The sequence below is a fragment of the Primulina tabacum genome, chromosome 1, assembly GCF_025594145.1.
Source record: "Primulina tabacum isolate GXHZ01 chromosome 1, ASM2559414v2, whole genome shotgun sequence".
Classification (NCBI taxonomy): Eukaryota; Viridiplantae; Streptophyta; class Magnoliopsida; order Lamiales; family Gesneriaceae; genus Primulina; species Primulina tabacum.
In genome coordinates this window covers 47,979,795-48,051,883 of record NC_134550.1, presented here as the reverse complement: position 1 = coordinate 48,051,883, position 72,089 = coordinate 47,979,795, and the positions used below count along the sequence as shown (strand labels likewise).

General features: G+C 35.9%; 3 protein-coding genes and 1 non-coding gene across 12 annotated transcripts; 2 read left to right on the top strand and 2 right to left on the bottom strand.

Moving 5' to 3' along the window:
- Positions 1-10,715: 10,715 nt before the first annotated feature.
- TRNAA-AGC (transfer RNA alanine (anticodon AGC)) lies at positions 10,716-10,788 on the bottom strand. Its single transcript has one exon. It is a non-coding gene; the product is annotated as a tRNA-Ala (tRNA).
- Positions 10,789-21,377: 10,589 nt separating this feature from the next.
- Positions 21,378-23,553, bottom strand: LOC142545401 (uncharacterized). Of its 4 annotated transcripts, none has more exons than XM_075652592.1 (2): positions 22,593-23,553; positions 21,378-21,852 (listed from the first exon to the last, which is right to left on the bottom strand). In XM_075652592.1, the coding sequence occupies exon 1, from the start codon at positions 23,480-23,482 to the stop codon at positions 22,616-22,618; it is 867 nt and encodes a 288-aa protein (XP_075508707.1). In that variant the 5' UTR covers positions 23,483-23,553; the 3' UTR covers positions 21,378-21,852; positions 22,593-22,615. The 4 variants fall into 4 exon arrangements, with proteins under 4 accessions (XP_075508707.1, XP_075508715.1, XP_075508723.1 ...); XM_075652600.1 differs by having other exon boundaries at positions 21,378-21,860; positions 22,614-23,553; XM_075652608.1 differs by having other exon boundaries at positions 22,614-23,553.
- A 13,330-nt stretch (positions 23,554-36,883) lies between these two features.
- On the top strand, positions 36,884-52,081 carry LOC142545376 (histone-lysine N-methyltransferase ASHH3-like). 5 transcript variants are annotated; one of them, XM_075652571.1, is made up of 15 exons: positions 36,900-37,008; positions 38,124-38,178; positions 38,630-38,679; positions 38,830-38,956; positions 39,169-39,274; positions 39,784-39,883; positions 49,383-49,461; positions 49,552-49,723; positions 49,797-49,877; positions 49,971-50,121; positions 50,383-50,410; positions 50,524-50,614; positions 51,012-51,060; positions 51,133-51,248; positions 51,849-52,081. In XM_075652571.1, exons 3-14 carry the CDS (start codon positions 38,665-38,667, stop codon positions 51,202-51,204), a joined length of 1,071 nt encoding a protein of 356 aa, XP_075508686.1. In that variant the 5' UTR covers positions 36,900-37,008; positions 38,124-38,178; positions 38,630-38,664; the 3' UTR covers positions 51,205-51,248; positions 51,849-52,081. The 5 variants fall into 5 exon arrangements, with proteins under 5 accessions (XP_075508658.1, XP_075508672.1, XP_075508686.1 ...); XM_075652563.1 differs by having other exon boundaries at positions 38,596-38,679; XM_075652543.1 differs by lacking the exon at positions 38,630-38,679 and having other exon boundaries at positions 36,884-37,008.
- A 624-nt stretch (positions 52,082-52,705) lies between these two features.
- On the top strand, positions 52,706-55,888 carry LOC142545364 (uncharacterized). Of its 2 annotated transcripts, none has more exons than XM_075652532.1 (6): positions 52,706-52,960; positions 53,155-53,360; positions 54,187-54,267; positions 54,661-54,870; positions 55,234-55,311; positions 55,378-55,888. In XM_075652532.1, the coding sequence occupies exons 1-6, from the start codon at positions 52,846-52,848 to the stop codon at positions 55,633-55,635; spliced, it is 948 nt and encodes a 315-aa protein (XP_075508647.1). In that variant the 5' UTR covers positions 52,706-52,845; the 3' UTR covers positions 55,636-55,888. The 2 variants fall into 2 exon arrangements, with proteins under 2 accessions (XP_075508647.1, XP_075508639.1); XM_075652524.1 differs by having other exon boundaries at positions 52,707-52,960; positions 54,655-54,870; positions 55,378-55,883.
- Positions 55,889-72,089: the final 16,201 nt, after the last annotated feature.

The window sequence follows — 72,089 nt, the reverse complement described above, 5'->3', positions numbered from 1 at the left end:
ACCCACTCCATTGATGACGCAACAACTCGATAGATCAATATCAATATCAATCAAAGGAGTCAAGGCTCGAAATGCTATGCCACTAATAGTATAAACTCAAATAAATGCATGAATGCAATCACGTATTCACAGAAGCACATAAAGCACGCCGCAACTCATTACAAAGTACTTAACGTCATTTCACATCATATAGACGTCATAATAAAACAGTTCATGCGTACCTCAACTGATAACTAATTTACCACCGAAATATCTTAAGGATTTCTCGCAGAATCCAATCATGTGGCAAAGAATACATTTCATATCAAGTTTCATTTATTTTTTTTCAATATTCACTAATTTAGCCTAAAATGCCAAAAATCTTTAATTTAGGCTTTAAAATTTCTAAAATTAACATACGACAATTCTATGGCATCTAAACACTTATTTATTGAACACTAGAATTCGAAAACCCAATTTTCAAATTCTGAATTTTCGAAATTATTCTCAAATAAATTCCGAAAATTTGATAGATACCTCTAATCGGCTCAATTCTTGTACCTACAATCAATAATATAATAAATATCAATATTAGTACCAAATTTAACCCAAAAATATAACAACCTTTAAACAATTTCTGGAATCATAGTTTATACCTCAGTATATATACCAAAACGAAGCTTATGACCCAGAGAACAAAAGCCCTTAGTCAATTTCCGAACTCCGGCGACGTACGGTGACGATTCAACGAAGAAACGGGCGACGGGTTTCCGACGGGTTTTCAAAAGTGTCGAGAAACACTTCAAGTTGGGTACCAAAACGTATCTCTCTTCGAGAGCTTTCCAACCGTATATTTACTTGAATTTTTCGGCGACCGGTGACGGAGATACGATTGACCAAAGCGAACAGCAATTGTGAGAAATCGAAGAACAGAAGCTACGGAAAGAATTAGGAAAACGGTGTGTGTTTATGGTGTAGTGTGTGAGAGAGTGTGTATTATAATATATATATATATATATATATATTAATATTATATGTGTGTTTATCTTTTATCTTTTCGGGGTTCGAAACTTAACCCGGCCTATTTTATTTCAACTCTTGTGTGCTATAAAATTTTGAATATGCATAAACACACAATTTAATTATCTGGCTTAATTATTTTAAATTTTAAATTCCTCGATTTAAAATAATTAATCTTAATTATAGCCAAATGACATATAATTAAATCGGGTCATTACATTTCTCCCCCTCTACAAAAGATTTCGTCCTCGAAATCGAAACACACAACACATCTTATATACAACCTAGTCACACATCTACCACTGATAATACATAGGAAAGTCAGAGTACATGGAATAATTTGTGACAATTTCGAACAAATGAGGCAATTCTTGACGCATTTTAGCCTCTAATTCCCATGTAGCTTCTTCTCTCCCATGTCTACTCCATTGTACCATAACCAGTGCAATCGTCTTGTTTCTCAGTTGCTTCTCTTTGCGATCAAGAATTTGCACTGGATGCTCAACATAGCTAAGGGAACTATCCAACTCCATCCTCATCAGTCCTTAAGACATGAGAAGGATCCGGCTCTTACTTTCGTAACATAGATACATGAAACATATCATGTATCGTAGACAGGCTCTGCGACAAGTCCAAACGATAAGCCAACGTGCCAATCCTCTCAACAATCGCATATGGACCAATATAACGCAGAGCTAGTTTCTCTTTGCGCCCAAATCTCATAGTACCACGAAACGGTGATACTTTCAAGAAAACCTGATCGCCAACCTGAAATTCTAAAGGCCTACGCCTTTTATTAGCATAGCTGGCTTGACGATCTTGCTCTGCTTTCATTCTTTTCTTGATCATTTCAACCTTTTCTTTCATTTCTTGTATAAATTCTGGCATAGATAGCTGTCGTTCCCCTACATCTTCCCAGCATATCGGAGATCTACACTTTCTACCGTACAAGGCTTCAAATGGTGCCATTCCGATGGTTGCTTGGAAGCTGTTATTTTAAGAGAATTCAACAAGTGACAATGATTCCTGCCAACCACCACTAAAATCCATCACGACTGCTCGCAACATGTCCTCAAGTGTCTGAATGGTCCTCTCTGACTGACCATCTGTCTGTGGGTGATATGCAGTGCTCATTGCCAACTTTGAACCCAATGCTGATTGCAAACTACCCCAAAACTTCGAAGCAAACCTGGGATCACGATCTGATACTATGGTTACAGGCACACCATGCAATCTCACTACATGATCAATGTACATTTTTGCCATTTTCTTATAAGTACAAGTATGATCATAAGGAATAAAATGGGCTGATTTAGAAAATCTATCCACAATCACCCAAATCGCATCACAGCCACGATTAGAACGAGGTAGGTGTGTCACGAAATCCATAGCAATGTGCTCCCAATTCCACTGTGGCACTTCAAGACTATGTAACATACCACCAGGTCTCATTCTCTCAGCTTTAACCTATTGGCACGTCAAATATTTAACTACAAATTCAGAAATCTCTTTCTTCATGCCTTCCCACCAGTAATGGGATTTTAAGATATGATACATCTTTCTGATTCCAGGATGAACACTGTGTCGACTACAATGAGCTTCGCGAAGTATAGCTTCTTTTAAGTCTATCAAATTCGGAACCACGAGTCTATCATTATAGCGTAGACATCCATCAAAAGCAACACTAAACTTGTCTGATTGACCTGTCTGAGTCAATTCTTTCAATTTATGAACATGCGGATCAGTTCTCTGTGCTGCTTTGATTTTTGAAACAATATGTGATTCAACTTGAATAGCTGAAATTATAAAGTAGTCGCCCTTAGACTGATAAGTCCATCATGAAGTTCCCAAATGCTCATGAACTCTTGAAATAGTCAAAGATGCCAACATTTTAGGCTGAAACTTTCTGCTCAGAGCATCTGCAACTTGATTCATTCGCCCTGGTTGGTACTGAATCTCACAATCAAAGTCCTTAAGTAATTCCAATCCATCGACGCTGTCTCATATTCAAGTCGGTCTGTGTGAAAAGATACTTCAGACTCTTGTGATCAGAATAAATCACAAATTGTTCTCCATACAGATAATGACATCATATCTTTAATGCAAATACAATGGCAGCTAACTCCAAATCATGAACTGGATACCAAGTCTCATGTGGTTTCAACTGACGAGAAGCATACGCAATCACTCGCCCATGTTTCATCAAAACACAACCCAGTCCATTTAGAGAAGCATCTGTACAAACAACAAATCCACATGAGCCTGAAGGCAAGGCTAGCACTGGAGCTGTGGTCAACTTTTCTTTCAAAGTCCGAAAACTAGACTCACATTCTGCAGTCCATACAAAACGTCGATTTTTCTGTGTCAACTGAGTCATAGGCCTAGCTATTCTAGAAAATCCCTCAATGAAACGCCTATAATACCCAGCTAATCCCAAAAAGCTTCGAATCTCAGACACATTGGTTGGTTTAGGCCAATTAATAACAGCTTCAACTTTACTAGGATCAACAGATACTCCTTGTGCAGATATAACATGGCCTAAAAATAAAACTCTGTCCATCCAGAACTCACACTTAGAAAATTTGGCATACAATTGCGCTTTTCTAAGTGTTTGGAGAACTAATTTCAAATGTTTTTCGTGCTCTTTCTGTGACTTGGAATAAATCAAGATGTCATCAATGAAAACGATAACAAATTTATCTATGAATTCCCGGAATACACGATTCATTAGATCCATAAAAATCGCTGGAGCATTAGTCAAACCAAACGGCACAACTAGGAATTCATAGTGTCCATAACGTGTCCGAAATGCTGTCTTAGGAACATCTTCCTCTTGGACTCTAAGTTGATGATATCCGGAACGGAGATCAATCTTGGAATACATAGAAGTACCCTGCAACTGATCAAACAAGTCGTCAATACGCGGCAAAGGATACTTATTCTTCACAGTAGCCCGGTTCAACTGCCGATAATCAACGCACATTCTCATCGTTCTGTCTTTCTTCTTTACAAACAATACTGGAGCTCCCCGGGGTGACATACTGGGTCTGATATAGCCTTTTTCAAGTAAATCTTGAAGCTGTTCCTTGAGTTCTTTCAACTCTGTCGGGGCTAAACGATATGGTGCTCTAGAAATAGGATTCGTCCCTGGCATCAATTCAATGCTAAGATCTATTTCCCTTTGAGGCGGAAAGCCTGGAATCTCATTAGGAAATACATCTGAAAATCCTTGACAACGAGAATGTCTGAAACTTTCAATCGTTCTTCCCGTGTTGCATCAAGAAGCATAGATCAAAAATCCTTCATTGTCGATTGACAACAACCTGAATATTTCCATTGCAGATACTAATGGAATTCGAGACTGTGAATCATAACCATAAAAATTCCATTTGCTACCATAATATGGTCTAAATCTGACAACTCCATGGAAAAAATCAACAGTGGCTCGATAATTCGTCAACACATCCATACCCAGAATACAATCAAAATCAGTCATGGCTAATTTGATTAGATTTGTTATCATAATATTACCCTCAAATCTAATCACATGGTTCAAAACTATCTCATGGGACATCAAATATACACCGGCAGGAGTAGCAACTGACACAGTATCCAACAAAGGAATAGTAGCAATCTCATGCTCATCAACAAATGCAGCAGATAAAAATGAATGAGATGCTCCTGTGTCTATCAATATGCGTGCAGGATAGTCAAAAACATAACAAATACCTGCAATCACTCCTCCTGGTTCATCCAAAGACTGGTCCTGAGTCAAATCATGGACTTGGGCTTGCTGTGGCCCTGGAAATGGCTGCTGAATAGGACCTCTGGGAGGTGGATAACTAGACTGCTGAAATGATTGGATAGGAGCATATGGTCTAAAGACAGGTCCACGGGGAACTTGACCAAACTGTTGTGGCTGGAACTGCTGTCTCCCTGCATTAGGACATACCCTGGCGTAATGTCCAACCTGACCACAATTATGACAAGTCCCCTGAACTCCTACACATTGGGAACTAAAATGTCGACCACCACATCGGTCACAATGCACAGTGCTAGACGACCCAACAGAACCTCCCCCTCGTGCATTGCCTGAACTGGAGGAGCTGGATTGAGACTTCTTCTTGAATTGCTTTCCTTTAACCTTGTACCTCTGCTGTTTGGGTTGTTGGTATGACTGTACAGGCTGATATGGAGGTAAATCCACTGCCATCGACATACTACTTCCAGATCCCTGAGACACAGATGATGGACTTGGCTGTGGGTTTCCTCTGAGCAAATTTGCTTCAATTTTCTTCGCCTTTTCCACTGCTTGAATATACGTATTAGAGGATCCAGCCATTACCAATGTATGAACAGTACGCTGCAACCGTGCAGAAAACGTGATAGTTTAGCCTGATCATTCCTAGCAACATGTGGAACATAGGGCAAAAGAGCAAAAAACTGTGAAGCATATTCCACCACTGATTTATTTCCCTGCACCAACTGATTGAACTCTTCTTCTTTAGCAGCATAATATGATGGTGGTGCATATTCTTGGGTAAAGTGAGCACGAAAAGCATCCCAAGTAATAATTTCACCAGAGTCCTTCATTGCTTCCTCTGTGGCTTCCCACCAGAGTTGTGCTCGGTCTTTAAGTTGGTAGATGGCGAGCTTCAATCTAATATCTTGGGAATACTCCAACAAATTAAATAGATGATTTATATTTTTCAGCCAGCCTGATGCTTTTTCTCCGCTCTCATTGCCAAAGAATTTTGGAGGACGTAATTCTTGGAACTGAGAAATTATTAACTGCATTCCTCCAACTTTCTGTGTCAGCTGTTCCACTTCTTGCTCAATCGCTACCTGTCTAGCTCCAGGTCTTTCAGGTCGAGGAGGTTCTTTGTTCACTTCTTCTTCAACATTTTGAGCGACTGTCCTCGAGGTCGACCACGTCTACCTCTAATGATATCTGCAAGTCCTCGAACATTTTGCGCCTCAGATTCTTGCACTATTTCTTTTCCTTTTCTACCTCTTCCTCCAGGTGCTATTCTACAAGACACGAGGATTAAATCCACATGCAGATAACAGGTAAAAGAAAGCTATAGGCAATTTCTAAAGTACATACCATGCTTAATCAGCTAGTCGTTCTAACGCAGGTAAACTCAAGCAAATCACACCAAATAATTCAAATAAGAGCAGATAATCAAACACATGCACAATCATGTTATTTGTGTCTAAACTCAAGTGCCCTAGACTCTAATTCGAGCATATCCCAGTTACGCTCTGATACCAACTGAGGGGGCCCGTGCTCCTGATTAATATTTAATGACCAAACAACCAAGATTTATTAATGTAAACAGCGAAAGCGATTAAAATTTTCCATTTTGGGCCTACAGAAATTTCGACATGACCTATTCGTAAATAGGACATCCCAAAAAAAATCAAAACATCACAAATAATATTTATATACTCGAAATAAAGTCACAACATCAATTCACAACCTATAGTTGCACTGGCCAGGACTAAACACATGCAGAGCCGGCAAGGCTCGATCACACAACTATCAATTCAAAACATCGTAAAAATAAAAGTACAGCTACACGGGGCATCTCCCCGGTAAATGTATGACTTCATAATATCTGGGAATTCTTAACCATGACTCGAAGACTGGGCACCACTATCTGACGCTCCACCAGACGCGTCAAATCCTCCTGGATAACCTGCTATGGCATCAAAAACAACCACAGCATAAAAAGAAACGAGGGGTCGGGCCCCAGTACGACGAACCAGTAATATTACGACAAATATAACTGACATGAAATAACATCAAGTAAAATGCGATGCAATGCAATGTAATGCTATGCGTGAAAGGTAACAATCGATAACGGATACCAAACGGAGTCCAAATGAATCGCATTAACAACAGTAACAGTGGCCACCCGTGCCAGGAACGTAGCAACGCAACATCAAGTCGCCACTCATCCATGCACGTAGCATCAAGGGTACGGGAGCTACCCGCTCAGCCCTCATGCAAGTCATCAAGAGTGCTAATCCTACCCACCCGCTCCATTGATGACGCATGATAAGTGCAAGATTTGCACTTAAGTTATATTAGAATCCATTTTGAATTATGCTTGTTTCGAACAGAATTATGTGTTTTTTGGTTTGTTTCTGTTGTCATTTCAGGAATGGAGAAAATAGCGGACACGAAGCCAAGTGGACCAAGAAATGCACAGCCACGAGCACGCCATCGGACAGAAGTGCGCGCGCGGCCGCGCCACTTCACGCGCAGCCGCGCGCACAGGTAAATAGGCGCATGACCAGAGAGGTTCGCGCCATCGCGCCAGTTGTCGCGCTACCCGCGCGCACAAATGCAGCAAAAAACCCGAGAGACGTGCACGGCACCGCCACATCACGCGCAGGCGCGCGCGCACCCATACAAGCGAATGACCAGACGCTTACTGCGCGGCCGCGCGACTTCATGCGCGACCTGCGCGCACACATGCATGGGCCAGATGAGCAGCAGCGCACGCGCAACCGCGCCAGAACTCGCGCCATCGCGCGCACGGCGTTCCAGAAAGCCTTATATAACGCGCGCCGCTAGGTCAGAAATAGGGGCCGTCATTGGAGAAACACACGAGAGAACAGCCCCCTAGGGAGAGGAAACGCACAAGCAAATACGAGACGAAGATTCGGAGCGGGAAGAACAATCACAAATACGAAGAACGACGGATCTGGGGACGGAGACGACGCTTCGGATTTGTTATCTTTTCCTTCGCTTCTTTATTCTACTGTGTTGCGATGTCTAAAAAGTTGAACATGTCCTGTTTTCACTTGGATTTCGTGATGAACTAAATTTCCATTCTAGAGGTTGACGTAGTTTTGTCTATACGATGATTTGACGTGGATATTTTTATGATTGGATTCCGTTTTATTTAATTGTGTTCCCTACTCTTATTTCATTGCAACTTACTGGCCATAAATTGTATGTGGTGATTAATTCTACAACTCGGGAGAGGGACTAGGATTATAGATCACTAGAGGCACATCGTGGAATGTTTATATCGTTCGGAAGGCGTATAACTTTTGCGAGGCTTAGGTAAAAACATTGATTGCATTTATTAATTAAATTTAGATTTTTATTAGGAATAATTGAATCGAAGTTTGATAGATACAATTTATTCGTCACTTGGGAAAGGGGGAATAAAATAATTAAGTGTTCTTGGCCATTAAATAATTGGAATTCAGGAATATTAATACAACCAGGAAGAATTATTGTAGAAACTTAGTGAAATCATTCCTCTAGATATTCTCTCTCATTGATATTTATCCATTCGGTGATTAGTTTAATTACTTTCTTGAAATCAATTCATTTACATAAACCAAACATTCTTTCTTAATTTTCTAGATAAAGTCGAGACTATTATAATTACAAGCACTGATATACATTTTTATACACACTCCTCGTAGGATCGATATCTGTACTCTAACCAGTACTAAAACTTGACACCGTACACTTGCGGTAGAGAATATACACAACAACGCAACAACTCGATAGATCAATATCAATATCAATAGCAATCAAATGAGTCAAGGCTCGAAATACTATGCACTAATAGTATCAACTCAAATAAATGCATGAATGCAATCACGTATTCACAGAATCACATAAAGCACGTCACAACTCATTACAAAGTACTTAACGTCATTTCACATCATATAGACGTCATAATAAAACAGTTCATGTGTAACTCAACTGATAACTAATTTACCACCGAAATATCTTAAGGATTTCTCGCAGAGTCCAATCCTGTGGCAAATAATACATTTCATATCAAGTTTCATTTTTTTTTTCAATATTCACTAATTTAGCCTAAAATGCCAAAAATATTTAATTTAGGCTTTACAATTTCTAAAATTAACATACGACAATTCTATAGCATCTAAACACTTATTTATTGAACACTAGAATTCGAAACCCAATTTTCAAATTCTGAATTTTCGAAATTATTCTCAAATAAATTCCGAAAATTTGATAGATACCTCTAATCGGCTCAATTCTTGTACCTACAATCAATAATATAATAAATATCAATATTAGTACCAAATTTAACCCAAAAATATAGCAACCTTTAAACAATTTCTGGATCATAGTTTATACCTCAGTATATATATCAAAACGAAGCTTATGACCCAGAGAACAAAAGCCCTTAATCAATTTCCGAACTCCGGCGACGTACGGTGACGATTCAACGAAGAAATGGGCGACGGGTTTCCGACGGGTTTTCGAAAAGTGTCGAGAAACACTTTAAGATGGGTACCAAAACGTAGCTCTAGTCGAGAGATTTCCAACCGTATATTTACTTGAATTTTTCGGCGACCGGTGACGGAGATACTGATTGACCAAAGCGAACGGCAATTGTGAGGAATCGAAGAACAGAAGCTACGGGAAGAATTAGGAAATGGGTGTGTGTTTATGGTGTAGTGTGTGAGACTTTTGCATTTATTATATCAAAATGAAACTAAACTCTATTAAAAACATAAACTACATTAAAACTTTTGCATTTATTATATCAATCAATTTATTTGTGATATGATTTGAAAAAAGTATTTCTCATTAGTTTTATTAAATTTGATTTAAAAATATTTATTTATCACATGTTAAAAAAATAATAATATATATAGTTTCTCAGAAATTAAAGAATTAAATATGTATTTAGGTTGGTGGTCGACATTAATATTTTAAACATAATAAGAACCATGTCATTGCCTTAGAATAACACAATTAATCGACATACATTTATATTTAAGAAATTTTTTTCAAAATTAGCGAAAAAATAGTTTTTATTTTTATTTTTTATAATTATATTATTTTTTTACAATTTAAATATCTATTATTTTATAATAATTAATTGTTAATAATATCATCACCGTGGGATGGGTTAAATACTAGTTATCCTTAACATAGTAGCACTCATAGTTTCACCGAAGGCGGTCGAGCGGGTAAAGGCCGTGATTTTTCCATCTGGTCTGAGTCGCCTTACACTCGAGACCGCAAATATCATCATCGGTTTCATCACATATGCATTCTTCACCATATCGCCCGCATATAACACACCGATGTATGCTCCCGTGATAAAGCATCTCTTTCATCCCAACATCTCTCTTTCACCTCATGCCCCGTCTCAAAGATTACAAGATAAAAAGTGAGCCAATGAATCAACAATTTAAATAGATCACCAGTAGCTTTATTCAACAGCCAGCATAACAAATCATTCAAGAACATAGGCACACTGGCCACCAAGAGGAAGCTCTTTTTTTTTAATAAAAGTCGAAAGAGTAGTTAGTTTTGTGCTCACTGCACAGCTGCTTAGAGTGAATCCATTTTTATCTTACGTAGGAGGATTCTCCTCGCAACTACATGGGTCTGAACTCATGCGAATACCAATCATTGGAGAGGCTGATTTTCATTCATAAAACAAGATGCGGTGTGAGCATAACTGATAGACAAACAAGAACTACGTGCAAATGACCCTAAAAAACGAGGATGCTTTGCAAGAATAGACATGTACTGTTCGTCAGCGTCTTCCATATTCAAATCTAAAAGCTCGGACGATTCTTTTTTGGGTTCTTCGGGCTGGGAGAAGCTGGGAAAGGTTTTGGGGGAAAAAAGAGATTTTTTTTTTTAAAAAATGTTTCCCAATTTATCGGGGAAAAAAATCGAAAAATGAACATGGAGATGCGGGGTATCGATCCCCGTACCTCTCGCATGCTAAGCGAGCGCTCTACCATCTGAGCTACATCCCCATTATTGTTATTCTCTTGGGCTTAATTTTATTCGTAGTAAAAGTGTACATTCGATTCCTCTTTTCCTTTATATTTCAGCCTTGATCTCACTTACTTTTGTCCATTGTACCATGTGGTTCGGATGAAAATTTTCTTCAAATTCGTTGGCGAATTCGATATTCGATCCGAAGGTGTTAATTCTAATATACTTTTATTGAACTATGATTGTTGAATGTAATTAAAAAAATTATTAGTATTATTTTTGTAGAATAATGGTGTTGCACTGAGGGAGACTTGTTTTTAAATCTCTATCAGTATAGTTGTATTTGTGTTTAGTCCATGTCAAACCAAAAAAATTTATTACATTTCTTGATTCACACAAAAACTGTTTGTGCAATTCTTAGGCCCATATGTATTTTTTCGGATGAAACTTAGTACAAAATATTGAAAATCTGGAACTGCTATGTGATATTTTAGTACTGACTATTTTAGATTGATATACAAGATACAACTATGATGTTGGAGATTTATTGATCATTTACGCGGACAAAATATTTCTAATATTTTGTTACTTCTTCTTTAGTGTTTAGTTTGCAAATTTTTATCTTTAAATTTTTTTTTTAAGATTTAGATAAATATGTATAGATTCATCAAAATAATTTAAATTTTAAAAATGCAATTGTAAATGGTAATAAGATAATTTAGTACTGACTATTTTAGATTGATACATAAGATACAACTATGATGCTCTTCGGATAAAATATTTCTAATATTTTGTTACTTCTTCTTTAGTGTTTAGTTTGCAAACTTTTATCTTTAATTTTTTTTTTTAGGAATTAGATAAATATGTATAGATTCATCAAAATAATTTAAATTTTAAAAATGCAATTGTAGATGGTAATAAGATATTTATGTATGATATAAATATCCAATACTCTAATGAGTATGGAGAGATGATGAAAATTTAACACCCACGTTTATGGAGATGGAAGATATAAAATCCTATACAAATCTTGTGGGAATCCGGACGCTAATCATGTTCTTAATCATCATTAGGACAATTTAATCAATTATAATAAACAGGGTCTAAAATTTTTTTTTTTAAATTGCGGAACGTAATGGAATACATGCAAATATACATATCAGTATATTAAAAGTACAAGTCTGGTACTATATACAGTCATTCGAGCTAAGGTTTAATAACTACATATCAAGTATTCCAAACCCTATCTCAGATCAAAGTCCGTAGTCTCCACTCTAATCACGATCTCTCTTCATCTCCTCGACCCTGAACATGTCCCACCTGTTTTCATGCACACATACAAACACGACAACAGCCGGATAACTCCGGTGAGAAATAAATCCCAGTATAAATCAACGAAACATGCAGTTATATCAACAATGTAAAAGCATGTAAAACATGTAACAAATATCAGTAACATGTAACAAAATCAGAAACATAATCAATATAAAATCGCCAATCAGACTCGTGACTCCACGTTTCAGACTAGACTCAATCCTAGTCTAGGGATCCCGGTTTCCAGACGTTGGCATTCCATATCGATCACCAGTAATAGAAAAAACTCCAATTCTATCCACATCGATATGATATCGATCACCAGTAATAGAAGAAATTTCAATTCTATCCACATCGATTGCCAATCGTCCGGTGACCTGTACATGATAGACTTTGGCACTTTCGCCAATTTACTATCTTGTGACATCGTGCAATGTGCCCGTGGCGATCCCACCACTATCAGGCACTTCTGTCACAAGATCACTCGACTAATACCTGTTTTCTATACATTCATAAAACAAGCATATCAAGTCAAATCAATGAACATAGTAATAAGAAGTATGTGATTTAGGGAAACTCAAGTATATCATACTATACTCGAGTCGATCTCCCGGTACCACATTGACTTATACCTTTCGTTTGTAGTCTTGGTCTGAAGCAATATCAGTTCTGAACTCAAGACTGTCTCTGTAAATCCGAAACGACATATCCAGAATCATAATATCAATGTTCTATTCTCAATTCAATACTGAATCTGATTAATCTGGATTTAAGTCAAATCAACAGTATAACGGCACATTCTCAGTATCCCCGTCAATACCAAATCAACAAACATCAATTACAAATCATAACTCATATCCGATACAATCTGTAATTCATTCATAATCCCAATCTGTCCGATTCCAAATCAATATGATCAGAAAATCATAGCAATTCCATAATCAATCTATTTCTCAATCTGACTTCGATTTTACGATTTCTAACATGCCAATAACATCATATATGAAGTGTATTCGATTCCAACAACATCATAATTTCAAGACATATCAAAAAGTAACAAAACTTACGTCTAGTGGTAGCCTGCGTTGATAGGAACATATTACTGTGTCCAGATTCAAATTCTGATAACCCGATATTGTACAATCACAAATTAAAATCCCACGAGGCTTGAGGGAATTGCTGAGGAGCTTCTCGGTTTCTTCTCCTAGAATGAAGTGAAGATTCATATTTATATATTGCATGCACTTCATACGTGGCTTCCTCTGAATTTTCGCCAAAAGCCTCTCGCGCATATGCGCGAGACCTACTGCCTCGACGCATGGCCAATTCATCTTCGCGCGCATATGCGCGTTATCTCGTCGCGCAAGTGCGCCCCCCTCGCGCATATGCGCGCACCCCCGCCGCGCATATGCGCGAGGCTTTCTGCCTCCGCGGTTGCCCTCTCGCGCATATGCGCGCCTATTCTCGCGCATGTGCGCGAGGCTACTACCCTCACACTTTAACTCATGCATTTCAATACTTATTCGCGGAAATCCGGCTCTTCGAAATCAAATCAATTAATCGGTCAATTAATTTCTGATAACAACGATTTAAAATCTCAGGCATTACATTTCTCCCCCCCCTAAGATATGATTTCGTCTTCGAAATCACCGGCAGTCAATCATATCAATAAGAAGGCATGTAATAGAAATGGAATAGAAACTTACATCAGTGAAACAATGCTGGGAATTCATGTCTCAAGTCTGATTCAGTCTCCCAGGTGGCTTTTTCAATGCCATGACGAGTCCATTGAACTTTCACAAGCGGAATTGTCTTTGTTCTGAGCTGTTTTTCTTTACGATCGATAATCCGAATCGGTTTCTCGACATAACTCAATGTCTCATCCAGCTCGGTCTCGTCTGGCTGCATAATATGAGATTCATCGGGGAGATACTTCCGCAGCATAGATATATGGAAGACATCATGTATTCCTGATAATGAAGGCGGTAATGCGAGTTGATAGGCACGATCTCCTATCTTTTCGAGAATTTCATATGGACCAACGTATCATGGAGACAATTTTCTTTTCTTGCCAAATCTGACAACTCATCGGAAAGGTGAAATCTTCAAAAATACTCGATCTCCAGTCTCAAATACCAACGGTCGTCGTCTGATGTTGGCATATTTGGCTTGTCTGTCCTGTGCTGCCTTCATTCTTTTCTGAATCAGTTTCACTTTTTCAGTCATATCTCTGATCATATCAGGTCCAGTCTCCGGAACTTCAGAGATATCATCCCAATAAAGAGGGGATCTACATTTTTTTCCGTACAACGCTTCGAAAGGCGCCATCTCAATACTCGTTTGATAGCTGTTGTTGTACGAAAACTCACAGAGAGGCAATGCATCTTGCCAATCAGTGCTAAAATCAAGCACTACAGCTCTCAGCATATCTTCCAATGTCTGAATCGTCCGCTCTGATTGTCCGTCAGTTTGTGGATGATATGCAGTACTCAGATATAACTTCGTACCTAGAGCCTGCTGCAAACTCTGCCAGAAGTGCGAAGTAAACCGAGGATCACGGTCTGAAACAATTGACTTCGGCACTCCGTGCAATCTAACCACTTCTCGGACATAAATATCGGCCATCTGGTCATATCTGTATGTCATTTTGTATGGAATAAAACATGCAGATTTGGTTAATCTGTCAATCACGACCCAAATCGCATCACAACCTCTGGAGGATCTCGGTAACTGCGTCACAAAATCCATGGAAATGTGATCTCATTTCCATTCAGGAATGGACAAACTCTGTAACAATCCTCCTGATTTTTTCCTCTCAGCTTTCACCTGTTGGCAATTCAGACACTTGGCTACAAATTCAGTAACATCAGATTTCATCTGTTTCCACCAATACTGTGTCTTCAAATCCTTATACATTTTCCTGCCACCAGGATGAATGCTAAAACGACTGTTGTGCACTTCTGTCAGTATTCGATGTCTCAATTCTGAAACATTTGGCACAACAATACGATTATTTACATACAAAACACTATCACAAACCTGATATTCCGATTGATGACCAGCTCTGACCATTGCAATCGAATTCTGTACGTTCTGATCAACTTTCTGTGCCTCTTTGATTTTCAATATCAATTCTGGTTCAGCTCGAATTGCACATAATCTCATAGGCTGACAATCTGTTTCAAAGGCTAATCCAGACAAACAGCAATCTTCTATCAAATTGGAAACACCAATCGTCGACAAGGATAAAGAACATACCTTTCAACTCAGTGCATCTGCTGCTGCATTAGATTTCCCCGGATAATACTTGATTTCACAATCAAAATCTTTCAGTAAATCCAGCCATCTTCTCTGGCTCATATTCAATTCAGACTGTGAAAACAGATATTTCAAGCTTTTGTGATCAGAAATATATCTCAAATTTCTCGCCGTACAGATAATGTCGCCATATCTTCAATGCAAAGACAATGGCTGTCAATTCGAGATCATGATTTGGGTAACGAGTTTCATGTGGTTTCAGCTGTCTCGAGGCATAAGCAATAACATGCCCTCGTTGCATCAGAATACAACCCAATCCTTGATAAGATGCATCACAATAAACCACAAAATCACCAGTACCTGATGGGATAGTTAGTATCGGTGCACTGGTCAGTCTTTTCTTTAATTCAAAAAAACTGGTCTCACTTCCTCAGACCAAACAAATGGAGCATTCTTCTGAGTCAACTGTGTAATCGGTTTGGCAATACTAGAAAATTCTTTGATGAATCGACGATAATATCCTGCCAAACCCATAAACTGCGAATCTCGGGACTGATGTCGGTCTCGGCCAAGAAATCACTGCCTCAACCTTACTGGGATCAACTGATATACCGTCTGCGGATATAATATGCCCCAGAAATACTACCTGTCTCAACCAGAACTCACATTTCGACAGTTTAGCATATAACTTCTCAGCCCTCAAAATTTTCAACACAATTCTCAGATGATTAGCATGCTCAATCATATTCTTTGAATAAATCAAGATATCATCAATGAATATGATAACAAAATCATCCAGATATCTCTAAAATATGCGGTTCATCAACCCCATAAATACCGCCTGTGCATTCGTCAAACCAAATGGCATGACAATAAATTCATAGTGTCCATACCTGGTTCTGAATGCTGTCTTCGAGATATCAGAATCCCTGACTCTCAGCTGATGGTATCCAGATCTCATATCGATCTTGGAATATACGGATGAACCCTGCAACTGATCAAACAAATCATCAATGCGAGGCAAGGGATATTTATTCTTTACCGTTGCTTTGTTCAGTTGCCGATAATCGATACAGAGTTTCATTGAACCGTCTTTCTTTCGAACAAACAGTACTGGAGCACCCCAAGGAGACACACTCGGTCTGATATACCCCTTGGCCAGTAAATCCTCCAACTGTTCTTTCAATTCTTTCAACTCAATCGGTGCCATTCTGTACGGAGCCCTCGAAATCGGAACTGTACCTGGCATCAACTCAATGCTGAAGTCTATCTCTCGAATCGGAGGCAAACCAGGAATCTCATCTGGAAATACATCAGCAAACTCACACACCACTGGCAAATCCGCCAATGATGGACTCGATTTCAGTAAATCAACTGAATAGACAAGGAATCCTTCCGCTCCTTTCTGTAACAATCGAGTCATAGACAATACAGATATCAAAGAAATTCTAGATCGAGAACCCTTACCGTAGAATTTCCATTCATCAGCCATCTCAGGTCTGAATCTTACAATCTTGTGGAAACAATCGACTGTAGCCCTGTACTTGGTCAACATATCGATATCGATAATACAATCAAAGTCAGATATCCCAAGCACAATACAGTCTAACTCAATTTCATGCCCATCATACTGCAGTATACACGATCTAACAGACTTCACTGATATCAAACTCGTCCCCAACGGAGAAGAAACAGACACTACCGCAGACAATGACTCAATGGGCAAAGAATGCATCAAAGCAAATCGCTCAGATATAAATGTATGTGATGCACCAGTATCTATCAATACATATGCAGGATAACCAGAAATAAAACAGTTACCTGCAACAACATCGTCAGGTGCCTCCTGTGCTTGCTCCTCAGTCAAAGCGAACACTCTGGCCTGCTGTCTCGGAGGCTGGCTCACTGTCTGGCTTCCTCCTGGCCTCTGCTGTGACTGAGTAGACGGTGCTGACTGAAAAGAATGAACAGTGGCTGATCAGTCGGTCAGTCTGTGCCGCTGATCCAGATGATTCGGCACCCTGTGTTCTCTGAGAGTCTCTCTGTGGGCATACTCTGGCAAAATGTCCATGTTGCCTAAGAATACGGCAACTGCCGAACACTCCTCGGCACTGCTCAGTGGAATGCTTTCCTCCACAGGTGCTGCAATAGGGTCCTGTATAACTCTGGCTCTGTCGAGGACTCCGAGAGCTAGAAGAACTACTTCCTGACTTCTTGAATTGCTTCCCTGTAGCTTTCAAGAAATCCTTCTTTCCGCCACTACTGCTGCCACTTTCAAACCGAGGAGGTGGTTGCTGTAGTCTCGGTGCTTGTAGCACAAACGAAGCTCCTCTCTGTCTTATCAGACCGTCTTCGGCTCCCTTGGCTCGGTTCAGGGCATCAGTGAAGTTATTCGGTCGTCCTGTGTTCACCAATGTAAAGATCTCGGGATTCAGGCCATTGATGAACTGATCTGCAATAGCTTCTTCATTCTCGGCCACATGTGGAGCAAATCGCAACAGAGTAGAAAACTTAGTCACATATTCCTCAATGTTTAGCTGGCCCTTTCTCAAGTTAGCAAACTCGGCCCCCTTGTCCTTCCTGTACGACACTGGAAAGAATCTTTGATAAAATTCAGTTATAAAGACATTCCAGGTAATAGTCGTACCTCGATGCTCCAAGGCCTGCTTGGTTGTGATCCACCAGTTCTTTGACACGTCGTGCAACTGGTGCCCTATCAGTTTCACTCTCCTCTCATCAGTATAGTCCAAGGACTCAAACAACATCTCTATATCATCTAGCCAACTCCCGCAATCCACTGAATTCTCAGTACCCTTCAGAGTTGGTGGATGGAACGACTGAAACCTTTTCAATAATGTCTACATAGGAGTGGCTGTAACGTCCATCGGAGGATTCGAAGCACTACCCTGTTCTGGTATTCTTCTCGGAGGCATATCTAATAATCAAAAGGGTTAGCAACCAAATACACAAATATGTTTCAGTCCTCCTCCGATCATCTTACTGCTGATCCAGAATCGGTGCTGATTCATTCTCAATAACACATGTTTTCAAATCAAGTCAGATAAACAGATAAACATGCATTATAAAGCAGTGAATCATGCTAGCAATCAAAAGCATGAAAGAACACACATTCTACCCCGCTCCCTAGCTCCTATCTCAATCTAAAGGATCTATCGCTCTGATACCACATATTGTGGGGACCCGGACGCTAATCATGTTCTTAATCATCATTAGGACAATTTAATCAATTATAATAAAAAGGGTCTAAATTTTTTTTTTTTAAATTGCGGAACGTAATGGAATACATGCAAATATACATATCAGTATATTAAAAGTACAAGTCTGGTACTATATACAATCATTCGAGTTAAGGTTTAATAACTACATATCAAGTATTCCAAACCCTATCTCAGATCAAAGTCCGTAGTCTCCACTCTAATCACGATCTCTCTTCATCTCCTCGACTCTGAACCTGTCTCACCTGTTGTCATGCACACATACAAACACGACAACAGCCGGATAACTCCGGTGAGAAATAAATCCCAGTATAAGTCAACGAAACATGTAGTTATAGCAACAATGTAAAAGCATGTAAAACATGTAACAAATATCAGTAACGTGTAACAAAATCATAAACATAATCAATATAAAATCGCCAATCAGACTCGTGACTCCACGTTTCAGACTAGACTCAATCCTAGTCTAGGGATCCCGGTTTCCAGACGTTGGCATTCCATATCGATCACCAGTAATAGAAGAAACTCCAATTCTATCCACATCGATATGGTATCGATCACCAGTAATAGAAGAAACTCAAATTCTATCCACATCGATTGTCAATCGTCCGGTGACCTGTACATGATAGACTTTGGCACTTTCGCCAATTTAATATCTTGTGACATCGTGCAATGTGCCCGTGGCGATCCCACCATTATCAGGCACTTCTGTCACAAGATCACTCGAGTAATACCTGCTTTCTATACATTCATAGAACAAGCATATCAAGTCAAATCAAGTGAACATAGTAATAAGAAGTATGTGATTTAGGGAAACTCAAGTATATCATACTATACTCGAGTCGATCTCCCGGTACCACATTGACTTATACCTTTCGTTTGTAGTCTTGGTCTGAAGCAATATCAGTTCTGAACTCAAGACTGTCTCTGTAAATCCGAAACGACATATCCAGAATCATAATATCAATGTTCTATTCTCAATTCAACACTGAATCTGATTAATCTGGATTTAAGTCAAATCAACAGTATAACGGCACATTCTCAGTATCCCCGTCAATACCAAATCAACAGACATCAATTACAAATCATAACTCATATCCGATACAATCTGTAATTCATTCATAATCTCAATCTGTCCGATTCCAAATCAATATGATCAGAAAATCATAGCAATTCCATAATCAATCTGTTTCTCAATCTGACTTCGATTCTACGATGTCTAACATGCCAAGAACATCATATATGAAGTGTATTCGATTCCAACAACATCATAATTTCAAGACATATCAAAACGTAACAAAACTTGCGTCCAGTGGTAGCCTGCGTTGATAGGAACATAGTACTGTGTCCAGATTCAAATTCTGATAACCCGATATTGTACAATCACAAATTAAAATCCCACGAGGCTTGAGGGAATTGCTGAGGAGCTTCTCGGTTTCTTCTCCTGGAATGAAGTGAAGATTCATATTTATATATTGCATGCACTTCATACGTGGCTTCCTCTGAATTTTCGCCAAAAGCCTCTCGCGCATATGCGCGCCTATTATCGCGCATATGCGCGAGACCTATTGCCTCGACGCATGGCCAATTCATCTTCGCGCGCATATGCGCGTTATCTCGTCGCGCAAGTGCGCCCCCCTCGCGCATATGCGCGCACCCCCGCCGCGCATATGCGCGAGGCTTTCTGCCTCCGCGGTTGCCCTCTCGCGCATATGCGCGCCTATTCTCGCGCATGTGCGCGAGGCTACTGCCCTCACACTTTAACTCATGCATTTCAATACTTATTCGCGGAAATCCGGCTCTTCGAAATCAAATCAATTAATCGGTCAATTAATTTCTGATAACAACGATTTAAAATCTCAGGCATTACAAATCTGATCAATTTTCATCCTTATTTGACAAAAACTTGTGTGAGACGGTCTCACGGGTCGTATTTGTGAGACGGATCTCTTATCTTGGTCATCCATAAAAAAATATTACTTTTTATGCTAAGAGTATTACTTTTTGTTGTGAATATGGATAGAGTTGACCCGTCTCACAGGTTAGGATCCGTGAGACGGTCTCACATGAGACCCACTCTATATATGCTCAAATGTAATTCACAAGCTTATTTATCGAATTGATTTTGAGCAGCTTGAATACAACGATATATCAACAAAATCATGAATTTTCGTCACTCAACTCACAACCGAATATTATGGCATCGGATCCAAGGTTTTAAAAATAATTCTGTTATTTGACCGATCTCCTTTTAATTATTGAATCATCCAAAAAAACATAAACCCACAAATTCTCCAAGTTGAGAGTGTGGGTTCATTTCATCCCACTATATAAATTTTTAAGTTGCATTTGGACATAAAGATTTGAAGCTATGGTTCATTTTACTGTTTGAATGAATTTATGTACAGTAAATTTCAAATTCAGTCAACTATTAAATCATATGGATACAATGATAATTATGATTTTTTTTAAATACACTCAAATTAAGGTTCATTTCATATTCTATCTTTGAAATTCTTACTCAAATCAAATCTTTTATCTGTACACAACCTCAGGTGCACTGAGATTGAGCGGTTTTAGAAACGATAGATTTCAAATACATTTGATTGTTTTTATGAATTTATACTGGGTAATTTTCGAATCCACGGGTTCAAACCTCATATTTTATATAAAAACACATTCCAGACGTTTTGTACGCAGAGAAATCGAGTTTGTGATTACCCCTCACATTTCATAAACAATCCACACTCTCACCATTTTTTGCTTTTATTACACAATCATATGTATAGCAGGAATCTAAAACCTATCCAGTTACAGAATGTTGAAGCGAAACTTCATAACTATAAAATAGTGTACATCATGGCTAATCAACAGCAAAAAAAATGCAAATTTGGCCACAAAACAGATATCTTTTTTACTATAAAAGAGAAGAAAGAAGAAGAACTCAGTGCGACAAAAAAACTCTCAGTTGCCAACAGCAGGTCCTTGAGCCCTCAATCAGGTCTGACCCTTAACTTTTTCAAACATATTTGGTTTCTTTACTCTCTTTTTCCACAAAACTCTATCAAAGAAACCTTTCTACCTTTACACTTGACAAATAGAAGAAAATAACCAGTTCTGCAGAAGTCTTCATTCTTTCAAATTTCTCATCAACGAAACAGAACTGGCTGCAAAAAACTCTGTAGAATAATGTACATGCTTTGCACTGAATCACAATGAAGAACAGTTTCATCCACATGGTCCAGCAGGACAAAGCGACTTGTAGATTGGCGGAAGAATAACTTATAAATCAAGCTGCATATCTAACAACCAGAGCACCGTCAGTTTCATCAATGTCAACTAAAAGTACGCTTTGGTTCATAAACGAGGAAAGTTTCATGAAGGTCGTGAAATCAGAGATACTGATAACCAAAAATGGCACTAAAAAGTGTTTGTGCTACCATTCACATGATATGGTAGCCAAGAGACAGGAGGCATTCAGCAAGTGATCATGTCAGGCCATTGATCATGCCAAGAAAACGGTTGTTGACACTTTTTAAGACACCAGAGAAGATTCTTACAGGATACCAGTGGAGGGAACCACTAAGTGTGATATAACAAGGAACCATTAAGCGAGAGAGCTGATAAAAAAGCGGCATGAATCCAGAAAAATAAAAATGCAAGTACGGAGATATCGAGTCAAGATGCAATGGAGCAGATTGTAATTAGAATAGAACACCAATAGAACCAGCAGAATCAAAATCTGAACACAATATGTCCAGCTTTAAGCACCAAAATTGATGATACCGTGCTCCGATTAGCCGCCACTAAGGTCTCAACAATCACAAAACCATGTTTCACAAAAGAAACACTAAGCATTCAAATCTAAATGTACAGCAAATAAATTCTCAATTAGCAAGGGATGCCACGATCAAAGAACTTCTAGCACGTACCATTAAGTTTCGAGACTCCGAGAATATACTAAATGTAATGAATGGATGAAGCAAAACAACAAGGATCATCAATATCATGAAGAAAAAATGCTTAAAACATACCTAATATCAAAATAAATATACCATCAAGCATCCACCATCAAAGTGTCCCCTTCCTCATCCTGCATAACATCAAAAACTGAACCATTTCTTATCCCAACATTCAAACTCAAAATCAGTCTATCAGAGTTTGCTGCAGCACTTGCACCAAATCTCCGTATCCCCGTAGCCCTGCTCTGCAATCGTTCCCCTCGAGGAGCCAAATCCAGAGGAAAAACAGCGTCACGATCTTCTACCAATTGGGTTGGGTGCTCTTCCTGGTGGGGTTCGATAGGTAATTTGAACCGGCACAACGGGCAAGTATAATGACGCTTAAGCCACTCTGCTATGCAATCCTTGTGAAAGTAATGCTCGCAAGGTAATTCATTAACTGGTGTATCGGTGTTCGGATTGATCTCGAAATCTTCCAAACAAATTGAGCAAGATTGAAGGGACGGAGTTGTATTGGGAAGGAATACTTTCATCGGAAGGGAATTGACGAAGGATCTCAAAGCCGGTGTAGATGTGTAAAAATTCGAGGAGGTAAAGGAGAGAAGCGAACTATCGGAATCATAATCATAATCGGAGTCTGAGTCATCAGAGGTGTAGTAAGGTGAGACGTTTGAGCCAGGCGTGTGATTCGAATTCATCGGAGGACGCATTGGAGGAGGTGTAGGTGGCGGGGGTGGTGCAATCGGCGGCGATGGAGAGATCGTGTGGTGTGGGAGGAGGTGGCGGTGATGGCACCGAGGGCAGCGGAAGGATGATGGAGAAAGAGAGTTTGTCGCACCAGCGGGGGATATGTGGAATGAGTGGCTGCAGTTGTAGCACCTGTACGAGCGGCGATTAGTCCCGGCGGAGGCGGTGGTGGAGAAAGGGTGGTGATGGGTGGCGGGCTCCGTCGATGTTGACATGGTGGTGTAAGAGGGACAAGTCTGTTGTGTTTTGGTCTTTTTTCCTATCTTTTCATGCTGAAGGGACACATATAAATAAATGCCAACAATCCAATTATTAAATTAAATTAAATTAAGTAAATATATATATATATATATAATATGGGTTTTAAATTAAATATTATCAAAATGTAAAAAAAATTATGATAAAATTGGAGGGCTTTTTTTTTCAAAAAGATTTCTCAAGTCTAAATAACTTTATAATTTATTAAAATATTTTTTAATAAATTAAACAATCTTGAAAAACAAAAATATGTATTTAGTTGAATTCGACGATGATAGTAATGTTTAAAAATAATTTTTTAACTGGATTATATATAGCTTAAATCATTTATAATAATTAATATATTAATTAAATAATATGAACAAAATTAAATTTTCCTCATGAAGCAAATAAAATAGTCACTTTCAAAGAACATATAGCCCCTCTCCTGTCAAACTTCTAATCTACAAACTTCTGCACCAATTATTAAAATTAACTTTATAACAATGTTTAAAATCACTCTGCATAAGCGACTGAGTGTTGAAAATAAAAGTTATAAATATTGAAAATTAGTATGTGATGATGTATGTAATGATGTATATATTTTTGGATTATTTCCAAAAAAATTCTATAAATAGGTATCTGAATTTGTGAAGAAAAACACAATTTGATTGAAGAAAATTTTATAAAAGTATGTAGTTTAATATATTTTGTGAGTTTGAGATTTTTACTTTTTAACGTAAATTTTTACTTTTAACACGTTATCAGCACGATGCTCGAAGCATGATATTCGAAGGATCTTCATATTTTTCCAAGCTCCAAAACACAAAAAAATGTAACAATATTCAAAATTAAGAATGTTTATTTTATTGTTTATTTATTTTTATTGTATATATATTCAATATATAATATCATATTGTTATATAAAATGAGTTTATGACACCTTATTATAATAATTTGATGTGATTATATTATTACACTACTTATATAATTTTATTGTGTTACTATTTATTTATTGTATAAATATATTTGAATAATATCATGTTATTATATAAAAATAGTCTATGACACCTCATTATAATAACGTGATGTGATTATTTTACTGTTTATATATTTTTGTTATGTTATATAATAATTATATATATTTGTATAATGCCACTGTATTATATAAAATGAGTCTCTAACACCTCATTGTAATATTTTGATGTGATATACATAATTATTTAAATATGATTAACATTATATTATTACCATAAAATTTATATATACATACATTTATTTTTTTAAGATTATGTAATGGTCATAAACGACTAGTTTTACCATAAAAATATTATTTTACAAACACGTTCAATCACTCCAAAATTACTCTTCCTCCCTAAAAATTTTCTTCATCAACATTTTCGAAGAAGAAGATGGTTCTTTCAAGGTTATTTTGTATAATTATTTTGATTATTATACTCATTAGTCTTGTATTTATTGGAGAATATATGTCTCATGTTTTTTCTTTATTTTTTAAGAATGTTTGTACTTATAATTTATTCGTTACTTTTTATTGCCATATTAATAGATTTAGAACTTAACTAATAAAATTCATTGTTATTTTTCTAGTATCGTCATGTCAAATTTGACAAAGCTCTAATTTGTTGCGCTCGACATTATGAGAAAAAAATTATATGTCATAGAGTCCCGATGTAGAAATGCATCTTGAGTCATTGGGTCTAATTGAGACCATTAAAGAAAATGGTATCTCATCATCACAAGAAAAAGCAAAAGGTATAATATTTTTCCGTCGACATCTTTATGAAGGATTAAAATGTGAATATCTCATTGAAAAAGATCTAATGGCTTTATGGAAAGGATTAAAACAAAGATTTGAACATATAAGAAAGTTATACTTCCGACCGCTTGTGATGAATGAAATGCATTAAGATTCCGAAATTTTAAGAAAGTCGATGATTACAATTCAGCGATGTATCGAATAATCTCACAATTAAATTTTTTGGATGTGAGGTTACAGAATCGAAAATGCTTGAAAAACATTTTTCACTTTAACCTTCTCAAATACAACTCTACAACAACAATATAGAGTTTGTGAATTTGCAAGATATTCTGTACTTATCGCATGTCTTTCTGTGATGGAAACGAACAATGAGCTGCTAATGAGAAATTATCAGTCTCGACCCACTGGATCAACATCATTTGCAGAAGTAAATGTTATAAGTAAAAATAAATTTAAACATGGGCCAAAATCAAAATCAAAGACAGGTTTTTGGTCGAGGTCGAAATCGAGGTCGTGGTCGTGGTTTTGAAAACAATCGAGATAGTTATTTCTATTACTCATCGCAAAAGGGCGTTACGAACCACCCACTGAAAAGACATCACGAGAACATGAGTGTTAATGAAAATCATTCAAAACGATTTGAAAGTTCTTGTTTTAGATGCGGCACTCCATAACATTGGTCTCGTATTTATCGATTCCCCGAGCACTTTTGTAAGCTCTGTAAAGAATTGATAAAGGGAAAACAAAAAGAGACAAATTTCACTGAATGTAGCAACCATTTGAGATATTCAATTCATTTTGATGCTGCAGATTTTCTGAATGATTTCTCTGAAAATGATCAATATATTGGTGAAATATAAATGTAAAATATTTTATTTTTCATGTGCTTATATGCTAATATTTTATTGTATAATTATGATATGCGTTATATTTTTCAATAAATTACATATATTTTGTCAGTAATTTTTTTCATTAACTATTTTTTTTTAAGTTCAAATATGGAAAATGATATGAACAAAACTAAACAGGTAACTAATCTCATGCAATTTTTCATATCTGATAGTGGTACAACGCACACTATTCTACGAGAAAAAATATTTCTTGTAACTAAAACTAACTAAAACAATAGTGAATACAATATCAGTACATGTAGACTTGATTAAAATTGTGGTAAAGCACACTTTTGTTACCCAATGCTACAAAATTTATGATAAATGATACTTTGTATTCACAACAATCGAAAAGAAATTTGTTGAGTTTTAATGATATTTTTATTCTCATGGGTATGATATCAGACAATAAATGAATATATAAATGAAGGAAATGAGAAATATGTGTGTCTTACCATATATAAATCATGAACGAAATATGTAATTGAAAAACTATCAATGTTTGCCACTGAATTGCTTTATTCACATATAAGTCCAATTGAATCAAACATGGTAGTTGATAATATTATTCAATACTGATTAATTGGAAGGATCGATTAGGACATCCTGGTTCAACAATGATGCACAGAATTATAGAAAATACACATGGTCATCCGCTGAAAGACCAGAAGATATTTCAAAATAATAAGTTTCAATGTAAAGTATATTATCTTATAAACTTATTATAAGACCATCACCAGCTAAAATTCAAACTGAATCACCCATGTTTTTTGAATGTATTTAGTGTGATATTTGTGAGCCAATTCATCTATCATGTGGACCATTTAGATATTTTAGGGTATTGATCGATGTCTCTAGCAGATTGTCACATGTATGTTTATTATCAACTCGGAATGTGGCATTTGCAAGATTACTTGCTTAAACAATAAAATTGCGGAATCAATTTTCTAATCGTACAATCAAGAAAATTAGACTTGATAATGCTGGTGAATTTACTTCCCAGACTTTCAATGATTATTGTATGTCAATGAGAATCACTGTTTAGCATCTTGTTGCCCATATACATATACAAAATGGATTAGCTGAATCATTGATTAAATGTCTACAAATGATTAACAGACCAATGATTATGAAAACAAAAATCTCAGTTTCTATATGGAGACATGCAATTTTACATGCTACTTAATTAATTCGCATCAGACCAAGTGCATATCATAAATATTCTCCATTGCAGCTTGCTTTTGGTAAAGAATCAGACATTTCTCATCCGAGAATTTTTGGATGGCGTGCTTATTTTCAAAGAAATGTTATAAATAAGTCTCTCAATTTGTGAAAAAAACACAATTGAGTGGAGAAAATTTTATAAAAGTGTATAATTTAATATATTTTGTGAGTTTGAGATTTTTACTTTTTACCGTAAATTTTTACTTTTTAACACACGCGCGCGCGCACACACACATATATATTAATTTTTTTTATGTTAAATATTTTTAAAAAACAAATCGAGAGATTACATTAAAATTTTAAACTTTAAATATTGAAGTAATACAGACACTCAATCTTCAACATCATATGCTAATATCATCAAAGAAGATGATAATGATTCAACTCTATATACAGAGACAAAACATCGTGAATTGATTCTTCTTATAGAAGAAAAAGATTCTCATTTGGGTAAATAAAATTTTGCATTGATCTTTGCTCTAGCAAAAGATCCTTTATTAAAATCAATTTTTGTTTTGTTTTACTATCCATTAAATACTAAAATTCATTTATGAAACTGTATCAGTTTCTCTAACTTTTTGAAAGTTACTTTTATGAACTATATTGTTTTGATTAATAATTAATTCATCTACTGTATCTTTTACAGAAGACTCTACATCTTCTCTTATCCGAGAAATAAAAGCTCTAGAAGTTTGAGGAACATCCACCATATAATCTAAAGGTGAAATAAAAGAATGACTAGATCTTGATCTAGCATAGATAGAAGATGGTAATAATCTTCTTTGTTTATTATTGAACTGTATTTGAACAGGTCCTTCATTATTCTGAATAACTTGTTGTAAATCCTTATTTATTATAGAATTTCTAGGAACAGCTTGTTATCTGAGGCTTAGAATCAAAGTGAATCTGATACGTAGCATTGTTTTACCAAATTTTTCCTTAGTGGCTTTCGCATACATGGAGGTTATTGGTTTCCAGCCTATATACCATTTTCAACTCTTACTGAGCTAAGAAAAGAAAGAATTTAAATTCCAGAATAATAATGAATATAAGATTCTTATTTGGAACTTTTACAAAACATAAAAAGATTTATAAAAGATATACCAAAGAAATTAAACAACAGAGGATTTTACCGAGATCCCATAGAATCATAAATTCATAAAAAATCACCCATAAACGCCTTAAACGCCATTTCTCGGCTCAGCAGGCTGAAGGGATACAACATGAATTTATTTTTCCTGGTTAAACTCGAACCTTGTGTTTACCATTTCGTGGTTCATCTTTTTACTTTATGTTGTAACCAAAGACTCTTATATTACATTAAATTCCTAAAAATTTAAATAGATCTTTTATTATCTCAATCTGATTCCAAGAACAAATAAATATAGATCATGTCATAGTAAGGTAATAATTTAGCACGAATATTTTAGCCTGTCATTCAGGCTAATCTTATGAAATATAAAAATTTAAAACACAGTAAATAAAGACAGAAAATAAAAACAGTATAAACTTACAGAGTTGTTATCAGAACTTCAAGCTTTTATTGATATACTTCAAAAGGGTTGTTTACAAGAGAGAATAGAGGGGAGCAAACTCAACCGTGTTTTTCATAGAATAAACCTATAAATAGATAGAAGAGCCGGACATGAAATCCCGGATTCCATCTCAAAATATAAACAGTAAAATGCTTTATTAAAGCAAACAGTAACATGGTTACAAAATTCAAAAAGTATACAGTGATATGCCACCCACTTTTGTCATGATATGCCATGATGTGTTATTCCACCAACTCTTGAAAATAGTGAGATTCCACTTCCACCAATTTTAATCGTCTTTGATATTATCTTGTAGGGATTTTTTCAAATTTTCAAAGATATCATCTATTTGAGATAATTGAGGAATATCATCCTCTGGATCCTGTGCATCCTGCATTTGCATTAGATGTATGAATTGATTTTCGCTTGTTTCAGACGCCATAGATTTATCTGACTTTGAATCAGAACATCCAATATTCTGAAAAAGATTCTTTTTCATTTCTTCAATATAAACCTCAATCATTTTTTTCTTTTGAATAGATCTCAGAATATTTCTGAGTAAGAATCTTGAATGGACTCATAGAAGCTTTTTCCTTTTCTTGTTGATTATGAAATTCTTTCTGATATAATAAAATTTTCTCCTCCATTTGATGAAGAGTGTCATAACCATAAGGTTTTTCAGTTTCTGGATCATCACATAATAATTTGTCCCAAAATTTAGTGGAACTGACTCGCCATATGCAAGGGATTCCTTTCATCAGTGTATCCAAATTCTGGTTGCCATTTCCAGATCCAAGGAATTCCAAATTCCATGAATAATAGACATAAAGTCTTACCATCAATCCAATGTTCAGAGAATGATTTTTTAATACTTGGGGAAACATTTAACCAAGTATTCATGGGTTTTATAAAAACCTCTGGCAAAATCTTTGCAGATGGACCAATTATATTCCACCATATTAGAAACCAATTTGGAACTGGATGATGAAAAACATTTTCACAAATCTTTAGAAACCATGTATGTTTCCTCTTTTCATTTTCATAAAACAGAGTTTTATTAAAACTTTCAATATAATCCCAAAAATTGAATTTAAAACTCATTTTATGACTTTCAGAATAAAATTCTTTTTCAACAAATGGAGATATACCCCATTCTTTAATAGATATTATCTTCTTGATAATAAACTTTGAGAAGTTATAACTTCCTTTTTGCTGAGTATTACTGAAAAAGTGAGTTATATCAACACTTTTTGTAGATAACAGAAGATTTTCATAAAATCCTCTTTGTTTGTAAGAACCATATACATATGATATATTGGTTAAATATCTTTCCATGATAGTCCATGGAGTTTTTTCCCATTGGGTATCTTTTTCTTCTATAAGAAGAATCAATTCACGATGTTTTGTCTCTGTGTATAGAGCTTAATCATTATCATCTTCTTTGATGATATTAGCATATTATGTTGAAGATTGAGAGTCTGTATTACTTCTCTGCTTTTGTTTCAAAAATTCTTGAAACTCATTGTATAACTCATTATTTTGCTCAGTATTACTGGCTGATGAACTAGATAAGTTCTGGGCTATTAGCCTCTGTTTACCATGCTGTGCAATGATATTAGGGGGTTTTCCCCTACCTCCTCGCCCTCTATAAGATGACTCTCCTCTTCCTCGAGAATTCATATCTGTAGATAAAGACATTAAAATAAATATTCTCGAGTTAAGAAATCTGGCAAGTGATTATCTTCACCTTTTTTATAAATGATTTCAAAATCAAAAGGAGCTAAATGAGCCTGCCATCTTGCAAACATTTTCTTAGACCCATCATGTTTAAAATATTTATTAAACATAAATTTTGCAGATTTACAATCAGTTTTTATAAAAAACTTTTGATTATATAAATCATCTTGAAATTTTAAAATACATCTGACAATAGCTAAAATTTCTTTTGCTACTGTAGAGTAATTTTTCTGGGCATTATTCCATTTCCCAGAATAAAATCTGATATGATATTCTTGTTTTGATTGAGGATCTATTTGTTTTAATATTCCTCCAAAACCTATTTCTGAGGCATCAGTTTCGACTATTTTATCTCATTGGGGATTAACAAGCATAAGATAAGGAAGATTTTTCACCTTTTTCTTAATATTTATAACAGCTATAGTATGTCTTTCAGACCAAGGTAAATGATTTTTCTTTAGTCTATCATATAAAATAGCAGAATCCTTAGTAAGATCCTTAATATAAGGAGAAATATAATTTAAACTTCCTAAAAATCTCTGTAACTGAGTTTTATCAGTTATTATATCTGGAAATTTTGAACCAAATTCTATACTTCTCTGTATAGGAATTATTTTTCCTTTCTCAATCATATGACCAAGAAATCTGATATTAGTTTGAAATAAAATCATTTTAGATTTTGATATAACAAGACCATTTTGAATAACAATATTTTTAAACATATCTAAATGTTTAAAATGTGTTTCAATATCATTAGAAAACACTAAGATATCATCAATATAAACAATTATAAAATTGCCGTAATTATAAAAAATATCATTCATAATTTTTTGAAATTCAGAAGGAGCATTTTTAAGGCCAAATGGCATTACTGTCCGTCCATTCATAATGTCCTATTGGAACATTAAAAGCAGTTTTATATATGTCAGATTCTTTTACTTGAATATGCCAAAATCCTGATTTTAAATCAAATTTTGAAAATATAATTGCATGTACAAGTCTATCTAATAAATCTTTTTTATTAGGAATATGATGTCTAATCCATTTTAAGACCTTATTAAGGGGTTTATAATTTATTATCAATCTAGGAACACCTCTTTCCTGCTCAGAATGTTTATTAACATAAAAAGCAGTACATGACCAGGGAGATTGAGAAGGTTTTATTAAACCATTTTCTAATAAAGAATGAATTTCATTTTTGCATAATTCTAAATATTCAGAATTCATTTGACAAGGACGAGCTTTGGTAGGAATATTCTTTTCATCAAAATTCTCTTCATATGGAAGAGAGATAATATGCTTCTTTCTATTTTAAAAAGCATTTGGTAAATCATTACATATTTCTAATGAGAACTTATTATAAATAAATTTAATTTTTTCCTGTAATTTAGGATTATTTAATTTATCATCTATAGTTAATATTTTAACTTCTTCTTTTAAAGAATTTATTTGAAAAGTTTTCCTATCAATCTTTTCTTGTAATTCATTAAGAATTCTATGAACATGTTTAGTTATAAACTTAAAGGAAATAGGATTACCTTGAAAAGTTCCTATAATACCTGTTTCATCAACATAAGTTAAATGATATATTTGATAAATAAAAGGAAGATCAAGTATAAGTTGGTTAGAAATATCTTTTGCTAATAAAAAACTGGTTTGAATACAGTTTTTATCTTTTCAAATATAAACTTTTAGTAATTTATAATTTATTTCTAATGGTTCTCCTCCTGCACGAGAAAGATAATGAGTAGTTTTATGAAAATATTTTGTAGGAATTAATCCTTCCTGTATAACACTCAAATCTGCACCACTATCAATCATAGCAATGAAATTTTTCTTATAAGAATTTTCAATTAATAAAGTAATATTAGTGTACCATTTTTGAGATATAATCATACTTAAAACAGATAAATATTTTTGATTTGGATCAGGAAATGAAATATCCTCAAAATTATTAAAACTTTCAGAATTATTAACTGAATTGTTAGTTTCAATAATTGAAATACGATAATTTAAACTATTATTATTATGTTGTAAAATCTTTACTTGTTCTTTAAGATTTTCTATTTTTTTAACTAAATCCTGTATAGTAACTGAATTTTGTTTACTATATTTCTGTTGTAAAATATTTTTACTTCTTTCATAGAATAAGCTTGTTCTTGTTTAACAAGAATGTTATTATTATTGCTAGTTAAAACAGTATTTTCCATTTGATCTATAATTGTAGATTTTAATACTGGATCCTTAATCATTTTAAGGAATTCTAGAATATTATTATTAGTTAACACATTAATATTTAAATCTTGAAATTGAGATTTTAGTTTATAAAAATAATCATTTTTATCATTATTGTAATCTAAATGATTAATACAAGATTTTGCTTGTATACAGTTACTACATTCTTCTATAACAGAAATCTCTAAATCACTATCTAATATTTCTTCTGAAATATAAGAATCTAACAAACTCTCAGTTTCACTGTCAGAATTATTATTTGTATCCATTATTATTTTAAATAATGTTTCTTTTAGATTTTCATCTATATCTAAATTATTAATTTTGTTTTTAGCCCAACATTGATTAGCATAATGTCCTGGCTTTTTATATTTTCTACAAATAATAGAGGAATATTTCATATTCTTATTATCATCTTTCCGTAAATCACGTCTTTCTTTTCTTTTCTTCTTTCTATCTCTTTGTCTTTCAGACAAATGTCTTTTCTTTCTATAAATTTTTTCATCTTTATCTTTAAGTTTCTTCTTACCTTTATTAGGTAAGTCCATACCAAATTGATCACAAAATTTACCTAATTGTTTTTTCTCAAGTAAATTCTGTCTTTTGATTTGATTATTTAATTTTAATTCATTACAGAGAGCTAAACTCTCTTTAATACAAGTATTAATTAAATTTCCATAAGTATAATTTTCGGGAAATTGGCCTTCAGTCCCCAGCCGTCGATTTTTTTTGTGTTCAGTCCCTGGGTACTTTTTTAGTACAACATTTCCACATGAAGTGTACCACATTTTGTATGACATAATACCACAATTTTGTGGGTAGAGAGTGAACCCAAAGAAATGTTTTGATTGGGGATTTTTCACCAACTTCCCCTATAATTTTCATATGGAATATTAATTTAATCTTTTCTTAATATTTTTCTAATTCTTTCAGCAAATAGAAAAGGTAAACCATCTATGAATTTCGCTTTCGAAAAACTATTATTACAATCTGGTATCTCATAAATTCGAGATAAAAAAGTATCTTTATACCATCTAAAATCAGTAAGTGTTTTACATTTTAGATTACTTAATAAAGTACGAATCTTTTCACTATCATCAGTGAATTTACTAGTAAAATGTTCAATCATTGTCATTATTAACGAATATACTACATTTTCTGATTGACTATTATTTTCAATTTTTATTGAATTTATAATATCTTCTTTTTGGGATTGATTTAAATAATTATCTCACCAACCTTTAAGTTGGCCAGTAAAACCTGATATAATCATCTTAGCAATATTTTTATCATTATTGCCTGAAGTTTTACATACAGTACTATACATAAGCATTCTGTGAGCAGTATTATGAATTTGCTTATCACTAAAACCATCAATATTCCATTCATAAATACTTTTCCCATTATAACTATTAGAAAAAATGTATTCTTGTTCTTCTACAAGAACATCCATGAGAGTATGTCTATTATAATAATATTTATTTTGGGTAGGTCTATCTGCCCATTTAATTTTATTAATTTCTTCTTCAGAATAATTCTCATTATTCTCAAACTCTTCATTAAGAGTATTTACATTCAGATTTTTAAATTTTTCTTCTAATAATTTTTCTATATCAGAAACAGAAGATTTAAATTTAAAATCCTTTATATCTGGAGGGGATTGAATAGAAGAAGTAGCAATATAAACAATATTAGTTTCTTCTTTAGACTGTAGATTAACATCTGGTTTAATTTGATTAATAGCTAAAATTATTTTATCAATACGATCCTTAAGAGAAACTATTTCTTCTCCTATTATCGTAAGATATAAATTTGTATAATTCTGTTTTTCAATTATCTGATTAATATGTTTAGCAGTTATTTGCAACTTATCATTCTCAAATAATTTTGAAAAAGCAATAAAATTTAAAATTTATTATTTTTTCCTATAATAAAAGATTGTTGAGGAGGATAAACAGATTTTTGAATCTGTCCAGAAGAAAGTTTATAATTTCTTTCAAGAATAGAAATATAATCTAATAAATGTTTTAAAAAACCAAGGAACAAAATGAATCAATTTATTCTGGTTTTCACAATATTTATAAAATTCTGAAACAATATACTCAAATTCATCTTCAGAAAAACTTTTAAAGTACCAATTTATGAAAGATTCCCATTTAGGTAAATAAAATTCTGCATTGATCTTTGATCTAGCAAAAGATCATTTATTAAAATCAATTTTTGTTTTACTATCCATTAAATACTAAATTTCATTTCTGAAACTGTATCAGTTTCTCTAACTTTTTGAAAGTTACTTTTATGAACTATATTGTTTTGATTAATAATTAATTCATCTACTGTATCTTTTACAGAAGACTCTACATCCACCATATAATCTAAAGGTGAAATAAAAGAATGACTAGATCTTGATCTAGCATAGATAGAAGATGATAATAATATTCTTTGTTCATTATTGAACTGTATTTGAACAGATCTTTCATTATTCTGAATAACTTGTTGTAAATCCCTATTTATTATAGGATTTCTAGGAACAGCTTGTTCTATTATCCAGTTTTCTGAAAATTCAATTTCTTCCCATTTTATAGATCTACGAGTTGTAATATTAGATCTATTAAAATTAGTTTCTATAAGAATAGTTTCATTTAATTTTTTATCAATTCTTTTACACATAGGATATTTCATATTCTACGTATCAGATTCACATCTGAGGCTTAGAATCAAAGTGAATCTGAAACGTAGTATTGTTTTACCAAATTTTTTCTTAGTGGCTTTCGCACACATGGAGGTTATTGATTTCCAGCCTATATACCATTTTCAACTCTTACTGAGCTAAGAAAAGGAAGAATTTAAATTCCAAAATAATAATAAATATAAGATTCTTATTTGAACTTTTACAAAACATAAAAGGATTTATAAAAGATATATCAAAGAAATTAAACAACAGAGGATTTTACCGAGATCCCATAGAATCATAAATTCATAAAAATCACCCATAAACGCCTTAAACGCCATTTCTCGGCTCAGCAGGCTGAAGGGCTACAACATGAATTTATTTTTCCTGGTTAAACTCGAACCTTGTGTTTACCATTTTCTGGTTCATCTTTTTATCTTATATTGTAACCAAAGACTCTTATATTACATTAAATTCTAAAAATTTAAATAGATATTTTATTATCTATATTATGGATTTTTTAAAATATAATTGTTTTATTATTGTAGTGTTTAATTATTTTGTGATTTTACTTTCGATATAACCATGATATCTCATAAATGACTCGGTGGCCCAATTAAATTGGCCCATCAGTTTATTAATTATTCAATTTATCACTTGGGTTCAAACCCACAAATCTTCCAAAAAATCCTATATGTAAGATATGTTCTATTTTTGTACTTAAGATATCTATCTGCCTTCCAGATAATATAGTCGGGTTGTTTTTTGATTTAGATGTTAGAGTGTTTACGACGAAAACTCTACTCATTCAACGTTTGTTTGTCATGTAGATGACAATTATAAATTTTTTTATTTACTGACTACTTAGACTCATTTACGAGCTAGTAAAATCTCACTACTCTAATGTTCATAATTTCGGTAATTACATTTTTTTACATCAATTTCAAATTTGTTGTGTTAATCTATATTATATATATTTACTACGTATCTATACTTTATTATACTTTACTATTGAACTTAAAGTTTATACACTAATAAATTTTGGTGTCATGATCCGTCATTTTATTCAATACCAATTTTATTCTTATTTGATTTAATATTATTTATTTTTAAAAAATCAATTATCGTAAATTTTATCAACAAACACAATAATAAAAAAACCAAATCCTATAAAAAAACAATCTATATAATTTTTTTATTTTAAATAAATATTTTAATTTTTTACAAAACTTTTTTTTCCCTTGCGTGCATCAAGTATATTTTATTCATGTTCATTTTTATGATATAAATTCTCCATGCCATAACAAGAGACCGTTAATTCTACATCTCCCATTACCAAATTCAAATAACCGTTCACTCTCTGCATCCTCCCACCTCTCTCCCACACCCAGTAAGTTTCGAAAACTCGCCGCCGTCATCTCGCCTCGCCACCGTGAGTCGGAAATTTTACTTATCGAATTTGATTTTATTCTCTCTTTTTTCTACTTATCTGGGTTTCTTAATTCACTTGCTGTTACGGCTTTCACCCAAGTTTAAACCCTAAACCCTAGAGTTTCTGCCGAAGCCTCAATGGACTATTTTGAAATGAGATCGAGAATATTTCTTTATCAAAATTGTTTCAGTCCTTTCTTATTTTCTGGGTTCTCTTTCCTCATTTTCTTCAATGGCATTGGCTAAAGATTTAAACCTCCAGAGTCCAGCCTCTAAATTGTATGTGGAGATTTTCAACTTTATTATGATACGTTAATAATTTGGCGTAAATTCAGAATTTGATTAATTTTTCCCATATTTTTAGCGGGTAATTTTCCCTTTTAGAGTGTGTTAATTCGAAATGTGATTGAAAATAGTGTTTTCTTCTATTTGTTCTTGATATTTGATCTTGTTCCTTGTAACTTTTAGGGTCTCTGGTCTGTGTAGATAGAGATGAAAGAAACTTTTGTTTTATCAACGATGGGGTTTTATGGTAATTTGTGCCATAATTAGTAGGACACTAGTCATTCTTTGTACATGGTTAAAGGATTCATCTGGATGATTCTTCCCTCAGTTTGTGGGATTGCTTCTTGTGTTGTTCACTGTCAAGATGGTATACGAATCTATTGATCTATTAGAATGTTTGTTAAACACTATATCTACTTGATCCTAAATATAGTTATTAAAAGCCTACAAGGTATGTGCCTAGGCTAAAGGCGGAACAAGGCTTAACCTTTGGGCCAAGAAACAGGACAAAGGTGCTGCACCTTGGTCGTAAAGCACACATTATACTGTGCCTTAAATCTCAATGCATGTTAATAATTGTGTATTCTGAGTGAAATTTAATGTAAATTTATATTTTCTTGGGATAAAATGTATCTGTTTATTTTTATTAAGCAGCTTATAAAACTTAATTCAAATGCTATGTAATTCAAATGCTATGATTACGACGCTTTTGTAATGAAAATGCTAATTGTTTGTTGTTAAAAATGTCAGAGGGACACTCTTTTGCTTGATGTGCCATTATGACACCTTTTATTTTCCCTTTGACATGGACATCATTTCTAACTTTTGCAGAGAATAATCATCTGCTATTAAGTCAGTGGTCAAGGCCATGCCTGCAATGAAAAAGGTCTGATTAGAGATCTTGCATTTGTTCTTCTCTCTTTACTGCAACTCTAATTTTTCGAATTTTTATAGGCCGATTTACTTGCAGTTGCATCACGTTGTATTAGTTTTGTAGTTTTCTTAGGCTGCTATATGGGCATCTACGGTGCAACTAATACTGTAGAATCAAGATATTGGGGCTGAAACGAGTTTGATTATTAGGAGAACTTATTTTTGCCTCTGACTATTTAACATTTTATTCAGAATTTTTCTCACATTTTCTGTACCATTGCTATTAGTCATTATTTGGTGTGGCTGTATTACTTCAATAATAATACGTACTGTGATAAGGAACAACCATTTAATCTGCGCTGTTTTTTTATGTGCTTGAATTCTTATTCGCCTTTCACGTCACATTTCGAACTCATCTATTGTCTTTCAGTGAAGTTATACTCAGTACATTTGATTTGCACCAGGCTGTGTTTTCCTCCCATATTCATTATTTTTATCCATGGAACTCATGCAGGTGTGATTTATTTTTTTGTATACTTGTGATTTAGAGATATTATATATTTAGAGTACAAATTTTTCCTATCTCGTACACACGCTCTCTATGTGATTGTTTGTGTGTGCTTGTATTCATTCTTATTTTCTTACTTTTAATTTCTGTAATCAGAATGCTGAATGCGTCGGATTTGAGCAAGTATTCAGTAAATTGGTGATGGAGATTGGAGGTCCAGTTGATTTTGAACTTCCTGAATGGTTAAATAAACGGAAACCAACATTCTCCTTTATCAGGCGTAGTATCCACGAGAAGTTTCTAATTTATTTTCTTAGTTCATGTTTGCAATAATATCTGATATTTAGAGTTCTTGCATAGGTTGGTATTTTTATTCACCTATAAAGTTGGTGCCTTTCATTTTCTATGGTTTGCTAAAACTTGCATTCATTGTTTTTAATATGATCCCCTTCTGCTATCATGGCTGCCATTTTTGTTGCTCTTAACTACATTTAGATGTTTACCTGACTAAGAAGATAAAAAGGCGGGATGATGGCATCTTTTGCTCATGCAGCTCAACTCCTGGATCTTCTGGTGTTTGTGGTAGAGATTGCCTCTGCGGGTAAGTACTGGGAAATGGGAAGTAGTCTTTTTCAATTTAAGATGGTGAAATGCGTTTTAGTAAGGGGCGTGAGATTTATGACTCAATCGATTCCGAGAATACTATACTCGCACCTTCCCTCGAGCAGTTGTTCGTCCATTTCCTTTTTTTGATATTGTTTATATGTCTATTATTTGTGAAGGATCAGTCTTTAATTGCATGTGCTCTCTTTTCATGCATTTTTTTCCGAACTCAAGAATGTCTCATGCTTTGAAAAAAAAATTGGATTTATTTTGACGGATATTTTTGTTTTTATAACATTTTTTCATTCAAGGGATTTCCTTAATAATTCCTGTTTATGCCCAGTGAATGTTAGTCCTCTGTTTTAGGAAATTTTTAATTATTCTCCTTGCTGCGTGATTTAATATTCTTGGTAAGTTGTTTGTGTTTTGATTGGTGCATAGAGTTTGCAAGTTCTCACATGGTATCAAGGAGTATCTGTGTCATGATCGGTATATTTTCTTTCACAGAATGCTAAGGTCTAGCTGCTCTTCAGGATGTAATTGTGGGAGCTCGTGTCTTAATAAGCCCTTTCATCAAAGGCCTGTGAAGAGGATGAAAAGTGTTCAGGTCATGCTTTTCTTTGATTATAACTAGAGAACCTGATGCATAGAAACGTTTTAGAGAAATTGTGAATCCTACTTCATTATTTATTCATTTTCTCATCACAATTTTCAGTGACTCGCTAGCTTTGCAGTTGTAGAGTTTAATAAAACCAAGAATATGTGCTAATACCATTGAGCTAAAAATGTTTATAACTTTTGGAGCTCAATATCGTTCTCAAGATTCTTGATACTTTCATGAATAACTACTTTGGGAGGACCACCAGTTGGTACTGCTTGTTACATATTTTTATTCCGTTTCCAATATTATGGCGAGGTACATTCATTGTGCATTTGATAATACACTGTGTTGGAGACAAGGTGTGCAACTAAGAGCGGAGGTTTAGGGGTTACAATTTTGATGGGAAGAACCTTTATTTTGCATGTATTTTCTTGAGAAATTTTTTTTGATAATTCAAGTGGACCATTTAAACATGCCCGATCTTCAACCTATACAATTGCTTACTTGAACTTTAGAGGTTTATTGCATTTTTTTGAGTTGGCACTACTACTCCACTTGCAACTCATGTTCCTTTCGAACTTCTCTCTTTACACACTTCTGCAATCTCTCATCTTCCAGGAAGAAACTCAGCCTTTTATCTTCAAACGGCATTTGTTTGCATCCTACTTGGTCTCTTCCTTTAAGTTGAATTCTATTTCTAATATAGGTGTTGAATGTCTCCAATTTATGCTTCTTTTTAGTTATTTTTGATACAATCCATGGTGATTCATTTTATGTTCACTTTATCAACAAGGGTTTGGAAAATATTTAGGCTACAAACTTGATTTGGTGTGTAGTGTACACCTTAAACACTAAATCTTGATTATGTTAGAAATTAAGTCTTAACAAGCTTCTCGCCTTATTTTATTCATGCATGGTTCAATTATTATTCTGTTTTTTATTTTTTTTCATAATTACCATTTAAAGAATTTATTGTATAAAATTTAAATCAGGTTTGATCATATTTTTCTGAGCATTCCTCTTTTGTCCAAAACGGTAACTATGCTGGCTGTCTCATTTACTGTTTGATGGCAAATAGTCTATTCTTTTATATGTGTTCTGTACTTCCTGAACACAAAATGTTTGTGCAATTGCTCGATAACATGTTTGCTGGCATGGAATTAGAATAAGGTAATCAAGATTCATGGAACATCAAGTCAATTTTAGACCATTTTTTCTCGTTACGCTCAATTGATTTTCCTAATCTTTGTTTTTTTGGGGCTATCTAGTGACAACTTTTAGTAATCATATTTAGGTTTTAGTTTATGAGATCAGACAAGGGATCGAGTTATGGGTCACATGAGTAGTTGATCGTTAAGATCAGTGAGGTGTTATTCTTTGGCATGTGGTGGCTGAATTGACACATCGTTTGTGTAGGTTCGTGGGTCGGGGCTGGTTAAGAAGAGAACTCCACGACCTTGCACACTATATGTTTGAGAAGGAAATTCAAGTTGTTCTTTATTCCATCTAAATACAACCAAATGCCTATCCAAAATATTCAAAAAGCGAAAAATAAAACCACCAAAGGATATCACATGTGGGATAAGCCTTATTTATTTAAAAAATCCCTAACTGAAAGTAAGAAATAAAATCTGAAGCCCTATCTAATTTGAAGCACCCTTCTTCAACCTTCTGTGTGTGAATCTGTTGTAGACCACCATATCTTTATTCTGCGGGCTGGCAGTAGAGGCATTGGTGGTGTTGTTGAATGGAGCCCGTAACATCACTTCCTCCTCGAACACGAAGGACGGGTATTGAGACGCAAAACTGGACGCACCTCTCTATAGAGATGGTTGAGTGACACCAAGGCGAGGGCCCCGGAACTTCTTGAGACAAGACACAAGGAACATTGGCTGAAGACAAGAGTATGAAGGCTGCTCGAGCTTATAGGCAGCCATTGTGCAAAGTTTTAAAATTCGCTGGGCGTTAGTCGGGCACCAGACCAGTGCCTAACGTTTAGGCTGGAACTAGGCACCGCTTGTCGGATTCCACGGTATCAACGTAATAAGATGAATTTTGGTGTGTTAGGGCAAGCGACCAAATCACATTTTTTGTTGGATTTTGGTTTATCGCCTATAAAAAATTATTATGCATTTTTAAGGAAAATTGGTTTTAAATCCCCAAACCCAAACTTATCTTTATCCTAACTCTCCTACACCTAAAAATCTTTGCCCAAACTCCCTAAAAAGTTTAAAGTTGGCAAAAATACCCCGGTTTTAGAACCTATACATCTTTATGGGGTTATGCTTAGCCTTGATGTACTAAATTTCAAAAACAGAGAAGATCTCATAGATGACTGAACATCTGCTATGAGAATCGCTGCAAGAACACTTGATCTCAACAGAGAAGGATTCATTTAACTTTTAGAAATGAGTCTTATGGGATCAGTTAAAATTGCTTGAGACATGACTTCATTAGAAACAAAAGAATCAGTCCTAGCAGGAGAATCTCTTAGTGAGATAACTGAAAAAATGGCTACCCTATTTAAAGCACATTTTATAGGGGTAAATTATTTTATCAGTAAAGATACAGAGAAGAGGAAGAAATATACTCAAGCTCTGTATAGCCTTGAATTACATGACATATGTTTAGTGGATGAATATATTATGTTATTAACTAAATATAGATGGAATTTAGGGATCGAAGAAAATATAGCTATGCAGCTTTTCTTCGCCAAAATGCCAAGTCCTTGGAGAGAAATACTTATAAGGGAATATGTCCCTGGCAATCTAGATACGTTGGCACGAAGAGCTTCTTTTCTCAAAGGAAAATTGGCAGAATGGTGCCATATGACAACATTACAAAAGAATTACAAACGCTTAAGGGGTATCATTAAAAAAAACTCCTTTGTGTTGTAAAGAAAATGATTTTCCAACAATTATTGGAAGTAAACTACAAAGACAGAAAAGGAAGAATTTTAGATCTCAACCTTAAGCCAGAAGTGGAAGAAGCTCTTGGAAACCAAGAACAGTATGGTCTAGACAGAAAGTCAGATCTTACAAATCTGGACAAAGAAGTGGACCATTAAGAAGTAGGATATCATCTCAAGCATCGAGTACATCTCGCAGCACAGGGAGAAGAGAACACCTACAAAGAACTTTTAGAAGAGCTCACACTCGAGCTAATGAAAGTTTTAAGGATTGTAATTGCTGGGCATGTGGAGCAAGATGTCATATTTCGAGCAACTGTCCAGAAAATGAAAAAAGAGGAATAAAATGCTTCGATCCAACCCCGGATATTGAAGAAGCAATTTATTACAAAGATCTTATTCAAGTATACCTGTTTGAGGATATTGCCTCAGACGAAAGTATATATGAAGAAGAAAAAGTTTTAAGTCAGGAAGAATCTGATGGAACTGAATCGGAATCTGACTGAAGACGGGGTGTTTCGACACGAGACATATGATGTTTTGTGTGGTTTCTTTAGTTAGACAACAATATCCAATAACATGGTCCAAAGGATCCTGAGAGAAAATCTTAGTCTTCAGAGATATCAGAGATTTTCTCAGAGATTTTCTGCAGGACATGTAAAAAAGTTATTAGGAAGTCTAGGCCTAAGAAACAGAAAGCATCATCTAATCTATAAAGTTTCAGAAGGGAAATGACAATTCCAATGGAACTTACAGGAAATAGAATGGAAATGCAACTAATTTCTTCTGAAGAGATTAAGGAGGAATTACAAAAACTCAAGATAGAAGTAGCGCGGACCATGTCCTGGATTAATATTGGAGCAATCCAAATTATAATAAAAGCTACTTTCAAAGAAGGAATAGATTCACCCATTGATATTGCTATATGCGACAAAAGAATGGGGAACCTTCAAGACTCAGTACTGGGAATTATCTCAGGAAATCTATGCGCATGAGAAATTGTAGGAGTAATCTATCCGAGAATTGCCTACATTTTGGCAGATCGAGATTTCAGTCGAGCCTTGACATTACATCAGAATTTCAAGGAAAAAAGACTGATGAAAGTAAGTAATAGACAATATTCTATTACCTATCAAATTTCATATGCTCTATCTAGTACACATCATTCAGAATTGTTTATCAGAAATGAGTTCATTGAAATACCTGAGATATTTGGAAAAGTTGCTCATACAATTTATCCAGAAAGAGTTGAGTTTCTTTTAATACAGGAAACAAATATCCAAACACAAGACAAACCGATTCTACAGAGGAATCAAAGTCTTCGATTGGAATCAAGAAGACTATCTTTTCAAGGGGATATAATTACAAGTTACAGGTGGGGAAAAACACCTGTCCAAGAAACCCAACAGGAACCAAAAAGCTTTTCCACAATTAGGAAAGCTTAGATGCCTAGAAGGGTGGAAGGAAATAGAAATAGTATTTGATATTACGAAACAAAGAAATCAATTTCCTTGTAATACCATATACTATTTAGAACAACCTATGATAGGAACTTACCAATCAATGATCAATATCGGAGAATTGGAAGTTCATATCAAAGGATTTCCAGGGAAAGAACCAGATCGATTGGTTCTTGGACTAGAGTTTCTCGAGGAACACAAACCTTGGAAACGTCTAGAATATGGAATGAAGTTTATGGCCGAAGATAGGATGTGGAAAATCCAATGACCACAAGCCCATTCTCGATATACATTATAGTCGGGATGTTATACGAACAATACAAAGCAGAATATTTTGCTGCTTATATTGATTCAGGAGCGGGAATCTGTACAACAAAAAGATGAGTTTTCTGAATAATGTGGAAGAAGAATTACCAAAAATTGCTGGAAGAGATTTCTCTATAAGAATCTTAATCTTATGTAAGGGGATTAAGATGACCGAAATCGTAATCGGAGGTGCGGGACAAACGCCTTGGTATAAGGTAAAAACACCACCGATTTATTTTCATGATATATGAGCTGACATTCTGTTAGGAAATAATTTCCTACAAATGTTTAAGTCGTATACGCAAGAAAATGAGACTAGACGATTAGTGTTCACAACACCTTGTGATCACAAAATCATAGTTCAGCGATTAAGAGAGGCATTTTACAGAAAATTGCCAATTCAATTTCGCAGCAAGCGTGGTGATGAAGGAAAACTTCTAAACCCAAAAATGAAGGATTCTAGACGGTTTGGAGAAACAATGCTTCAACTAAGAGCAGATAAAGAGCTCCAACCAGCAGAAATAGAATGCCTCAAAATAGCTCAACATCAGAATGAAGTAGGGTTTGAATCAAAGGTATCATTAGAGGACGTCAAGAAAAGGATCAAAGAAAATTACAATGAAGATCGATCCCTTGGCATGATGAGATAAAAATCAACTCAAAGCTTGTCTTAAAATTAAGGAAGGTAAATAGTATGAATTTGTCCGTTGCAAACCTATCCCAATGAACATAATGGATCAAAGGGATATGCAGATTATAATCAAGGAACATTTGGACCTTGATTTAATCAAAGTATGAATTTCACCATACAGTAGTCCTGAGTTTCTGGTAAGAAATCATGGTGAAATAAAAAGGAACAAACCATATTAGTTATTAATTATTAAGAAATGAATAAGATTCTGGAAAGTGCATCTGCTGTTACATTAGATTTTTCAGATTTATAGTCCACCTGGAAATCATATCCCCAGGAGTTTGCTGATCCAGCGCTGCTGCGGGGACGTATTGACACATTGTTCAAGCTGAAAGTTGAGGCTATGGTGGTCCATACGAACGATAAAGGGATGACCCCATAAATAAGCATGCCAATGACGAAAATCTTTGGCCAAACCAATGAGTTCTTTTTCGTAGGCGGGCAGATTCTTGTGTTGTGGGGCAAGTCCATGGCTAAAAAAAATAATTGGGCGACCATTTTGTTGGAGCACCACGCCCAGCCCGACATCTGAGGCATCGCTTTCGATGATAAAAAAGCAACGAGAAATCGGCGAGAGCCAACACCGATGTTGATGTGAGAGCTTCTTTATAAGTGTTGTTGCCTGCAAGTCCCAAACTGTCTTGGGATATGGCTAATTGGTAATAACGGACACTTTCCCATCATCAACCGAAACACCATTTTGTGAAATAGAATGGCCAAGATCTTAGACTGTTTCAGAAATAATTGCTGCTCCATGACGGTCGAGAGGACCAGTCGGAGGTGGTGCAGATGTCCATCCCAAGAGGTAGTGAATTAAAATATCATCAAAGAAAACCAAGACAACTTCTGTAAGAAATATTTGAAACTAGAGTTCATTAGAGCCTGGAAAGTGGATGGGACGTTTGTTGAGCCCAAAAGGCATGACTACGTATTCAAAGTGCCCATGGTATGTAGTGAAAGCAGTCAAGGGAACACTATCATCGTCCATCAAAATCTGATGGTAACCAGCCCTCAGATTCAGTTTTGATAGGTAAAGAGAACCGTGCAACTCGTCCAGCAATTCGTCAATAACCGGGAACGGCAATTTGTCCTTTGATCGTCTTGGATTCAAGGAGCTATAATTGACACAGAAGCAGCATGTGTTGTCTGATTTTTTAACCAGCAGGATTGGTGAAGAGTAGGAGAGGCACTATGGCGGACGATTCTCTCAGCAAGGATTTCAGAACATTCGTTCAATTTGATCTTTCTATCCATTAGGTAACGGTAGGGTAATTGGGTTTGTTCCCTGCTCCAGGACTATTCTATGGCAGAATTGTCGCGATGGTGGCAAGACAGAGGGACCGGCAAAAGTAGGAGCGAACGGATCTAGTAGACATTGAAGGATGGCGCTGCTGATCATCAAGTAAAAGAGTAGTCAAGAAATTGCATGTTAAAGGAGACCCATTGTGCAGTCCTTTGAGGTTAACGTAAAGGCCCTCGTGAGGGAATGACATTGTCATTGTGGTGAAATCCCAGTAAATGACACCAAGAGTTCAGAGCCAATTTAATCCTGGAACTGCCCCCAAGCTGCCCAATTTGAGAAGGAAGAGATCCATGCTGAACGTAAAATCACTCATGCGAATTAGAACACCGGGGCAGACCCCGCACATTGTAAATTCAGTCATCATCGACTCAGACATTAAGTGTAGAGCATGGTTGAGGTCGTAAATCTATTTGTCGATGAAGAGGTGTCCAAGAAACAGTGAGTGATTCCCGAATCAGTCAAGATCAGAAAAGACGAGTGATTGATTTCCGCAAGACCTTGCATGATTTGAATATTACGAGAAGCCGAGATGGCATGCAGGGAGATTTCTGGGTTCTCGGTGACTGGATCTAGATTGTCAATAGGTGGGTCATCACAGCCTTCCAACCAAAAGAGTTTCTTGCATTTGTTGATGGTGTTAGAATCGGTTAATATGAGTGAAATGTTTAGAAGGGGGTTGAATAAACAATTCAGCTTTTGGAAATCTTTTTCAAACCCGTTCTATCTCAAGGATAGGAATTCACTAAAAAACTTTGATCAATTACAATGAAATGTTATAACCCACTTCAGTTGGACTTAAACAATGCCAAACTGAAACTCCTAGCCTTTCTTTTTATTTATCAGTTGATAACTGAATAGCTCGAAAGAGTAGCCTGAATGCTACAAATATATCAATGAAGTATTTGCGATTTACCTTAATAGAAACTAGAAAGTAAATCGCAACTGACTGATTGTTTTCGTTGTTATTGTAGTTCGTGATTGTTCACACTGGTTTCACCCCTTTCACAACTGAACTCATCAGCTATATATAATCTTCGATTCTAACGGTCACATTGAATGCATTTAATGATCCATGTAGATGACTTTTTCTGACAGAGGTACGATGTATCATACAGTTATGTTTCTTCTGTTCTGCTTTGGTAGGACTGTCAGTTTGTCTGCTGAGGTTCAAATTGCAACTGATCAGGAGTCAAACTGGTCGACTAATCAGTTCATCTGGTCTATATCAATTCTAACTGATATCCTTTCAGTTTGAACACATCGGTTCAGTTTTCGGTTATGCTATACCAGTTCCGCGAATAACACATTTAGTTCTTCAAATCTAGTGTCGGTCAGTTCGTCAATCTTCAATTCATCAGTTTGAGACTTTATTAATTCCTTTGAGAACTTTAGTTTGTTTTCTTCAGTTCTACTTGGTCCATTAAGTTTGATAAGTCTCCTTCAGTTCAGTTGCGTTCTTTCAGTTCAGTTATAGGTTCTGTTCAGGTATTCTGATCGGTTTCTGGTCAGTTTATCGAACTCTGAAACTTATAAATTCCAACAGATGGGGTGCATATGCTTCATCGCAATTAAAGCACAACCTATAGAGGCGGTGTTCCTCCATTTCAGTCCTATTTAAGAGCTTGAAAAATTGCTGCCGAGGGTTGGGTGAAGAGTTGGGGCGCAGAATCTCACTGCAGGAAGGGCCATCCATCCCTTCATACAATCGGGCAAGGCACATAGCATTGGTCAAAGTGGCTTGTTGGTGGATTGAAATACCCATAGCAATGTAGTCTTGAAGCCCAAGAAGGAAAAGTTGGATTTCTATTTGATTGTCAAGGGATCCACGCGCGCCAGCAAATTTTCAAAGCGGTGTTGATATTCATCGATTGTGCCGGATTGACGAAGTTTGGACAATGCACCCAAGTGGTTGCAACTGAGTGGAGGGCCAAAGCGGGTCGGCACTGTTGTTTAAAATCATCCCATGTGAGATTAGGACAGTCGGTAGTAAGTTTCAAGAACCAAAGTTGGGCATCGCCATCTAATAACTGCTCGCAGTGGGTGATTCAACTGAGTGGATCCGCGTTGCCTTTGAATCACGGATGGTCCAACCTCGTGGGTTTGGTGAAACAATTTTGGTCTCCCCTTTCACCACTAGAACGCAGTCCTGTAGCTAGCGAGTCCATAGAGTCATGACTATCATTATTGCTTCCGCCAGGAGCAGAATGTTCCGTGGAAACCTGGAAAGAAAGTTCGTCCAGGCATGCTGTCAACACTTCTTTGTCGGCTTTGTATAACACGATAAACTCGGACAGCTATTTTTGCACAGCTTGGAAATCTGCCGTAACCCGTCTCTGATACCAAAATGTTCACATGAGTGGTTGATTGTTAAGATCAGTGATGGTGTTCTTCTTTGGTGCGTCGGCCAAATTTACCTATCTTTTTGTGTATGTTTGTGGGTAGGGGCGGGGCTCGTTGAGAACGGAACCCCACGATCTTGCTCACTATCGTGTTTGAGAAGAAAATTCAAATTGTTCTTTGTTCCATCAGATTGCCAAATAAATACAACCAAAGTCCTATCCAAAATATTCAAAAAGCTAAAGATAAAACCACCAAAGGATTATCACATGTGGGATAAACCTCGTTTATTTGAAAAATCCCTAACTGGAGTTAAGAAATAAAATCTGAAGCCCTATCTAATTTGAAGCACCCTTCTTGAACCTTCCGTGTGTGAATCTGTTGTAGACCACCATATCTTTATTCTGCGGGCTGGCGGTAGGGAGATTGGGCTAGTGTTGTTGCATAGCCCATAACATGATGCTTTATTCTGTTATTGATTTAATGTGCTTTCATGACAGACTGAGAAATGTGGAATGGGCATTGTGGCTGAAGAAGATATCAATCAAGGGGAGTTTGTGATAGAATATGTTGGAGAAGGTTAAACCATTTGTTGTTCTAGTTTATCTTTTATAGAAATTCTGAATATGAATGTAGTTGATCTTTTTTGCAATATGTTTTGCCTTGCAGTTATTGATGATAAAACATGTGAGGAAAGATTATGGAAAATGAAACACCGTGGAGAAACAAATTTCTATCTGTGTGAAATCAATCGAGACATGGTGATTGATGCCACATACAAGGGAAACAAGTCAAGATACATAAATCATAGTTGCTGTCCCAATACCGAAATGCAGAAATGGTTGGACTGATTTTTCTTGTTTTAACTCTAATTTGCATGTCTTTGTAACTTCTTTCACAACTTTCTATGTCAGGATGATTGATGGTGAAACAAGAATTGGTATATTTGCTACAAGTGATATTAAAATGGGCGAGCATCTGACCTATGACTATCAGTATGAGCTTACCCTCTATATTCCCTGAGCTTATTGGACTATGAGTCTCTCAGAACGCTTAATGTCGATATTCAAGTCTAACAAGTATAGCAGGTTTGTGCAATTTGGTGCAGATCAAGATTGCCACTGTGGTGCAGCAGACTGCCGGCGAAAACTGGGTGTTAAACCAAATAGAACAAAAATGACTTCTTCAGATGCCGCATTTAAAATAGTGGCATGTCAAGTGGCTGGAAACTCTCCTAAGGTGAAAACAGTTGTATCATACGAATTTGCTTGTTTTCCTTGTTTTTATATTATACTCCTTCATAACTATAATTTGTATTTTGGTAATGCTTAATTTGTTTTTTTCATGGTGCAATTAAGAGAGAGGGTATTGGTGTTTAATTTTGTGTTTTAAAAAGACACAAACACAACTTTATATATTCTCTTCTTCGATTCTCTTATTTAATTTGTCCTGAATAATTTATTAAGTGGGGACATTGTTTTTGTATCAATTTTTTTGTAGGTGTATTCAAATGAGGTTCCGGATGTAGGTGGGCTTATCTACTCAGTTTCTTATCTATCTTTTTAATGCATAATTTTCAAGAATGGAAGTTTGTGAGGTGCATTTGGGTATAATGTTGGTTGCTATTTGTTTCTTTTTCAGGAGGTTTACTTAATACTTCCTCTCAGACAAGGAAAAGGCACCGTAATTGCATCGGCTCAGTTATAAAAATATTTAATTTTTCTGATAAAAGGTGCGAGTTATTCCATTGTATCAGGCATTTTTTCGTCGAATAGAGTTCTGTGTGTCTCTTCTGCTGAAGTATTCTTTATTTTTTCATTGATCTCATGTGGGTGCTTATAACTCTGCACATCCCTATTTTTGAATGGTCTCGAGTATATTTAAGAGGCCGAACTTAATTCAGCATCCTATAATTTTAGTGTATATGGTGAAAATAACTATTTGATACGTGGGGAATAGTCATTTTTGGTGAGAGTACAATTTAGACAAAATCATTTTAGTCCAGTGCCAATGGAAAAATGCCTCCCATGTACTCTCCGAATGATAGCTCTTAGTAAGCTCTGCTTTCTGTTCTTTTCACTTCTCCTGTGTTCTTAATGTTTCTGCTAACTCATTTTCATCTTTATCAGGTCATTTGGGATAATAAGACGTTTTGATAACACCACGAGAAAACATCTGGTGAGGCAGGAATGTTCTAGTAATATATTTTTTACAAAAGTTCTTTGCAAATTTACTCATTTTTGTTTACAGATCGTTTTCGAAGATGGAAATTCCGAGTTCCTGGACTTAACCAAAGAAGAATGGGAATTTTGTAAATGCTGAATGTACTTGTTTGGTAACTCAAAATTTCACTCCTTGTTACAAAGGTACTCTAATGTTTTATGATTTTGTCTCCTTACGTACCAGTATCACGTTCATAGCCGGTGAACTTTAGGGTATGCTTGAATTAATGGATTTGAAGACATTAATTTAAATTTATGATTCCAAATCTATTTAACTGTTTGGATGAATTTATGTTGGATGAATATTTCAAATCCATCAGTTCATTGATTTATGTAGATTTAATGGTAATTGTGATGAATTTGAAATATATCCCAGATGATTTGTCATACCGAATCCATTCTTCAAATCCTTCCCACCAAATCGAATTCTTTCGTCCAAGTACGACCTTAGTGATGTAGAACTGAAATAAAAGGAGAAACAAAGTAGAGTGTCATTCATTGTTTTGCATGGTTTAAAATTTCAGCACTCCCCTCTGAAGAACCAAGATGTGTGTGCTTTTACTAACTTTGTAAAGAGTTTTCTGCTTGCATCTTTTTCCATTATACTAAATTTCTATGAGTCATAGTCGAGATCGCCGAATTTCTTATTCCGTGCACTGTGTATCCAAGCTGCCTGTTTTTTTTCTGCAATGCATTTTTACTTTTTGCAAAGAGTTTGAGTCTATTTTTCTTTGTTTGTTGCAGGTGTAACAGAGCTGGTATAATGTAAATGACCATGCCTTTGTTCAAACAATTACACACAAGATATATACATTTTAAAGTTCTAACTCTGCTCTGTATTATTGTCAGAAGTGTAACATTAGTAGAGAATGTGTACGAATTCAAAAATGTAATGAACTTCTTAACAGGAGATGAATTTATTAGGAATACTGATAACGCTTATTTCTATTTGATAAGTGTATCTTAATTTGTCTGTGTCAACTCCCTGACTATTTTTTTTTAGATGTTCTTTTTAGATGTTCTTACACTTGACACTGTCTTACAAATTTTATTTGGTAAATTCTCTTATTTGAACTCAAATTTGTGTTAGAGCTTAAATTTAATCGGGCTGGCTAATGTCTGAATCACATCGAGTTTTATAAAGTAAAAAATTGTATTAAACTTCTCCCAACAAGGAAAGTTATGAGTTTGAACCTGATTAAAACATAAAGTCCCCACCAATAATAATATAATAATTTTCAAAAAAGATTATAAGTTTGTATCTGTTGATTTTTTTTGAAAGAAACTACTTTCATTTGATTTTTAATATCTTCAAAAATATATTAAAATTCATGGATAATTTATGACCTATTAAACACCAAAATAAAATTTCGAATATGATTAAAAAAATAGCAAATTTCTTCCGTCAATTTTTTTCCCAAAATAAATTTAAATATTATCTTTTGGTTTACGGATAAAAAAAACAAAAATTATGTTTTCTTAATAAATAAAATTTAGTGTATACTATTGGTTGAAACATGTGTAAAAATTAACAATAAATTTAAGACCTAGAGACTTTAGGTAATGATTATTTTTATTTAGTTGGAAAATTGAAAAATGATTTGTAATTATTGTTGGAACAAACCGGTTGCCAATGCCCACCCCTCTCCCGCCAAATTCCCTGGAAATTTCCCTCTTCGCGTCTAGGGTTTGAAAGAACCAAAAATTCCAGGTAAACATCTGCAATATAGAGCGAGTAGAAATGTCGGCGCTCAGCTGGAGACATCACACACTCATACAAGCACTACTCTCGCGCGGCCCAATCAAGGAGGATGATTTTCGCTCCATCTTCTCTCACGTCAGCGGGAAATCCTCAGGTTTGTATAATTGCTTCTATAAGTGCTGGTGTTGCTGAAGCTTGTTTTGATTGCCTTGATTTGGTGGGGATTTGTGTGATTGTGTAATTTCGTTGGTAAAAACTATACTTTATCAAATGGTTTTGCGATTGTTATATGTTCCGTATCGAGAACGCGCTGTTTAAGTCTTCTGTGTGTCATATGTTGTTTTGCAGGTACACAGAAGCAGCAGCAGCAGCTATTTAATGAATATCTTCGAAAAATAAATGCGGAATTAAACTATGTTCAGTTTGAGTTGCGAGCATGCAGAAACCAATATGATGGAAATGTTTACTATGGAGTTGTAAATAGTGTTTCAGATGATCAGTCCAAACTAGGAACAAAGTACACTGTGCCTCAGATTACTTTTTACAAAAGCATTGTAAGCTTCTTTTCTATGCCTGCCTGAGCATCTTTCTCTAGGATTAAATAAATAAAATAATTATAATAATTATAGAAAAAATGAGAATTGTCTTCCTTTGTCTTATTTTTATGTTCAACAGTGAGCATAAATCTTGTTTTACCACAATGAAACAAAACAAATGGTGAAATAAAGTAGATAATGGTTAGAGGGAAAAAATAAGGAGCTATTATCTGTTTTTTCCTTTTGATGAGTTCCATTTTTTATAAGTCGCTTTTGCATGTCATCTGAATTTAATTTAGTCAATAGAGTATTGTTAATGTGAATGGTTTTGTTTGTAACACATTTGTCTCTCTTTCCTTGTTGCTGGAGGAGTTCAATTATCTGTGCAATATTAACTCCCATGCGTCACAATATAGGAATTTCATTTTTATTGGAGTAGGTAAAATATTTTCAGTCTGTCTCGCAAGGTGTTGTCAAATAACTGAGGCGGACATTTCCTCGTTGTTTCACTGAGTGGATGAAGTCGTTTGCTACAGGTTTTGGGTAATTGGATGATATGTATTATTTAAACTTCTAAATCAATATTTAGCTTAGGTACTTTCTAATCTTGTGATTTAAGGTTCAGAAGCCGAAGAATGCTGCTGATCTTTGATAGAAATACTGCAAGGTCATTGTCTCGATGAGAGTGTGTTTTTCAACATATTTGATGTGAATGAATATTATAGCTTTTGTGTACAATGTACCACTCTTTACCTACAAAATGGTTCGAGTCTTTTTACATCAATGATGATTTTTCTTTGCGCTTTATGGTTAGTGATTACTTTGTGGTTGATATTCATTTTAGGTCGAAGCTATTATCCAAGATGCAGAAGCCACTGGAAGCATTTCCAATATTGATGCTCTGAACACACGGTTGGAGACGCAGGTTGCTTGACTTCTTTGTAACCCACTATTTATTGCGGAAAGATATTTTATTTGTGTATTCGTAACTTGTTCGGGCAACCCATTTGGATATGCATACTAATAGAATTTGGTCCCTAGGTATCGGACATGAAATTGGCGCTCTTTTGGTTTCATTTATGCAATATGTGATAGAGAAAAGAAGCAATTAATTGGGGTCGATATTACCTTGTACTTCGTTAAAACAGTTGCTAGTCTCTGTACTATTTGGAACTTCTGTTCTTTGGATTGCTGGATTCACAGAGTCGCTGCCCTTCATTTTCTTGTCTCTATAATCAGTTCTTGCACCGGTCTGTTTTATTTGGAACTTTTGTTTTTTGAATTGATGATTCATGGAGTTACTGATTCATAGTCACAGGGGGGTGCGGTCCAGATCCCTCCTGCCTTGAAGAATTTCTCTCTGTCACAAAAGGAAAAAACTCTGGAACAATTGGCGAAGGATCAGTGGCTTTGTTCCACAGCGGAAGGAAAAATTGGTCTCGGAGTAAGATCCTTTCTCGATCTTCGAAGCTGGTTCCGGAGTAATGAGGTTCCTGCATGTGAAGTTTGTAATGAAGCTGCGGTTAAGGTTTGTGTGTCCTGCTGAACTTTATTATTATTTAATATGTATATTCATGCTGCTATTTGACAAAGCTTTGAACCATAAAAACCACCAAATTAACTACTTGTGCTAAACTTCCGCAACAGTAGCATTTGCAGTCTAGCTGATTTATTTTCTGTATTTACATTTATCAAACTAAAAATTGCCTATTACATTATCCACTAGAGGTCTTAACGTGATATTTGAACCCACTTTTATTAGTTTTTTATTACATAATTATTCCACGATTTATATTCCCATTGACCTGTGCGTTAGACTTCTCAAATTCATTCTTTTGATTAGATACATGATGACATCAGAAAACTATTTGTGTCCTATCATTTTGAGCAGGCTGAACTCTGTCCGAATGAAGCTTGTAATGTCCGACTGCATCAATACTGCCTGCAAAAGAAATTCTCACAACAAAGGGTACTATTCACCTGCCATGGTTCCTTTGAAATTCACTGTTTTTATATAATTGTCTATGAAATGCAGATCGAAAAAGTATGCCCGGGTTGTGGTACAAAATGGCCTGGCTTTATCTCCAAATCAGAATCTGTAGAAGAAGATGATCTTCCTCATGTTACCTCTCAGAACTTACAGCATTCTGAATCTTCCACGAGAAAGAGGAGTCGAAGAGCCCACCTAGAAGCCGATGCTGATGTCATAGGTTCCAGTTCTTGTCAAACCGTCTCAGGTCTTTCTGACACGAAGAGGATGACTCGAAGGTCTGCCCGACTAAGTGCCAGTTAACACATGACACCTCCAGGCTATTTTCTGATTGCATGCCTTCATTTTTTGGAGAAACAATTTGGAGTTAGGTTTGGATTGCTGCATTGCCGGGTATCCGTGTTCAAGTTTGTGGGCTTAGTTTGAAATGTGTTTCAACTGTTTGCTGTAGATAACTATGAATTTTATGTTGGTCAAACGTGCCAGTTATCTAAGAGTATTGGTGTTTTTATCGTATAACTAAATTTATTGATAAAAAGTAGATGCACACATTATTATGATATTGTACAACATTTAAAAGTATCAGTCAGGTAAGATATATGGGGATCCATGAAGTGTGTGAAATCATTTGTCGAAATCATAAATCCGACTATTTTCATGTAAGAATACAAGTTTAAAAGAATTAGATTATGCGGGGATGACTAAACAAAAGCCAATTGGAGCATGAGAACTTATTGCGATATTTATTGATCACTATCGCTCATTCGGGATTTCACTGTACTTGGATAGTGTTTGTAAATACTTAAAAAGTAATTATGGATTTTTTTTTACAGAGTTTTGCAAATTTGAATAGGAAACGTCCATAATAATTTTTTTTAATCATTTGTAAATACTATCTCAACATTTTCAAGAGAATAGATTTCATGCTATTTGCATAATTCAAAGCACATTGTGTAAAGGATGCGAGCTCCTAAAGTGCTCAAAGAGACAGCTGGCTGAGTCGGCAACGCCACCTGATTTCAAATCCATTACAGCTATCTGGCCATTTTTAACTTGAACTTCAGTCTTTTCTTACCCGCGTTAGTTAAGGAAGAACGTGCCACACAGGTACAATGCTTGAAACACACTGAGAACGAGCACATTGTGTTAAGGATGTGAGCTCCTAAAGTGCTCGAAGAGATAGCTGAGCCGGCAACGCTGCCTGATTTTGAATCCATTACAGCTATCTGGTCATTGTCAATTTGAACTTTAGTCATTTTCTTATCAATGTCAGTTAAGGGATAACATGCCACATCGGTACAATGCTTGAAGAACACTAGGAATGAGCATATTGTGTAAATGATGAGAGCTCCTAATTAAAGTGCTCCAAGAGACAGCTGAGTCGGCAACACTGCCTGATTTCGAATCCATTACAGCTATCTGGCCATTGTTAACCTGAAATTTAGTCTTTTTATTACCTATGTCAGTTAAAGAAGAACATGCCACACCAGCACACAGCTTGAAGAACACTGGAATGAGTTAGAGGTGTTAACGAACCGAGTTGGTTAGCGAGTTTTTCGAGCTGGCTCAAAAAATATTTGATTCGTATTCGAGCTTATTGAATTCGAGCAGAACTTGAATATCGAACTTTTTTCAAGCCGAACTCGAACCCAAATTAATTTATTGATAGTTCGTGAGTCTTAAAATTTATTAATATAATATAATTATATATTAAATAAATAAATTCCGAGTTTATCGAATGTTTATTTTCGAGCAATAGTTCGAATGGTTCGCGAACATATTCTAATCTTTCGAGCCGAACTCGAACTTGACCTTCCATTCCAAACGAATTTGATATAAAATTTTCAAATTTCGAATTGAAATCGAACTCAAATAGAACTAATTTGATCCAAATTTAAGTCTTCAAATTTTCATCATATTTGTCTCGATTCGGCTTGTTTACAGCCATACAATGTTGACATAGCTAGAAAATTTAAACTTTAAACGAGTATCTTTGAAGATAGAAAAAATTCAATAACTGAGATAGATAACAAATAGACAATATGTTTTTCATTATTATTTTTCTGATAACGGTGGCAAATCCACTCCCATCCTGTAGCATCCGGCTTCATCGCCGCTCTCTCGACCGTTTCCAGAAACAAAATCAAATATGAAGAGGAGCAGCTATACTTGTTAGAGTAGATGCCCTGCAAGCCAACTGTTGGCTAGGGATTTTATTGACTCGGTTGTAATTAACAATCTTTATTTTAATATAATTCATCATTTCATGGTTTGTTATTTCTTTATCTGTATGCCCATGTTATCAAACATAGATAAAGACCTTGATTATACTTTAATACAAATGAACGTAATTCGATGTTGAAACTCATTTGTAAACACTGTATGATCTAAATTCGTTCCTAGTCGATTCAGCCGCCTAAAACATGGATAAAAGTCGCTTGAGCTCGAGACTAGCATTTGTGATGTTGTGTACTGCGTTTCTTAGTAAGGGCATAGAGATGTCCAAACATGCAGATGGGTAGTCATATGATGATAATACCGAACAACCCTCCCTCGGACTTTCTAAGTGGTTATCATTCATCGAGAGGATAAGTCCGTGGTTATGATTGTACACCATTAGTCCTTACGACCCGGGACAACACTGAGGCTCTATATGCTAGGGCTGTGCTTTGACTCGTTTACCGGCTCCAGGAGAGTCATCAGGTGGCGAGGTTGGGTACAGTTGCGACACATATAGGAGCCAGTGCATTGTAGTCGGGGATTCACCGCTCACCTATGGGTGTGGATATCCTATGTGATCTAATGAAATAATAGTGCATGGAATCTCTGGCCAGAGTACGAGATGTACATTGGAGAAGGAGTTCTCAAGTAGTACACGCGATGCCACTATTATAGTTATCACATAGTTATCGAATTATTATGCAACTCTCGATGAACCAATGGTTGCAGATTCGATCGGGATATATGAGATGAAGGGACCGTACTGTACGCTAATCATAATCGACTGGTTCTTGCAGACACTATCAGTGATACCTAGGGGATCATGGGGCGATGCTACTAGACGCTCTTACCATGATCCGATGGGTGCAATCAGAAATGAGTTCTGACATTCTTGATCAAGGTGTTGATGAAAAGAATGAGGCTAACTAGGGTAAGCCCGAATAAGAATAAATGCTATTCTGAATCACAAAGAGTTGTGAACCCACGGCTAGCTGTATCCCTGAACCATTGAGGGTCACATAAGTACTGGATCGTATGTTCCCGTTGAGAGAATAAATTCAAGAAGTTGAATTTATATTATATAGTAAATTCAAGGAGTTGAATTTATGATAATTAAATTTTGAGAGAATAAATTCAAGTAGTTGAATTTATAAAATTTGAGAATTTAATTTATTAAACTCAAATGTTGGGTTTATTAAATATTAAATTTTGAAGGTGATGTAAATTCAAGTAGTTGAATTTATAATTTAAATAATAAATTCAAATGTTGAATTTATAATGTATTTAATTTATTAAGCTCAAAAGTTGAGTTGCTTAATTAATAAATTAAATATGGTGGATAATATGTTTAATGGGCTTGTTGGGGGTACAAGTCCAACATATTAAATAATTAAAGTTTTAATGGACTTTGATTAAATTAGTTAAACTAGTTGGACTAGCCTAATTAATTAAATCAAGCCCATTAATGTTAATTATGTAATTAGGTTATTATTTTATTATAAATAATATATGCAAAGCTCAAAAACCTAGCCACCACAACACAATTTATGTGAGCATCCACCTCCAAAAGAAAGAGTTTTTCGGCCACTTGGTTTTGAAAAAAAAAAAAATATTGTGCCGTCTCTCAATTTTTCTTCTCCTACGCGAAATATCTTCTGTATTTTTCTAGTGCAAATTAGAAGAGGAACATACTATCTAGTCGTGGACTTGATAGGAGGATTTCTTTGAAGAAAGTTCGTAGGGAATCATCAATAGCCAGATCTGTAATACCGGATCGGTTGGTGTCCAAGTGAATTAAATTCACAAATGTATAATTTCTGACATCCTACGTATGTTTTGTTTTGTTAAATCATACGAGTGCATAAAACAAAATTATTTTGTTTTTCAAAATAAAATAAAATTTTTAAATCTTCCACTGCATTTGGGCGCGTAGAAAACCAGATCCAACAGTGGTATCAGAGCCAAGGTTTTTCTAAATCGTATGGTTTGATATTGAATAATTTATTTCTAACCACACAAGAAAATTTTTCAGAAAATTGATGCACCATAAAAATTTTATTTTTCCAGAAAACAAAAAAAAAAAAATTATTTTCGTTTCTGCCCGGAACTGTTCCGGGCAGCCCGTGCGCGTAGGGTCGTGCACGGGTGCGCGCGGCCTGCGCGTAGAGACGCGCAGCCAGCGCGCGCAGATTGCGCGCACGCTGTGCGGAGTGTCCGCACAGCGCGCGGCGCGGGCCGCCGCGCTGCGCGCGATGCGCGCGCGCCGAGCAACTGTGCGCGCCCCGCGCACAGGGCCCCCTGCTGCTGCCCGAAACGTTCGGGCAGCGGGGCGGGCAGCGCGGGCGGCTGCCCGGGAGTGTCTCGGGAACCGTTCTGGATAATGGGCTTGAATTGTTTGGGCCTAGGGTGTAATTTTCTGATTTTTCAAATTTTTGGGTAAAATTGGTTCAATTTTTATTTTTGAAAATTAATAATTTTCTTGTAAAATAAATAATTAGAATATGATTTTAATTATTTATGGTAAAAATGAGTTTTTACAAGAAATCAATTATTATTGATTTCATTGGAAATTAAATAAATTAGTTTATTTAATTTATTAATTCTTTAATAATTGTGGTGGTTAGTGATTAAATTATTAGATATATGATTAATCAATTAATTAAATTGTTTAACTAAATTGATGTTAATATTTGATATTAAATGCATAAAGGATGATCGAGAGCCTTGACCAATGTGTTAGGTGTATGTTAGGATATTTTACTGTTTTTATTCATTTTGTTAATATTTGATATTATTAAAGTGGGCCTGGTTTATGGCCCGTTCCCACCCCATGAGATGTATCCTTTATTTACCATGGCTATTTAAATGTAATTATTAGAAATAGTGGGAGATCAAGACTGGAAGATGGTGGGCGCGATGAACGAGATGAAGACATGTAAAATATTGGAAGCTCTTGTAATAGTTGCATTTGCATCCCTGCATTCACCTAGGTTTGGACCTGGATCCATGTATGGCTCACATGAATCTAATAGTGTTGGCGATCGATCATCCTTATTTATTGTTGAATGTCATATTATGATATATGCGATATATAGTAGTATGCATGTATGTATATTATTAAGTAAATATAGTTGCATGAATCCGGCAAACATACAAACTCGTGGCACGCGATTTTTAAATTAAAATGATGAGACAATTTTTGAAATTAAAATCTCTCATTTTGAATAAGATTCAAAATTTATATCAAACCGAAAAAGTAAAAATTAAAAGAGTTTAATTTTTCCTTGCCTTCCATCAACCGTGGTTGCATGTTGATCGCTACCCGCGGACAGTGTCTGGCTCATATTATTGAGGAGGCCTGTACGCCGGAAAGCTGTGACTTCCACCGGACATATGATGTGAATTGAGTGGAACTCCCATGACTTCGGCTCATATTATTGGGGGAACTCATGGCGACCGTCCACTACAATTCAATATTGATGGGTTGGTTTGACACGTGAAAATAAACGGTATCATATTATTGGGTCCTTATTAAACGTGAGGCAAAACACGCGGATGTTGCATATGGATGCAATTGGACTCTACCTTTTAGAAATTATAATTGGCTGATATTATTCGGGATTATAATTGGCTAATTGGACTCTACGTGCCCACTAAGGAAATGCGATTTCTCTTTTTCATCAGAGGGTGGTGGAAATGTCAAAATAGTGGGAGGGGGATTTATAAAATAAAATCCATATTTTATATCTTAAAATTATTTTAAAATAATCAGCAACTATTATTCTGTTTCCATATCAGTATATTTTTCGATTTTGTCACATAATCTAATTTTGTTATTAACAAGCTAACCGAATCTAATTTTCAAGACTGGTTGGGAAATTGTTCTGAATTCGGAGAAAATGACATACACACTAATGTCAGTCCTGTTGAACTGAAAAAGCATGCAAGATGGTAAGACCATAGTATGCAAGCTAAAGTGTAACAAGCTCGCTTCTATGTCAAATGAACTGTAGGGACAGTTTGAGGAAATGTTGGATGCTGCTGACATTCGAATACACATGCAAGAGTTGCATGGTGCATGAAACTCCTACAATGATACACATTATTTTCAAGGAGCTCATGACCACACGTATGCAAGATGGGGATTTGGCCCATGAGCATGGTGTATGTATGACTGGGTTTATTGAAAATGTGGTGGGCCTGGAATATGTGATTCCTTACGAGTTAGTTGATAACATCAATTTGTTATCTTTCTATTCCTCATATGACGGGGTTATGGTGAACTTCAAGTTTAATAAGATATTTTGATAGCTTTGAAGAGCTAGTCAATATGCTTATGACTTATGAGATCACCATAAAATAAGAAAAAATTGTTATTTTGATAATGGGCCTTTCGTCAGACGAAAAATGACCCACAAGGTAAGGGAAAGAAATGTTCCGCCCCTCACAAGGAAAAACAAACCCAATAAGAGGCAAACTCCTGAAGAACACTTAAAGGGCCCACAAAGCCCGATAAGTCAGAACATATTTATTTCACTGCAAGAAGTCCGGACATAAGAAATTATATGTGCCAGAAATGTTCTGAAAATGATAAGTGAATGTCCAAGTAAACATGATTTCAACAACAAACAAAAGAAAATTAGATGATCCAAATCCCACACAAATATGGCATGCTAGACTATGTCACATTTCCCAAAGAAGGATGCACAAACTAGTGGGAGAAGGCATGTTTGACTTGTCAAACATAAATTCTCTACTTACTTGTGAGTTCTGTCTAAAAGAAAAAACGACTAAGACTCCATTCAAGGGAAACGTGGAACGTGCACATGGTCTACTGGATTTGATCCACACAGACGTTTGTGGCCCGCTAAGCGTTAGCACAAAATATGGGCAATCCTACTTCATTACTTTTACTGATGACTATTCGAGGTATGGGTATGTCTATTTAATGAGACACAAATCTGAAGCATTTGAAAAGTTCAAAGAATTCAGATCTGAAGTAGAAAAACAGCTAGAAAAGAGTATTAAGACACTTCGATCTGATCGAGGTGGAGAATACTTGAGTGCTGAATTTTTAGATTATCTAAAAGAGAATGAGATTCTCTCACAGTGGACTCCGCCAGCAACACCACAATTGAATGGTGTTTCTGAATGTCGTAATCGAACCTTGATGGACATGGTTCGATCTATGATGGGATTAACTGAATTGCCTACATCGTTTTGGGTTTTGCGCTTGAAACTGCGGCAATGTTGTTGAATAATGTCCATACTAAAGCAGTGGATAAAACACCATATGAGATATGGATGAGAAAAATTCCCAAATATTCTTACATGAAATATGGGGTTGTCCTGCTTACGTGAAGCGGACATTGGGAGACAAATTGGATAGTAGATCCATTTTGTGCTACTTTTTAGGATATCCAAAGAATTCTGTTGGATATTATTTCTATCATCCCAATGAAGCAAAAGTGTTTGTTTCAAGAAATGCCACCTTTTTGGAAATGGAGTTTCTATTAGATAGAAAAGGCAAGATGATTGAACTTGAAGAAATTCAAGATACTCCCTCAACTTTAGAAGTTGAACCTAATCCCCTAGAACCAATAGTTGAAGTACAAGCTCCTAGAAGGTCTGATAGAATTATTAGACCACCTGCAAGATATACACTTCTTCATGAACAAGACCATGATGAATCTTGTGTTGGATGTGATCCAAAGAACTTTAAGGAAGCAATATCTGATACTGATTCCACCAAATGGCTTGAAGCCATGCAGTCTGAAATGGACTCTATGTATTCGAACCAAGTCTGGACATTAGTGGATCCACCTGAGGGAATCGTTCCCATAGGATGCAAATGGATCTACAAAAGAAAGCTTGGGGAGGATGGGAAGATATTGACCTTCAAAGCAATGCTAGTTGCAAAAGGTTATACTAAAAGGCAAGGAATTGACTATGAGGAAACTTTTTCACCAGTTGCTATGTTTAAGTCCATTAAAATATTACTAGCCATAGCAGCATGGTATGACTATGAGATATGGCAAATGGATGTAAAGACTGCATTCCTCAATGGAGACATCAAAGAAGAAATTTATATGTCTCAACCTGAGGGATACACATCAGTAGGAAGTGAGCATAAGGTATGCAAACTTCAGAGATCAATATATGGTCTCAAGCAGGCGTCAAGGAGTTGGAACCTCAAATTTGACAGCACTATCAAAGAGTTTGGTTATGCCAAAAATCCTGAGGAACCTTGCGTATATAAGAAAGTTAGTGGGAGTGCGGTGACATTCCTAGTACTTTACGTTGATGACATCCTACTCATTGGGAATGATGTAGGATTACTGCAATCAACTAAAGTATGGTTGGCTAGTAAATTCTCCATGAAGGACATGGGTGAAGCATCTTATGTATTGGGAATACAGATCTATAGAGATAGATCGAAGAGGATGCTGTTAGAGTAGGTGCCCGTCGAGCCAAGTGTTGGCCGAGTGTTCACAATGAAACTCTATGTATAAGCAATCTTTATTTTAATAATATTTGAAATTATTGTTTTGGCAAATCTTTATCTGTATACCCATGCTAGTTGCATAGATAAAGAACTTGAATATACAAATAGTAGAAAGAATATGAGATGCTCATACGATGAGTATCATGAAACTCATATTTGGAATACTGTATATTCTAAACAGTTCCTAGTCGATTCAGCCGCCGCTAAGAAGGATATAGGCTGCTAGAGTTCGAGACTAGTATCTGCGATATGAGTACCATGTTTCATTGGTAGGGGACATTGTGATGTCCGAGCATGCAGATAGGTGCTCCTAGTAGAGTGCACTGAACAACCCTCCATAAAGGACTTTCCAAGTGGTTCTCACTTATCGAGTGGAAAAGTCCTGGTTTATGGTTGTACATCATTAGTCCTTATGACCCGGGACAACATTGAGACTCTATGTGCTAGAATTACACTTTGACTTGTTTACCGACTCTCATGGGGTCATCAGGTGGCAAGGTTGGGTGTTCTGTCGAAACATATAGGAGTCAATGCATTGTAGTCGGGGATTCACCGCTTACCTTCGGGTATGGATATCCTATGTGTTATCATGTGTATGTAGGTTGAAATCTCTGATTAGAGTATGGTGGTAATTATGAAAGGGGTTTCATAGATTACACCATCGATGCAACTACGACATGACACATAGTATCGATTCATTGACAACTCTCGATAAACCAATGGTTGTTGAATCGGTCGAGATATATGAGTTGAATGGACCGTACTGTACGCTAACCATAATTGAATGGTTCTTGCAGGCACTATCATTTGATAGCTAGGGAATCATGTAAGCGATGCTGCTAGGCGTTTAACATGGTTGGTTGGGTACTATCAGACTTGAGTTCTGACATTCTTGTTATCAAGGAGTTGATAAGTAAGAATGGAGCAATTAGGGTATCCTCATATAAAGACATGTTTAGTCCGAATCACATGGAGATGTGAACCCACGGCTAGTTGTATCAATGAACCATTGCGGGCCACACAAGTACTAGCTTTCTAGATCCCGTTGAGAAGAGAAATAGTTCAATGTGTTGAACGGCTTATAAAGGAGTTTATAAGCGTAAGGAAAATTAGAAGTATGACTTCTATAAAGGAGAAATTAGTTCAATGTGTTGAACGGCTTATAAATGAGTTTATAAGCGTAAAGAAAAATAGAAGTATGACTACTATGAGAGAAATGTGACTTTTAATTTATGAATGTGTTACTAAATTAAAAGTCGGCCAAGTGAATAATGTATTTGAAAATTGTGATTTTCATAAACATTATTATGAACTAAATTAAATTAATTCAATTGTTGAATTAATTAAACACTAGTGGGCCTAGTAGAGTCCAAATAATTAAATTAATTCAAGTGTTGAATTAATTAAATAACATTGGGTCTTGTAGAGCCCAATTGGAAATAATTATTTAACTAGTGGGCTTGAGTAAAATCAAGTAAAGTCTAATTGGGCTCAAATATGTTTGAGACAATTTAAATAGTCCATGGGCCTTGTAATAGTTACAAGCCCAAGTCACATTGCATGCTTGGGAGGTGAAGAGTTGGTGAATACTTTTGACTAAAATAAGGGTTGGCATGCAACTTTTACTTTCAACTTTTTGCACTACCAAGACAACTCTTCCCTCCCTCATTTTGATCACCTTGGCCGAAATTTTGAAGGATAATTCTCTCCAAAATTTTTCTCCATTTTTCTTCTTCAAGTGTTGAGGAAAGAAAATAATTCTCATTGAAAAATTTCTTAGTTTTCTAGTGCAAATTAAGAGGGGATCTTCCTAGTTGGTGGTGAGCCGAAAATCTTGATGAAAAATTTGATTTTTTAAACTTCTGTTGCGCTTCCGGTCACCGTAACCGATCCCCTTTCAAGTGGTATCAGAGCTATGGTTACGATTTTGTGTAGCAATTACAAGATATTATATTGAAATTGATTTCTAACCGCATGAGACTAATATTTTGCATCGAATCAAAGCCGGTTTCGGGGAAATTTTGGGCAGCTTGGGCTGCCCGAACAACCCCATGTTTTAAATAAAAAAAAAAATTTTTTTTTGCTAAGTTGGCCGGAATCCGGCGACGGAGCTCCGGCGACGGCGATGACGACTAGGGTTTCCAAAAGTGTTTTGGATAATCAAAGTGTCATGGGCCTTGATGTTGTTGGGCCATTAGATGGTTAACATATTTGTGATTTTTAAATGGGCCAAAATGTTTTTGGTGAAAAATGAGTTTTTGGGCCCTTAAGTTTAAAATTACAAAAGTTGTAAATATTTTCTCATGAAATAAATATTTTTAGTTGGACTTTAAATATTTATAGTAAATGGTGATTTACAAGAAATTCGGTTATAAATAAATTAATTTGAAAGTAGACAAAGGTGTTTGTATACTTTGTTAATTTAGTTTATAATCGTGGCGGTTAGTGATTGGATCAAGATATATAATATTGGATCAATTAATTATTGTGATAATTAATTGATGGTGTATGATATGTGATATTGTGCATGAAGGATGATCAAAATCCCAAGCCCAATTTGCTAGGTGTATGCTAGGATATTTTGTGTTGAATGATTGTAATAATTATCAAATTTAAAGTGGGCTTGGTTTATGGCCCGTTCCCACCCCATGAGATGTATCCCTATTTGCCATGGATATTTATTTGTAAATATTAGTATAGTGGATGATCAAGATTGGAAGATGGTGGCCATGATGATTATGAAGATCGAAGACATGTAAATATTGGAAGCTTATGTAATAGTTGCATTTGCATCTCGTGCATTTCCCTAGGATTGGACCTAGGCCCGTATTTAGCTCACACGGTCCGTTAGTATTGGGACGATTGATCATCCTTGTTTTGTTTACTGTTTATAATATATGCATGATATGTTATAAATAATGAGTATGTGCGTTATTATTATGATAATAACAAAGTTGCATGAATCCGGCAAACATACGATCAAACATGGCGAGCTTTTAAATAAAATTAATGATGAGACCTTTCAAAATTAAAAACCCTCATTTTGAATAAGATTCAAAATTAATATCAAGCCCGAAAAGGGGAATTATAAATTTGTTTATAATTTCCTTGTCTTCCATCGACAATGGGTGCATGATGAACGCTACCCGTACTCGGGGCTCGGCTCATATTATTGGGGGAGCTTTGGGTGCCGGAAAGCTGTGACATCCATTGACATGGTGATGTGAACTACGTGGAACTCCCATGATTTCGGCTCATATTATTGGGGGAACTCATGGCGACCGTCCATTAAGGTTCAACATCGATGGGTAAGGCTTGACACGTGAAGATGAACGACGTCATATTATTGGGTCCTAATCAAACGTGAGACAAAAGTTTTCGTAGAGGGTTGCATTGTGATGCAATTGGAAACTATCTTTTAGGAATTGTGATTAGCTGATATTATTCGGGATCATAATTCGCTAATTGGACCTTACATACCTACTGAGGAAAAGAGTTTCCCGTTTTCACTAGAGGGTAGTGAAAGAATGTCAAAACAGTGGGAGCAAATATTTATGAAGTAAAAGTCCAAACTTCATATCTTACTAAATATTTTAAAATAGTCATCAACATTTATCTGTTTTTTACTTTTCAGTACAAATTGACAATGTCTTCGATTCGCAATCCGATATCCGTAATACTCGACAAACACATATTAACTGGACCTAATTACCTCACTTGGCTAAGAAACCTGAAAATCGTCTTGAATTCGGAAAGGGTAGCATATACACTGACTGAGTCGCCCCCTGTTGAGGCTCCGACTGACTGCACTCCTGAGGAATTACAGACTTACAAGGAATGGTGTGACCATGACTTGATAGCCAGGTGTTATATGCTGACTTCTATGAATGATGAGCTGCAGAGGCGTTTTGAGGATGCAAAGAGTGCTGCTGACATTCATTTGCATCTCAAGGAGCTCTTTGGTGAGCAAACACGGCCTCTTAGGCATGCTACCGTCAAGGAGCTAATCACTTTGCGCATGCGAGATGGGGCCTCGGTCCATGAGCATGGCCTGAAGTTGATTGGGCTCGTGGACAAGCTCGTTGGCATGGATCTGATCTTGCCTTCGGAGTTGACCACCGACGTGTTGCTGTTATCATTGCCTAGCTCATTTGATCCTTTTGTGGTGAACTTCAACATGAACAAGATGGAGCAGACCCTTGAGGAGTTGGTGAATATGCTTGTTACGTTTGAATCAACCATCAAGAAAGAGAAGTTGGTTCTTTATGTGGGTTCTTCATCTGGTACGAAGATTGATCCAAATGGGAATGGAAAGAAGCGTTCTTTCCAACGTCCCAAGAAGAACGTGCCCTTGATGAGGCAATCTCCGAATCCCGCTGAGGCAGCCAGACCAGTTAAGGCTGACAAGACTGATGATGTATGTCATCACTGCAAGAAGCCTGGACATTGGAGGCGTAACTGCAGGGAATATCTTGCCCAGAAGAGTTCTGGAAACGGTATGTTCTAAATTGAAGTAAACATTTCAATTAACTCTACTTCTTGGGTATTAGATATCGGTTATGGTTCACATCTCTGTAATGATTTACAGGTGATGGGAAGAAGTAGAAAGCTTAAGGAAGGTGTGACCTTCTAGAGGATGGGCAATGGAGCAAGAGTTGCTGCCAAAGCTATTGGAGATGTTTACTTGCTTATGAACAATGATTTTAAGAGATGTTTTGTTTGTACCGGATTTGGTGAAAAACATTGTTTCCATTTCTATGTTGATAAAGATGGATATTCTTGTTTATTTAGCAAAGGTGTTTGCAACATTTACAAGAATGAATGTTTGATTGGTACTAGAGAACTTGAAAACGATCTCTATAACTTAAAATTGAAAGATATTCCATTAAATGTCAATTCAAAGGCAGACACCATATGAGATATGGATGGGTAAGCCACCCAAATATTCTTGTCTTAGAATATGGGGGTGCCCTGCTTATGTGAAGCAGGTAGTGGGAGATAAATTGGATAGTCGATCCATTTTATGTTACTTTGTGGGATATCCAAAGAATTCGGTTGGATACTACTTCTATCATCCCAAAGAAACAAATGTGTTTGTTTCTAGGAATGCAACATTTTTGGAAAAGGAATTTCTATTAGATAGAAAAGGCGAGATGATAGAACTCGAAGAGGTTCGAGAGACACCCACAATTGTAGAACCCACACCCGAAGAGCCAAGAGAGGAGATACAAGCTCCTAGAAGATCCGAGAGAGTCTCGAGACCACCTATGAGGTATGGTCTGCTTCTTGAAGAGGGCCATGATGAGCCTAACCATGGATGTGATCCAAGGACCTTCAATGAAGCATTATCTGATGCCGATTCATCCAAATGGCTTGAAGCGATGGAATCTGAGATGAATTCCATGCATTCGAACCAAGTGTGGAATCTCGTGGATCCACCTGAGGGAATTGTTCCCATAGGGTGTAAATGGATTTACAAGAGGAAACTTGGGGCGGATGGGAAGGTATTGACCTTCAAGGCGCGATTGGTGGCAAAAAGGATATACTCAAAGACAAGGAGTTGACTTTGAGGAAACCTTTTCTCCAGTTGCAATGTTCAAGTCCATAAGGATTTTGCTAGCCATAGCTGCATGGTATGACTATGAGATATGGCAGATGAATGTTAAGACAGCCTTTCTTAATGGGGATATTAAGGAAGAGATTTACATGTCTCAACCCGAAGGGTTTACATCTATCGGAAGTGAGCATATGGTATGCAAACTTCAAAGATCTATTTATGGTCTAAAGCAGGCATCCAGGAGTTGGAACCTCAGATTCGACAGTAAAATCAAAGAGTTTGGTTTTGCTAAGAATCCTGAGGAACCCTGTGTATATAAGAAGGTCAGTGAGAGTGTTGTGACATTCCTGGTGTTTTATGTTGATGACATTCTAATCATTGGGAATGATGTAGGAATGTTGCAATCAACTATGATATGATTAGCAAGTAAGTTCTCGATACAGGACTTGGGTGAAGCATCTTTTGTATTGGGAATACAGATCTATATAGATAGATCAAGAAGATTGCTTGGTCTCACCCAATCCACATACATTGATACCATCGTGAAGCGGTTCTCGATGGATGAGTCCAAGAGAGGACATCTACCAATGTGTCATGGCGTGTCCCTATCCAAGTCTATGTCTCCCAAGACTGATGCAGAGATAGCGGCGATGACAAGCATTCCTTATGCATCTGCGATTGGTAGCATCATGTATGGGATGATATCTACACATCCTGACGTGGCTTTCGCACTTAGTGTAGTGAGTAGATATCAATCAAACCCTGGTCTTCCACACTGGAAAGCTGTGAAAGACATCCTCAAGTAGTTGAGAAGGACCAATAAATTGTTCTTGGTCTATGGGGTGGAGAACTGAAATTGGAAGGCTATACCGACTCTAGCTTCCAAAGCGATATCGATGACTCGAAGTCAACCTCTGGGTTTGTATTCATGCTCAATGGTGCTGCTGTCTCTTGGAAGAGTTCCAAGCAAGACAATACTGCGGATTCCAGCACAGAGGCCGAATACATTGCTGCATCAGATGCAGCAAGGGAGGCTGTTTGGATAAGGAATTTCGTCTAAGAGTTGGACGTCATTCCTAATGGAGTTGCTCCTCTCCCGGTGTTGTGTGACAACACGGGAGCTTTAGCTCAAGCAAAGGAGCCAAGGTCTCATCAGAAGTCCAAACATGTATTGAGAAAGTACCACATCCTCGGAGAGATTGTGGAAAGAGGAAGAAGTGTATTTTGACACAGTCGGCTCCGCAGATAATGTTGCTGATCCACTAGCTAAGCCTTTACCTGGACCATTATTCGAGATGCATCGCGAATCAATGGGTTTGAAGCATATGGGTAGTTGGCTCTAGTGCAAGTGGGAGATTGTTAGAGTAGGTGCCCGTCGAGCCAAATGTTGGTCGAGGGTTCATGTTTAAACTCTATGTATGAACAGTCTTTATTTTAATAATATTTGAATTTATTGTTTTGGCACTTCTTTATCTGTATACCCATGCTAGTTGCATAGATAAAGTCCTTGAATATCAAATAGTAGAAAGAATATGAGATGCTCATACGATGAGTATCATGAAACTCATATTTGGAATACTGTATATTCTAAACAGTTCCTAGTCGATTCAGCCGCCGCTAAGAAGGATATAGGCCGCTAGAGTTCGAGACTAGTATCTGCGATGTGAGTACCATGTTTCATTGGTAGGGGACATTGTGATGTCCGAGCATGCAGATAGGTGCTCCTGGTAGAGTGCACTGAACAACCCTCCATAAAGGACTTTCCAAGTGGTTCTCACTTATCGAGTGGAAAAGTCCTTGTTTATGGTTGTACACCATTAGTCCTTATGACCCGGGACAACATTGAGACTCTATGTGCTAGAATTTACACTTTGACTTGTTTACCGACTCTCATGGGGTCATCAGGTGGCAAGGTTGGGTGTTCTGTCGAAATATATAGGAGTCAATGCATTGTAGTCGGGGATTCACCGCTTACCTTCGGGTATGGATATCCTATGTGTTATCATGTGTATGTAGGTTGAAATCTCTGATCAGAGTATGGTGGTAATTATGAAAGGGGTTTCATAGATTACACCATCGATGCAACTACGACATGACACATAGTATCGATTCATTGACAACTCTCGATAAACCAATGGTTGTTGAATCGGTCGGGATATATGAGTTGAAGGGACCATACTGTACGCTAACCATAATTGAATGGTTCTTGCAGGCACTATCATTTGATAGCTAGGGAATCATGTAAGCGATGCTGCTAGGCGTTTAACATGGTTGGTTGGGTACTATCAGACTTGAGTTCTGACATTCTTGTTATCAAGGAGTTGATAAGTAAGAATGGAGCAATTAGGGTATCCTCATATAAGGACATGTTTAGTCCGAATCACATGGAGATGTGAACCCACGGCTAGTTGTATCAATGAACCATTGAGGGCCACACAAGTACTAGCTTTCTAGATCCCGTTGAGAAGAGAAATA

Coding starts and splice junctions, on each gene's coding strand:
- LOC142545401 (XM_075652592.1), bottom strand. CDS start 23,482: ATGTCAACATCGACGGAGCCCGCCACCCATCACCACCCTTTCTCCACC.
- LOC142545364 (XM_075652524.1), top strand. CDS start 52,846: ATGTCGGCGCTCAGCTGGAGACATCACACACTCATACAAGCACTACTC. Junction 52,961..53,154: donor CGTCAGCGGGAAATCCTCAG/GTTTGTATAATT, acceptor GTTGTTTTGCAG/GTACACAGAAGCAGCAGCAG. Junction 55,312..55,377: donor AGAAATTCTCACAACAAAGG/GTACTATTCACC, acceptor TATGAAATGCAG/ATCGAAAAAGTATGCCCGGG.
- LOC142545376 (XM_075652543.1), top strand. Junction 49,878..49,970: donor CATCTGACCTATGACTATCA/GTATGAGCTTAC, acceptor CAAGTATAGCAG/GTTTGTGCAATTTGGTGCAG. Junction 50,122..50,382: donor TGGCTGGAAACTCTCCTAAG/GTGAAAACAGTT, acceptor ATTTTTTTGTAG/GTGTATTCAAATGAGGTTCC.